Genomic DNA, 70,020 nt, shown 5'->3' with positions numbered 1-70,020 from the left:
CCACCCCAGCTACCACCAGCCATGCAGGCAAAGAGCCAGGGCAGCAGCTCTGCCACACTGTGCTTCACGCCAACTCCCAGTGGGGCTTGTGTGCACAACACCTCTCCTGGCCTTTGTGGGGCACGAGGCCAAAGGCAAAATGATCCCAATAATCTTGGGGACTGACTCTCCACCCAGCTCCTTCCCCTCCTCTGCCCGGATGGATTGGGGGTGGGGGGCACCTTGAAAGACAGAAATACAAGCGGTGGCTGGTGCCCTGCATGCTGTTAAATAACCAGGCCCGCCTGCCTCCCCTAGGATACATGATGGGCAATTGAAGCCAGAGAAGAGCAGGAGGCTTGGACCACCCACCCTGCTGTGAGTCACGGCTGAGGGGTATTGCTGTGCTGGGAGGAGGGGCGGGGGGAAATCGGGGCAGGGTTCTAGGGGCAGGGGGCAGCAGCCACATCGCACGGTGGCTGGGAGCCAGAACCCAGTTGGAGTGACCTGCAGAGCATAGGAGCAGGGAGAAAACCCTCGGGGCTGGTTCTGGGGTATCTTCTCCCCGGCTATAGTTTGAAACTCCCTGCCCTGTGGGGTGTTCCCATCCTGGCCCAGGCAGGAGCCATGGCTGGTCAGCAGGATCTGGGAGTCAGAAGTGAGTCGTTCCTGGCAGGCAGGGGGCAGTGGCAAGCAGAGAGGGGGTGGACTCCATAAGAGGGAGGGAAACCACCTCCTGTGGGAGACCCGGCTGCTGGAGGAGACTTTTCCCCCTAATCCCTCACCAGCTGCGGTGCCGCGGGCAGGGACTCTGAGCAGCCCCAGCCAAGGGCGAGGCCGGGGGTTGCTCCGAGCCTCATTTGGCTAAGTGCTAAGATGGTTTGTGAAGAGCAAATAACTGAAGGGATATATAAAAGCAGCAAAGAGTCCTGTGGCACTTTATAGACTAACAGACATATAGGAGCATGAGCTTTCGTGGGTGAATACCCACTTCTTCAGATGGATGTAGAGGAAATTTCCAGGGGCAGGTATAAATATGCAAGCAAGAGTGAATAAGGCTAGAGATAACGAAGTTAGTTCAATCAGGAAGGATGAGGCCCTCTTCTAGCAGTTGAGGCATAAACACCAAGGGAGGAAACTGCTTTTGTAGTTGGCTAGCCATTCACAGTCTTTGTTTAATCCTGAGCTGATGGTGTCAAATTTGCAGATGAACTCAAGCTCAGCAGTTTCTCTTTGAAGTCTGGTCCTGAAGTTTTTTTGCTGCAGGATGGCTACCTTTCAATCTGCTATTGTGTGTCCAGGGAGGTTGAAGTGTTCTCCTACAGGTTTTTGTATATTGCCATTCCTAATATCTGATTTGTGTCCATTTATCCTTTTACGTAGGGACTGTCCAGTTTGGCCGATGTACATAGCAGAGGGGCATTGCTGGCATATGATGGCGTATATTACATTGGTGGACGTGCAGGTGAATGAACCGGTGATGGTGTGGCTGATCTGGTTAGGTCCTGTGATGGTGTCGCTGGTGTAGATATGTGGGCAGAGTTGGCATCGAGGTTTGTTGCATGGCTTGGTTCCTGAGTTAGAGTTACTGTGGTGCGGTGTGTGGTTACTGGTGAGAACATGCTTCAGGTTGGCAGGTTGTCTGTGGGCGAGGACTGGCCTGCCACCCAAGGCCTGTGAAAGTGAGGGATCGTTGTCCAGGATGGGTTGTAGATCACTGATGATACGTTGGAGGGGTTTTAGCTGGAGACTGTATGTGATGGCCAGTGGAGTTCTATTGGTTTCTTTCTTGGGCTTGTCTTGCAGTAGGAGGCTTCTGGGTACACGTCTGGCTCTGTTGATCTGTTTCCTTATTTCCTCGTGCGGGTATCGTAGTTTTGAGAATGCTTGGTGAAGATTTTGTAGGTGTTGGTCTCTGTCTGAGGGGTTGGAGCAGATATGGTTGTATCTCAGTGCTTGGCTGTAGACAATGGATCGTGTAGTGTGTCCCGGATGGAAGCTGGAGGCATGAAGGTAGGCATAGCGGTCGGTGGGTATTCGGTATAGTGTGGTGTTAACATGACCATCACTTACTTGCACCGTGGTGTCTAGGAAATGGACCTCCCGTGTAGATTGGTCCAGGCTGAGGTTGATGGTGGGGTGGAAGCTGTTGAAATCGTGGTGAAATTTTTCCAGCGTCTCCTTCCCATGGGTCCAGATGATGAAGATGTCATCAATGTAGCGTAGGTAGAGAAGGGGTATGAGTGGACGAGAGCTGAGGAAGCGTTGTTCCAGGTCAGACATAAAAATGTTGGCATATTGTGGGGCCATGCGGGTGCCCATAGCGGTGCCACTGGTCTGGAGGTATATATTGTCATCAAATTTGAAATAGTTGTGTGTGAGGATAAAGTCACAGAGCTCAGCAACCAGTTGCGCTGTGGCATCATCAGGTATAATGTTCCTGACAGCTTGTATTCCATCTGTGTGTGGGATGTTTGTATAGAAAGCCTCTACATCCATGGTGGCTAGGATGGTGTTTTCTGGAAGGTCACCAATGCATTGTAGTTTTCTCAGGAAATCCATAGTGTCACGGAGATAGCTGGGAGTGCTGGTGGCGTAGGGTCTGAGTAGGGAGTCCACATATCCAGACAGTCCTTCAGTGAGGGTGCCAATGCCCGAGATGATGGGGCGTCCAGCATTTCCGGGTTTGTGGATCTTGGGTAGTAGATAGAATAACCCCGGTTGGGGCTCTAAGGGTATGTTGATTTGTTCCTGTGTAGGTGTAGGAAGTGTCCTGAGTAGATGGTGCAGTTTCTTCTTAGTGTATTCCTCAGTGGGATCTGAGGGAAGTGGCCTGTAGAATTTGGTATTGGAGAGTTGTCTGGCAGCCTCCTTTTGGTAGTCAGACCTGTTCATGATGACAACAGCACCTCCTTTATCAGCCTCTTTGATGATGATGTCAGGGTGGTTTCTTAGGCTGTGTATGGCATTGCGTTCTGCACGACTTAGGTTATGAGGCAAGCGATGTTGGTTTTCCACAATTTCTGCCTGTGCACGTCAGCGGAAGCATTCTATGTATAGGTCCAGACTGTCGTTTCGACCCTCAGGAGGAGTCCATGTGGAGTTCTTCTTCTTGTGCTGTTGGTGGGAGGGTATCTGTGTATCAGTGTGCTGTTCAGTGTTATCTTGAAAGTATTCTTTGAGTCGGAGACGGCGAAAGTAGGCTTCCAGATCGCCGCAGAACTGTATCATGTTTGTGGGGGTGGCAGGGCAGAGAGAGAGTCCCCGAGATAGGACAGACTCTTCTGCCGGGCTGAGTGTGTAGTTGGAAGGGATATAGACAAACACTAAAAAACACTTTAAGGAGATCAGAAGCCTGTGAAAGAACGGGTGGCTTCAAGAGAGCAATTAAAGATGACAAGGACATTGCTGAGAAGCTAATATTTGTGTGTGTGTGTCTTCTTCCTTTATCACACAGGTTGTTGGAGAGAGATCTGTCCCAGACCGGTTCTCTTCTAGTAATAGAGGTACCATCGGGGCTTGAGATAGCAGCAGAGGCGGTCCCGGACCAAGCTGATAATTTACAAAGTAACTCCCCCAAACACTTCTTCGAGCTGGACTTCATCCTGCTCTTAGTAGTATAAGGGCCCTACCGTCAAACAAACCCCAACCCCACCCCATGACCCCTTAAACTCCACCCCTTGACCCCTTAAACCCTGCTCACCTGTCACCGGAAGTCCCGCCCCATGGGGGTATTACTTCTGGGGTCAAGGTGGTGGCCACCTTGACTGGAAGCAAGGTGTGTCATGTGACCCCTCTAGGAGCTCCTCCCACTGCCCTCTACCAATCAGGATGAGCTTTGCTCCCATAGGACCGCCCGGAGAGGAGATTTGACCAATCAGGGGGAGTACCAGGGCAGGGTGACCCATCCAGAAGTGGGTCATATGACCCTTCTAACAACTCCTTCCACCTCCCTCTACCAATCAGGATGGGTTTCAGCTGTTGGGGACCACCCCTGAGAGGAGATTTGACCAATGGTGAGGAATTCTGGGGTGGGTGACCCGTCCGGAAGTGTTTCGTGTGACCCCTCTAAGAACTCCTCCCATCACCCTCTATCAGTCGCGACGGGGTTTCGGCTGCATAGGACCGCCCCGAGAGCAGATTTGACCAAAACAGGGCAGGTTCTGGGACGGGGTGAACCGCCCAGAAGAGGGTCGTGTGACCCCTCTAAGAACTCCTCCCAGCGTCCTCTGCCAATCAGAGCGCAGCACCATCACCCCATAAGTCCCAGCGCCGGGCAGAAGAGTCCATCTTTTACCAAGAACGCATGTTTTAGAAATCGTGGAAATATGGACTCCTTCACCACCCCGATGACAACTTTGGACTTTGTTTTAGCCCCAAGGGTCTTCGACCATCCACGGAGAAAGCGCTACATCAGAGACAGTTCCGAGGGGAGCCCTTTGGCCCAGCCATTGATGGACACGCCGGAACCCAAACGCTGATACAAATTGTTGAAGAGGACTCCGAGGATGACGGCTATGAGAAGTTTAGGAGGAGGCTTGGCATGGAACTAACTGAGCCAGTGCCACGTCGTGAGCGTAAAAAAGTCATGCGGACTATTTATGTATAAGGGCCCTACCGTCATGCGTTACTGTTTATGCTGTCCTTAAACACTGCCTTAGGGAAAAGCTTTTAGAAGATTGTGAGGGCTGTGTCATAGATGCACCAGCCCAATGGCACCATGGCTGTGTGACTTGGACTTCAGTGGATATAAAGTGCAAGCTCCGGGGCCTGTGTGCTGAGCTGTGTTTGGAAAGTTTATTAAACATTGTTATTGCCGTAGGTTATGCTATGCAATGTCTGTGCCTGACCCAAGAACATTTAGCGCAAGGGGTGACCTTGTGAAATGCTGTTCAATTCAGTGGAGACCCTGACGGTGTTTTAAAGAAAACGACCGAACTGGAAGATGCCTGCTTACAGCGTTATAGTGACCGTCTAGTCCGCACAAAAAGTTACAGAACCCTGCTTAAGAAAAAGACTATTTGTAAGAAATCTAAAGGGATTAAGTTAGAGAATGGTGAGGGGGCAAACATGCGATATAAAACTTGGTAGCTGTAAATTTAAAAAACAACAACAACATTGAAAAGGGCTTTGTGACTATCTGTGTTTCTGTTAGAAGGTCTCTGGCCCTTAAGTGAGCTAAAAGTTTTAATGAAGCATCTTAGTTTGTTTTCAAGAAGCTGTATGTCTTTTAAATAAAAAATAAATTGTTTGTGAGAACGTAGCTCTTGTGTTTTTGTGTAAAAGAGAACCATTTACTGCAAAAAGCTGAAATGTATGTTGTGGGAGGGAAAAAATCCTAAAAATGTGTTTACAATAAAACAAAAAACAAAACAAACAAACAAACAAAAAAACCACCAGGGATAGTTTAGACATGTGTTTGAGTACAATAGAGCTGACTTATCCTGTTGAACCAAATGGTTTTAACCACACACCCACTGAATAGCCAGGGTGACTGTGATTACTCACCCTTGTTGTCATAGGGTTTACATTTGATGGGTGTGCACCCACAGTAAGGGGGGTGGGTGGGTGAGGATGGTGAGTTCTGATTAATATGAAATGAAATAAAACCTCAGGAATTCGCAGATGCTATTGGACAGTTTAAATAGGACCCCAGGAGTTGGTAGAATGTTATGGGTCATTCGTTCTAGAAAACACCCCCACCCCAAACTTGAAGCATGAAAGAAACATGTTTAAAAAAAAAAAAAACAAGCCCCAAGACGTTCATTGATCTCTGCAAAGGGACCCCACTTGGAAATGTTTAATACTGTAAGAAGGCCCTACAGAAAAATGTATTTTAACTAAAAGGAAAAAAATAAAGCCCAGTTGTGCAGACAACTTGGTTCCCCCACCCCAGATGGCAAAAGGGAATGCTAGGGGAGGGGTGCCTAAAGTCCTTAAGTATCTATTATTTCAGAGCTGTGGTGATTAAATTAACCTGCTAACTACTATTTTGAAGTCTGTTTGAAACAAAGAGTTAGATCAGGGGTCTCAAACTCAAATGACCACGAGGGCCACATGAGGACTAGTACATTGGCCCGAGGGCCGCATTACTGACACCTCCCCCTCACTGCCCTCGGCCCCGCCCCCACTCCACCCCTTCCATGAGGCCCTGCCCCCATTCCAACCCCTTCCCCGAAATCCCCACCCCAACTCTGCCCCCTTCCTGTTCCCAGGGGGTGCAGGAGGGGTGTGGGCTGTGGCGGGGGCTCAGGGCAGGGGGTTCGGCTGCAGGAGAGGTTCGGGGGGGTGGGCTCCAGTCCGACGCGCACCGGGGGCAGGGCAGGCTCCCTGCCTGCCTGTCCCCACGCCGCTCCGGGAAGTGGCCGGAACTTGGGGGAGGAGGGGCACAGGGGTCTGTGTGTTGCTGTTGCTTCAGGCACCACCCCCAGCAGCTCCCATTGGCCGGGAATGGGGAACCGCGGCCAATGGGAGCTGCTGGGGGTGCTGCCTGAAGCAAGAGCAACACACAGACCCCTGTGCCCCCCTTCCCCACGTTCCGGCCGCTTCCCAGAGCGGCGCAGGGGCAGGACAGGCAGGGAGCCTGCCCTGCCCCCGGTACACGTCGGGCTGGAGCCGCTCTAGGTAAATGCTGGAGGGCGCGGGGGGGCCACAAGGAGCTTGCGGGCCACAGAAAACAACCCCGCAGGCCGCATGTGGCCCCCGGGCCGGGTGTTTGAGACCCCCTAAGTTAGATGGTATTAAAACCTCAGGTATCAACAGAAACTCTCTTGAATTGCTGCTGGACTGCAAGAGGAGGAGCTTTGCTCCCTGTTTTTAACTCTGAAAATATATATTTTGTAATGCCACTCTTTGGCCATGCTGTCTTAGTAAATAATGGTGCCTGTCTTTATTGCAGTGTGATCTGTTTAGCATGGAACCAGTAACTTTAAGCAGCATTTCACAACTAGGCCAAGGTAAAAAAAACATTTTTCACTATAGTTGTGCTTAATAATGTTAAATTAAAAAAAACCAAAAAACTTCAGGTATTACACAGGTTGTATAGGGATTAGGGGGTAATACTAACTAACATTTTTGCTTGTTCTTTAACCTGAAGGCCCAAACAAACATGGGGGGGAAACAGAACAACCATGTGCCTTTTAAATGCATGTGGGTTTATTAAAAAGTATTTGGTTGCAAACTTGGTTTGGTGTGTTTATAAAGCTGCTGGGTTTTTGTGTGTGTGTTTGTATGTGTATGTGTGTGAGATAGGGGTCTGTGCAAGACATAGGTGTGACGGGTTGGATCACAGAAACCTCCTGGGAGCTGCCACCTGATGTGCCCAGACTACTTGTAGCCCTGCTTTCCCTGCCAGCTCAGGACTCCAGCACCCTGTCTTGCTGAGCCAGATGCTCCCGTCTGCTCCAACAAAGATCCAGGGTCTGAATTACTTGCCCCAAAGCTGCAGGTTTACCTGAAAGCAGCTAAGAGAAGTGTTCCTGTCTTTAACACTCAGATGCCCAACTCCCAATGGGATCTAAACCCAAATAAATCCGTTTTACCCTGTATAAAGTGTGACAGACCCAGACCAGTGGGGTACAGGAGTCTGGTAGAGGGCAAATATACTGGTCACTGGATGAGTAGTTTTCTGTTCCCTGAGTGACCAGAGCAGGGGCTGCACTAGAGTAATCAGGAACCTGCTAGAACCAGTTAAGGCAGGCAGGCTAATTAGGACACCTGGAGCCAATTAAGAAGAAGCTTCTAGACTCAATTAAGGCAGGCTAATCAGGGCACCTGGGTTTTAAAAAGGAGCTCACTTCAGTTGTGGTGGGAGTGTGAGGAGCTGGGAGCAAGAGGCGCAAGGAGCTGAGAGGGAGAGGGTGTGGGAGTGCTGCTGGAGGACTGAGGAGCACAAGCGTTATCAGACACCAGGAGAAAGGTCCTGTGGTGAGAATAAGGAAGGTGTTTGGAGGAGGCCGTGGGGAAGTAGCCCAGGGAGTTGTAGCTGTCATGCAGCTGTTACAGGAGGCGCTATAGACAGCTGCAGTCCACAGGGCCCTGGGCTGGAACCCAGAGTAGAGGGCGGGCCCGGGTTCCCCCCAAACCTCCCAATTGACCTGGACTGTGGGTTCTCCCAGAGGGGAAAGTCTCTGGGTGTTCCCCAATCCACATGGTGAATCTCTGAGGCAAGAAAATCCGCCAATAAGCGCAGGACCCACCAAGATAGAGGAGGAACTTTGTCACAAAAGCTTATACAGGGTAAACTCATAAATTGTTTGCTCTCTATAACACTGATAGAGAGAGATGCACAGTTGTTTGCTTCCCCAGGTATTAAGATATACTCTGAGTTAATTAATAAGTAAAAAGTGATTTTATTAAATACAGAAAGTAGGATTTAAGTGGTTCCAAGTAGCAACAGACAGAACAAAGTAAGTCCCCAAGCAAAATAAAATAAAATGTGCAAATCTATGTCTAAACGAACTGAATAGAGATAAGATCCTCACCAGGTCCAGAATGCTCCCTTTGACACACTAATCTCCTTTTAGCCTGGGTCCAGCAATCACTCACACCCCTTGCACATTGTCCTTTGTTCCAGTTTCTTTCAAGTATCCTGGGGGGTGGAGAGGCTCTCTCTTTAGCCAGCTGAAGACAAAATGGAGGGGTCTCCCAGGGGTTTAAATAGACTTTCTCTTGTGGGTGGAGACCCCCTCCTCACTCCTATGCAAAGTCCAGCTCCAAGATGGAGTTTTGGAGTCACCTGGGCAAGTCACATGTCCATGCATGACTCAGGTTTTACAGGTAGCATCCATTGTTTACATGCTACCTTGAACGTCCTCAAGTAGACTTCTTATGTGGATTGGAGCATTCCAAGATCCATTGTCCTTTAAGAGTTTCTTGATTAGGTACTTAATTTCAACATTCCTTTCTCCAGGAACTGACCAAATGCTCTACTAAGGTTATTTAGAAATCAAGCCAGTACACAGCCAACATTCATAACATTCATAACTTTGAATACAAAAATGATACATGCATACAAATAGGATTAATACATTCAGTAGATCATAACCTTTACGGAGATATGTTACATGGCATATGTAGCATAAAACACATTCTAGGCATATTTCCATAAAGCCTTATGGGAGGTACCATCACAATAGGTGTGGGTATTTTAAAAGTATTTGGTTGCAAACTGTTTGTTTTAAACTAACAGGACTTTTTTTTACTGTGCAGATGTGCTGTGTTTTTAAAACGGGTTGTTTGTTTATAGGGGTTTGAAGCATTTGGGGATAATACTAACTAACATTTTTGCTTGTTCTTTAACCTGAAGGCCCAAACACACATTTGGGGGGGCGGGGGGACGGGGGACAGAACATCCATGTGCCTTTTAAATGCATGTGCGTTTATTGAAAAGTATTTGGTTGCAAACTGTGGGTGCTTTAAACTGGTGGTATGTGTGTTTCAAACTAACAAGGGTTTCTGTGCAAAATGTGTTTTAAAATGGATTTTAAAAGCAGTTTGGTTTTTATTCTGCAAAATGAGATGTATTTTTAAAAAAATGTTTGTGGGTTGTTGTTTTTTTTAAGTGGTAGAAATAAACTCAAAACCTGCATTTGCTGTACAGCCTGAAATGGATTATTTTGTTTTAAAGCTATGACTTTTTAAATAGAAAAACACCCTAATGAATATTTTATTTTTTTAAGTTTATAAGACGGTTTCATGTGTTTTATAATAATGTTGTTTGCTCCACAGTACGGTCAAAACATGAGAGATGCTTAGACCAGAGGGTAAACAAGCTCAAAAGAAAAAGGAAAGAGACAGCTGAAAAGGAAAATTCACCAGCATCAGTGACGGATGGATGGATGAAGCCCAGTAAAATATATTTTGCTTATTGGTTTGGTTGTTTTATGAGGTTTTGTATTTTAAGTAAATACATAGGTGTGGGTGAGAAAGATGGTAAAGTTCCGTTTTGTAAAATTACCCCTCCCCCCATAGTGATACCAGTCAGTTCTGTGTTCTTAGGGAACCAGGGTGCAGTATCCAGCCTGACTCATGAAAGACACCCCTCCCCCCCACCAACCACCAGCCTTTACTTAAACCAAAACCCATCAGAGGAAAAAACTTGCAGAGAGCAGTGAAGGGCACATAGGAGACACACCTAGACCCCTCCTGACAAGGGTGATGAGATTAAGACATCTCCATTAGCATACAGAATGGAGAACAGAGACAACTCTCCTAGCTTCATCTGCATGAAAGATGGGACAGGGAGACATCTCAATTTGCATACAGAATGGAGAACAGAGAACCGCACTGAACTCTGGGACCAGAAAAAGCAGGGAAGCACTGCATCATGGGAATCTCTGCTCCAGATGTTAAAGAACCTATGCCTGCCCACACCCAGCTCAGCAGTTATCAGACCAATTCTAGGAAGGAATCCTTGATTGATCTCCGAAGTACTGAAGCAGCCTAGTTGCAGTGTGACCTCCTTGAAAGAAAACATCACCCATAGCCAAGAGTGATCAGCTCCTATTGTCTAGCCTAAAGAAAACCCTTGAGTCATCAGTTTACCTAGAAACAAATCTAGTGTTCTCCCTTGAACCATTGTATTTTCGGTGGTAACAAATTGGTGGAGAATGCGAGCAGCACGTGACCCTAATCACATGGTAATTCTTGAGTAGTTGCTGTGGAGCAGAGAAACTGAGGCACAAACTTGAGTAAGCTTTCTTTCTTTTCCTTTTTCAGACCAAGCTCCTTTAGCAAGGTCTCTCTCTCATAGACTATTTGGTGACCTTCTGTTACGAATCGTGCTTAGAATACCTGTAGAACTGTGAAATAAGGAGTTAAGAGTAGTGCCTTAAAAATAAAGGTTTTAGAAAGAGCTGTTGGTGGGGATCATTAAGGAAACAGAGATGGCTGGAAAAAACCAACAGGAGAAAACCAACAGGTTAGAGAGATGGGTAATGAAGAAGGGGAAATGCCCCTGGGAAAGGGGGTGGTTTAAGGGTGAGAATCCCCTGACTGAAGCTAGGCTGAGCTTTGAACAATATTGCACAACATTTAAGCCACATGGTAGTGCAAAGGATGCAGCTGCTGCATGGGCATTAGTTTATGCATGTCTGGACATGGTTGAAATGGTAAAGAGAGGGCAGGAACTAGAGCTTGAGAAAAAGCAGTTACAACAGTGTTTGAATAAATGTGAGACAGACGGGTGTGAATTGATAGCAGAAAAGCTCAGAATGGTGACTGTTCTCAGAGATATACAAGAGGAGAGAGACAAGGCAAGCAGGAATGCAGAACAGCATAGAAAAGAGTTAACACACACAAAAGTTGTGTTAGAAGAAGCAAGAGCTGCAACTCTCTTCTTGGCAGAAGAGAACAGGGCAGCAAAGGCAGCAGCAGACCATCAGGAGCGTGAGGCAAAGATTAGTAAATTGCGTGCCCAACTTAGTGCCCATAAGGGGGTGGTAGCAGCTGTGAGGTTGAGAGAAGATTGTGATTTGGAGCCCCCTGGGAAAATAAAGACCCCCCCCCCCCCCCGATGCTCTCCCAAAAAACCCATTTAACCCCGATTGGCCACACATGCATAATGTTGCCCGTGTCCACAAGGGAGGTTAAACACATAGTTGCGGGAGCCGATCTGCCTACAACAGAGCGGGTCCCGGACATAGTAAGGTGGTCTCCTAGTCAAGCCAAGGCTATTGCTGAGAGACTGGGGCCACTGAACCGTGACACAGCTGTTGCATGGCTGGCCCGTGTTTGGCAAATGTACCCCTCTGCTGATGGCATGGACTTAACCCAATTGGCTCAGTTATGCGCCTTTCCTTGTGATGCAGATGCTCTAGACATAGACATAGGTTCTTGGGAGCGGACTGCCACTGGACCCCAGGAATGGATGATAAGTGCTCTTAAAATATTACTGCCTGCATCTTCCCTTAAGAAACTGTATATAATGGAAGATCAGAAACCAGGAGAGGCCCCAGAAGCTTACCTAACTCGAAAGAAAATGCTGGCAGTTCTCTCTGATTCATTACCCCAGACAGAAGAGAATGGGATTATCACTTTCCAGTATCTGGGACATGAATTAGTACAGAGCATTTATGCAGGACTAAATTCTCAGACAAAATTGACCATGGGGACTGTGGATTTAGAACACCTAACCTGGAGTGAACTAGTGGCAAAAATCAAACAGGCAGGAGATTTGCTGCAAGAAACTGGTGTCTTAAAAAGACAAGTCAGCAAAAAGACTACCTCAGAGCCCGTGCAGGCTATCGCATTTACAAATAATAGTCCCCACTCCGCCAGGCACCCTCCCAATCTTAATTCCCCTATCTCCCACAACCCTGGGCAGCGCCGACCCAAGGAGACCCGTAGGAACATGCTTTGGAAGGAGCTGGTGAATTTAGGGGAGGCTATGGGAAAATATGATCGCCAGCCCCTCAGCATCCTGATTAATGCTTTGTCTCAGGTCATGAGGAAAACAGAGTTAATGCAGGGAGCTCCCCCACAACCCACTGCCCTGGTATGGAGTGCATCCCCCACACCCACTCCCTGTCAAAGCCAGATCCCTGTCCCCTCTTCTGAGTGGAGGCTCTGGGAGACTGACGATCAGTAGAGGTGCCCGGTTCCCCATGGGCCTCCCCAGCTGATCGCAAGACATCAGTGTGACGTATGGAGGAGACCCATTGTGAGGGCTACAGTGGGGACCCCAGGGATGTTAGCCCAATTGCTACTGGATAGGATGTCCGAAGGGAGACCCACCACTAAACAGGTTCAGCTCAACGGGTAGGAGGGAGAAACTGTCTCTAGGGTGACCAGACGTCCCGATTTTGAACTGTTTGTCCCGTGTCCCGACCGATCTCTGGTCAGGACGCAATTGTCCCGATATTTTGCGCCGGCCGGCAGCACTCAGCTTTTTTTTTTTTTTTTTTTGCACACCCCCCCACCCATGTCCTGATATTTTCTTCAGCTCATCTGGTCACCCTAACTGTCTCCCATGGTTTGTCTCTTGGGAGTGGCGATTTGCCTGTTAGAAAAGCCATCCCAATCTCCCAGTGTTTGTCTGTGAACAGTCATGTGGTCTGTGACAAGGGAGAGGGAAGTTCAAACTGTTTATCTAGTCAGAAAAGCAGTTTAACTGCTGGGGGAGAAAATGTCTCCAATCTTCTGTCTGTGGAGCTAGCAGAAAGTACCTCTCAGTTTATGCTGACGGAGGATTTGTCAGTTGTGCCAGATGTGGTTCTGGACTCAGCTAAAACCCAGAAAGATGTTTCTGTAGAGCAACCCCTAACTAAAAAGGGAAAGGACAAAATTTCTGGGGGAAATGAATTGTTGCCTAGAAGTGCTCCTGAAGGAATAAAACCTCATGCTAGCTTTTGCAAGCAGTTTGCTGCAACTGAAGGGTGTGGAAGTGAGTTAATTGAGTTAGCTCAGAATCATTGCCTGTAGCAAGCAACAGTGCAGGTGCTGAGAAATTTGGTTCAGTTTCTAGCTGCCAAAGTTCCTCAACTGTGTATAAATCCACTACTTTGTTTTAGAAAGATCCAGGGTGGAAGCCATCCCTATTAAAACCAACACTGCCTCTGTCACTGCTAAGCAGCTCTTTACACACACCTGGGATGGCCGCTGCTCTATTGTGAATCGGGCCAGCCCCAGTGTTTGTCAGGTAGAAATCCTAAATGGGAAAAATGGAAAACCCTGGCGGAAATGGTTTCATTCTTCAAAGCTCAAAGAATGGAAGGATAAACCACCTGAGCCTCAAGACTGTCTTCTCCATCCTGTCGGCCACCCTTCTTGGCCAGCAAGAAGGAACGGCTTTGAGCCATTGGAAAATATGCATCGAGTGGGCTGGTCAGTGCCTACCCCGATACAGGAAAAGGCCAGAAAAGTCCTTGACTTATTATGGCCACCCTCACATAGGTCACTGCTTCATGTTCACCCTGTAATATTGGTCCCAGATTCTCCCAGTGTGACGAACTGGGACTGTTCTTACTGTGGTCTTTGAATGCTGACAGGGGAGTGTGGCTAGGATGGTCTGCGTTGGGGGATGGGAGACTGACTGAGGGAAAATACCTGAGCATGTAATGTGAGAACCCAGGAAGGGGTTAGAGGCCAGGTGACACCTTTGCCCGGGAAACTGAACAAAGGTGTGGGAGGGGTCGCTGAAGGGAGAGTTTCAGGAGCTGGCTGGTGATATGGCTGGGAGGCAGACGGGGCTCTGACCTCCCAAGGGGGCTGGGGTGCCCTGGGACCCCAAGATGGACCTAACTGGGGGGATCCTGTTGTCTGTGCCTGCAAGACCTGTCTTGGACTGTGTTCCTGTCGTCTAAATAAACCTTCTGCTTTACTGGCTGGCTGAGAGTCATGGTGAATCGCAGGAAGCCGGGGGTGCAGGGCCTTGTGTCCCCCCACACTCCGTGACACCCAGTATATATGGGGGGAGTGTGGGAAGTTTTTCTCTCTTCTCTGCCCCCTCACAGGTCCCATACATGAGCCTTGATATCCCACCGGTGCACCAGCACCCTGCTGTTCATAAGTGTCTGGAGTCTGATGCTGTCCACTACCAGTTCTACGCTGTTGGCACCTCCTCAGGTTGCCCCTGGGACAGCATTGCCAATTGCATGCAGAGTGCCACCGGAGAGTCACTCAAGTTTTGTTATGAGACTAAGACCACCCCAGACTCCGTCCCATTCTTCTGTAAGCCATTGTGGTCTCCAACGGGACGTACACCATCAAACACACCCAGTGACAGCCTCCTGGGTGGTGGAAGGTGCAGGGTAGCCCTGGTTTCCTCCGCTGTTTGGGGAACAACCATGCCCCTACGTGTCATCATTGTCATTGGAACTCAGACACCTCCGTTACCCGGAGATGAACTGCAGCTGTCTCTGATCACGCCAACAGGCAACAGTGTCACACGGTTCCTCATAAACTGGGAACCGCTGAACTGGACTTTAGCTGGACATGACCTGATTCAGCAAGGTCCCCCAGACTGGGTAGTTCCATTAAAGGGCACACATTGTGACAAGCTCATGCCAGCATTTTGGTTTAAATTCTATGGGCATATTGCCGTTTCGGGGGGATTTCATGAGCCCAGTTTGTACAGAGTGGAATTGGACCAACAACAAAAAAACAGTTTTAAATTTTGACCCTCTGATTACAAACCTTGCTCCCCTCCGACGTTTAAGAGCCCCACTTTCAGGACCCCGTGTGTTGAAATTCGATCAACAAGAACATTTGGTTCTTCAACCTCAGACTTCCCAGAAGGAGGTTCAAAGCCACTTAGAGGGCATGAATATCTCTCACATTGCACCTCTAAGCGCTCCCTTGATTGGAACTAGCCATAAGGGTTGGGATGAATGGGTAATCTGGGGATAAGTCTCACTGTTCCTTCGATGTTATCCAGGAAGAGGGGTCTGGTATTGTCTATGTTAGTAAAGCATGTGTGTGTGTAAGGACAAGATGTAATATTGTATTGATTAATGGACATTGGATCCAATCCATGGTGCCTTACGTTAATTGCTGTTTCTGTAATGTAACCACCATTGTTAGTTGTGATATTAAGTTTACTGTGCCTATATGGACTGTACAACATTTAAAAGCCTATCCTGAGCTCTACAAGGAGGTTTCCCCCATTTCACTGGGAATGGGTCTCATTGCCATTAAGGTAAAAACACAGGCCATCACGCCTGGTGGGAGACCTTGCTTGGGTGGAGCCCCAGTGCAACAAGTCTTTTGAATCTCATGCTTCACCCCATTGTGGTGATCATTGGTTTCCAAATTATACTCGCAATTGGTCTGGTTCTGCTGGTTTATTGGATACAACGACTGATGCGGCAGCTGCAATGGATGGAAGATCAGATCCGGTACCACGGTGTAAGGATGTGATGGGGATACTCGCTCAGCGCAAGCACCCCATCAACGGGGGGACTTGATACCAGTCAGCTCTGTGTTCTTGGGGAACCAGGGTGCAGTATCCAGTCTGACTCATGAAAGACACATACACCCCCTCCACCAGCCTCTGCTTAAACCAAAACCCATCAGAGGAAAAAACTTGCAGAGAGCAGTGAAGGGAGGATGGGAGACACACCTAGACCCCTCCTGACAAGGGTGACGAGATTAAGACCTCTCCATTAGCATACAGAATGAAGAACAGAGACAACTCCCCTAGCCTCATCTGCATGAAAGATGGGACAGGGAGACATCTCAATTTGCATACAGAATGGAGAACAGAGAACCGCACTGAACTCTGGGACCAGAAAAAGCAGGAAAGCATTGCATCATGGGAATCTCTGCTCCAGATGTTAAAGAACCTATGCCTGCTCACACCCAGCTCAGCAGTTATCAGACTAATTCTAGTAAGGAATCTTTGATTGATCTCCAAAATACTGAAGCAGCCTAGTTGCATTGTGAGCTCCCTGGAAGAGAACATCACCCATAGCCAAGAGTGATCAGCTCCTATTGTCTAGCCCAGGGGTCGTCAACCTTTCAGAAGTGGTGTGCCGAGTCTTCATTTATTCACTCTAATTTAAGGTTTCGCGTGCCAGTCATACATTTTAATTTTTTTAGAAGGTCTCTTTCTATAAGTCTATAATATAGAACTAAACTATTGTTGTATGTAAAGTAAATAAGGTTTTTAAAATGCTTAAGAAGCTTCATTTAAAATTAAATGAAAATGCAGAGCCCCCCGGACCGGTGGCCAGGACCCGGGCACTGTGAGTGCCACTGAAAATCAGCTCATGTGCCGCCTTTGGCATGCATGCCATAGGTTGCCTACCCCTGGTCTAGCCTAAAAAAACCCCTTGAGTCATCAGTTTACCTAGAAACAAATCTAGTGTTCTTCCTTGAACCATTGTATTTTCTCTACAAAAATCCCTACTCACCCTCCAGTAAGGGTTCTGATGCATAGACCCAAGCTCTGCATCAGTTCCACTGGGACTCCATCTCCTGACTGATCGTGCTGGGGGCTCTGCCTGTCTCCTGCCCTCAGGACCCTGAACTACCACCATCCCCTGGGAACCCTGACCAGTTCAAGCTTCAGGGAGTGGTGAGATCCCCTTCTCTCTCTCTCTCTCTCTGTTTTCCTCTCTACCTTAGGTATTAACCTTTAATTATGTATGTTATGTTGGTTTAGCTCTCCTTGTGTAGTGATCACTATTATTCAATAAATAACTTGTCTTCTTTTACCTCAGCTAAAGATCCCGGCAGCGCCCAAAATACTGTGGGGTTTGCTCATCAAGTAGGTTACTGCCACTACAATTGTGATGTGAGAGTGGGGATAGGGATGTGCTGAATCTGGGACACATAAGGGTAACAGTTTGAAAGTGCTGCTTGACCCAGTCCATGGAGCCCAGGGGCATATAAGGAGAGGCAGCTTGGAAGTGCTGCTTCATCCAGCCCTAGATTCTCTCCATCCAACTCCATTTCTTCGTGTTGTCCGGCTGTGTCTTTGTAAAACAGGTCGGCGGAAAATTGCGTGGCGAGGGTGTAATAAAAGGGTTTCACTTAAAAGAATAATGGAGTATGCAGAAAAAATATACCTGGTGCCCAGCCGCCAATTGGAGCAAATAAGGGCTCCCCCTCCGGCAGAGGAAAATATCAGAATGATCTGTGTAAAAAATATAGTTTTTTTTGTTTTGTTTTTTAAAAGAACAAAAACCCCACCAAATATCAGTTGTCTTTAAACCCCTCACCTGGAGTGCTTTATTGGGTAACATGGCTATGAAAATCATTGCAAGATACACATATCTGGGCTTGTTGAAACATGTTTTGAGCAAGGCTAGGCATGCCCAAGAATTTAAATTTATTTTTTACAAAATTCATCACCGTCGGTCGTTTTGCACTAAGTCGTTAGAATACAATTTTAAAATCCGGTCAAAAGATAAACCCTTGCTACGATGATGTAAGAAAAACACGCAGTGATCGCCGCAGGCGACGGAGTGGGGCCTTGTAATTGTCTATTGTGAAACACAATGTCTGTGGCATTTTTGTTTAAAAATTTCATAATGCTTTTAGGAAACAACACACTGTTCGGGGGATGCCCATATGAGTCAAAAAACGCTCCACGGTTACGCTCCGCCAGATACAAGGCGAGCCAGTGTTGACCCGGTTGGTTGTGTGGATGCGTGTTGACCACCAAACCTAGGGGTCTCTGAGACAGCTTGCCTCCAGGGAGCCAGTCGCAAGGGAACACATCTAAGAAATTCTTTTTCGTGTAAGGGTCCGTTGATAAGACACGTGAGAGCAGCACAGTGTCCATGTTCACATGTAGTCAAACAGAACGTTTCTCCTCTGATTTATCTCTATGACATTGTCAAAAACCCCAAACACGATCATATTGACGGTGACGCTTAAAGCCTTCCCAAAACGTATTTCTGCTCTCAGGTTCTCGGTTTTAATCAGGGAATAGTGATTGGCGCATTCCTGGTTGGGAGACAGGTCAAAGGCAAACAAGGTGTAACCCTGTGCAAACTCCTCACGGTCGATTAACAGAGAACGATCTTTCATGTGACTACCAGCCATGTGTACCAGATTCACGCAGGGCCGGCTCCAGGCACCAGCCCTCCAAGCATGTGCTTGGGGCGGCACCTGGAGGGGCGCGGCGCTCACCTGGGGAGAGCGGGGCCGCGGCGGGCTCGCCGCCCTCCCCTGGCGCTCCGGCCGGCCGCGGAGAGTGGGGCCGCGGCCGGGCTCTCTGCCCTCCTCCCGGCGCTCCGGCCGGCCGGGGAGAGTGGGGCCGCGGCCGGGGTCGCCGCCCTCCCCCCGGAGCTCCGGCCGGCAGGGAAGAGCGGGGCTACCCTCCCCCAGCGCTCCGGCCGGTCGGGGAGAGCGGGGCCCCGGCCGGGCTCTCCGCCCTCCTCCCAGCGCTCCGGAGGGCCGGGGAGAGTGGGGCCGCGGCCGGGCTCGCCGCCCTCCCCCAGCGCTCCGGCCGGCCGCGGAGAGTGGGGCCGCGGCCGGGCTCTCTGCCCTTCTCCCGGCGCTCTGGCCGGCCGGGGAGAGTGGGGCCGCGGCCGAGGTCGCCGCCCTCCCCCCGGAGCTCTGGCCAGCAGGGAAGAGCAGGGCTACCCTCCCCCGGCGCTCCGGCCGGTCGGGGAGAGCGGGGCCCCGGCCAGGCTCTCCGCCCTCCTCCCAGCGCTCCGGAGGGCCGGGGAGAGTGGGGCCGCGGCCGGGCTCACCGCCCTTCCCCCCGGCGCTCCGGCCGGCAGGGAAGAGCGGGGCCTCCCTCCCCCGGCGCTCCGGCCGGTCGGGGAGAGCGGGGCCCCGGCCGGGCTCTCTGCCCTTCTCCCGGCGCTCCGGCCGGTCGGGGAGAGCGGGGCTGCGGCCGGACTTGGTGCCCTCCCCTGCTGCGCTCCCCACAGGGGGGCGGCAAAAAAGCCAGAGCCGGCCCTGGATTCATGTAGTCTCTTACGCAGTGTCCTGCCTTGAAGTCTGGTTCCAGAGGCTTGGTTGGTATCTGTTCACCATCCACATACAAAGCCACAAAATTAATATCATAATGTTTAAAATGAAAGGGATTTTTAGCGTAACTTCCACTAAAGGCATCATTACCCACAAACCCTAGGACAAGCATATTGGGTAACTGTCCCAAGAACAGGTTCTCCTGGTTACTGACCCTGCTGCTCGCGGGGATGCTAAACACTTTCATTCCCACACGGTCCACAGGATATTTAGCATTAGCGGTAAGCAGGGCCTCCGCGTGCCCCAGATGGATACTCGGGGCCACCTGTACTTTCTTCCCAATAAGGGACGCTGATACAATGCGCAGTTTAAAGCATTCAGCCGCACTGCCCATTAAACAGAAAGCGTCTTTACTGCGCGTCAGTTTAATTTTCACCTCTACTCTGTTCAACAAAAGTTTTTCTTGGAAAAACAGGTCGCTGTGTAGATGACCCAGCAGCTCTACCGTTCTGCTCTGGGCCGTCAGCTTTGCACGCCTCACAAACCCTAGATTCCCGCCATCCAACTCCATTTCTTCATGTTGTCCAGCAGCGTCTTTGTAAAACAGGCCACTGGAAAATTGCATGGCGAGGGTGTCGTCGCTGTAATTGAGCACCGATTCTATAAAGGCCCTGTAAGGGTAACAGTTGTTGCTTTGGCTTACGAGGCGGTCTCCCAGCGTGACATCGAACTGACTGAAAATAGAGGCCATGGGGTAATTCACCAGGCCCACCACGGCGTCCTTGGCAAGTTCAGTTCCGTCTCCTTTTATAATCTTGCAACACAGGTACAGCAGCGTGTTGTTTAAATCCATATAATCTATGCCATTCCCTGCTATAAAAAAGTCAATGGGGGCAGACTCCGTAAACAGCCCATAGAGGCAGCACCTCGATGTAGATGCTTTTCTCGATGCTGGTCTGCGCAGGGGCTATTTGGAACAAGTCTAGTTCGGATTTGGTGCACTCTTCAGACCCGCAGTGAACAAAAGCCATGTTGATTAAAATATGTCTCTTTTACCAGGCAGAGAGCGTCTCCTCTTTCACCCAGGCTTCCTCTTGGACCTTCGCTTATGGCCAGCCCTGCATGTCAAAGCCCTTCTTTTAAAGGGTTTCGGGGGACCTGTGCGTTGCGGGTATGACGCATTTCTCTTTCTCTTCCTCCTTTTAATGTACATCAGCCCCGATCCTGCCTGTGAAACTGTATTCCCCACCTTCTCCAGAACAGCACGGGAGACATGACCTACCACGTCTTTAGCTATGTTCTGAGCGGCGGTTTTTACGTGGGGTTTAATAATCTCTAGCCCCCTCCTCAAAAGTGGTAGGGCTTTTCGAAAGAGGCTACGAAATATTCCACCCACACCAGCTCCATACATCACGGGGGCCCCAGGATATCCAGGAAGGGCATATCCAGCCTGGGCTTTGTAATACTTCCTGTAGATGGTGGGGTGGCCATAATTTTTTAGGATCGCCATAATAGTGTTTTGCTTTTTAGAAACCTCGCTCTCTCCGCGGACGCAGATGCAGCTTGCCGATCACCTTGCCGAAGCGAAATGAGACGCGTCTGTTCTGATCTGTCTTTATTTCAATGGTGATGGTGTCGATGTGGTGTTTACTGACAGGGACGTAATGAGGTTTATCGTAGGTGATGGTAACAAACTCGTTGTTCCTTCCTCGGACAGGGACGCAGCGTAACAGGGGAACAGAAAAGTCCCCCACAAACTGGTGTTCTACGATATCCGTGTTCAGATACAAGGAGTTAAAACCCCCTGTGATGTTTGCTGAGAAGGGGAATTTTTGGATGCTGCGCTTGGGGCCCAAACCCAGAATGTTAGCTAGCTCCCCACCGGCAGAAAACATATATGTAAAATCGGCAGATTTAAATCTAACTTTTCTACCCACAGGGTCGTAGTTCATGACCACCTCAGGGGGTCCGGGATGACGAGCCACGGTGATGTGTGTATGATCCAGTAATTTGGGTGTGGTCGAGTAATAACCTCATTGTAGGATGAAATTCCATGTCATATCTCCAAAGGTGATTTAGAAAGGGGTGTCTTTGTTGATAGTATTCCAGCTGTGCGGGTATTGTATTTCCACTAACCCCACCTCCCAGGCACCCGGGGGATCCAAGGGCTTAATTAGCCGTATTGTAAAATTCGAGCTGGTGTTTTGGGGGAAAACTGCAGAGCTGGCATTGCTGGGCAAAGTAATGTAAAACCTGCCATCGCTCATTTCTCTCTCTCTCTCTGTCTTTGCAGGAGGAATCGTTTTTGTTCGTGTCTAAATGTCACAGAGTTGAGAAGCTTCCACCCAGCTGTTAAACTTATCAGGCCACCCCAACCATTTCACCAGTAGCTGCTTTTTTCTCCCTTTTCCTTTCTCCGCTAGAACTTTTTCAATCCTGTAAATCCTGTCTCGTTTGGGTTCACTTTTTGTAATTCTTCAGGGTAAAAAGATCCAGTAACTGTCTCACCCTCATAATCTTTTAATCGGTATACAGGTCTCTGGCCCCTGGTTACAGCTTCATGCATTATGAATATCTCATCGGTAAACGTCTGTTCATAACCTTTTTCAAAAGCTCCTTTGGTTTTAGATAGTCTTACGTGGTCACCTTTTCTAAAAGGGGCAACAACTGGTTTTATTTTAAAACCATCTCCGTAAACCGTTTTCCATACCTTCAGAGAATTTGAAGGATTAACATCAGCGGGTCTGGTATGTATAGTTCTGTGAAAGCTCTGGTTGTAATTCTTTATAAAATCAGGTAACACGTCAATGTAGCGAAAAGTGTAATGGGCTGTAAAATATCTCCACATCCTAATTTTTAAAGTTCTGTTAAATCGCTCCACAACCCGTGCTTTGACTTCATTATTAGTAACAAAATGGTGAACTCCATGCCGCTTTAACAATCTGCTTAAAGGTTTGTTTAAAAATTCTTTCCCCCGATCGCTTTGTAATTTTTGAGGCACGCGACCTGCGCTGAAAATAGCTTTAAAGGCCTTGGATACCTCACCACTCGTCTTGTCTTTTAGGCCTAAGGCCCAGGCATATTTGGATAGAATGTCTATCACTGTTAACATGTACTTAAAACCGCTGTTGTGTTTGGAGAACCGGTGCATATCCACCAAATCTGCCTGCCATTGCGCATCCACATCTGAAACAATGGTCTTGTTTCTTTTAAAACGTATTCGAGCCGGTTTGTGTAAAGTGTAAGCATCCTGGTTTCAAAGCCAAGCACTTACCTGTCTTCTATTTAAAGTTTTACTATGCCTTTTGATCACTTGAAAAAGAGGGTTCACCCCGCCGAAGCTCCCAACTTCCCCGGGGGTGTAATATATTTTCTTTAACAGAGCCGTGTGTGTAGACATGACTGTTACTGGTACCGTCTTTTACTAACACAAGTATGGAGGGGGACACATTCATATTGACACATTTAAATAAGTTTTATTAATGGCCTGGTTTAACACAACCTTTTACAGCCGCCTGTAAAAATGGACGCCATAACCCCTACCATAAGGGAGTCTGAGCTGGTTCATTCTTCCAATGTGTAAGTTCTCAAAGGCCTCTAGAAAGGCATCGTCGAGCTGTTGAGAGATTTTTCAGAAAAGAAACAGTGTAAGCACCCCCACTGCTTGTTTTTAGATTTACGTAATCCTGGGTCGGTTCCTAACCCCATTACACCCCATCCTCAACCATCACTTCTTAATCATTCCTTTACCTGAGCGAAGTCTTTTCCGTTCACCTGTTCCGCCGGTGACTCCTCCAAGCCATGATCACCTTCCACCTCTAGGGGGGTGGACAATGAGAGGCCATCACACTCATCATGGTGCCTCACGAAGGTTTGGGTTTCGGGTCGGGTTCCTGCGTATCCATCAACGGTTGAGTCAAAGGGCCCCCGTCGGAACTGTTGCTGATGTAGCGTTTTCTCCACACAAGTCCAAAGGTGCTCGGGGGTAAAACTAAGTCTGAAGTTCTCACGGGGGTGGTGGAGGAGTCCATGTTTCCACGATTTCTAAAACACGCGTTCTTGGTAAAAGATGGCCTCTTCTGCCTGGCGCTGGGAGTTATGGGGTGATGGTGCTGTGCTCTGATTGGCAGAGGGCACTGGGAGGAGTTCTTAGAGGGGTCACACGACCCTCTTCTGGGCAGTTCACCCTGTCCCAGAACCTGCCCTATTTTGGTCACATATGCTCTCGGGGCGGTCCTATGCAGCCGAAACCCATCGCGATTGGTAGAGGGCGATGGGAGGAGTTCTTAGAGGGGTCACACAAACCACTCCTGGACGGGCCACCCTGCCCCCAAATTCCTCCCCGTTGGTCAAATCTCCTCTCGGGGTGGGCCACAACGGCTGAAACCCCTCCTGATTGGTAGACGGAGGTGGGAGGAGTTGTTAGAGGGATCACATGACCCACTTCTGGACAGGTCACCCCGCCCCGGAACTCTCCCTGATTGGTCAAATCTCCTCTCGGGGCAGAGCTATGGGGGAGAAACCCATCCTGATTGGTAGAGGGCAGCTGGAGGAGCTCTTAGAGGGGTCACATGACACACCTTGCATCCAGTCATGTGGCCGCCTTGACCGTGGAAGTACTACCCACATGGGGCAGGACTTCTGTGACAGATGGGCAGGTTTTAAGGAGTCAAGGGGTGGGGTTAGGGTTTGACTGACGATAGGGCCCTTCCTCCTGATTGGTAGAGGGAGGTGGAAGGAGTTGTTAGAGGGGTTACATGACCCACTTCTGGACAGGTCAACCCGCCGCGGAACGCCCCCTGATTGGTTAAATCTCCTCTCGGGGCAGTCCTACGAAACCCATCCAGCTTGAAGAAGTGTGTGTGTGGGGGTTACTTTGTAAATTATCAGCTTGGTCCAGGCCCGCCTCTGCTGCTATCTCAAGCCCTGATGGTACCTCTAGTACTAGAAGAGAACCGGTCTGGGACAGATCTCTCTCCAACAACCTGTGTGATAAAGGCAGAAGATGCACACACAAAAATATTAGCTTCTCAGCAATGTCCTTGTCGTCTTTAATTGCTCTCTTGAATCCACCCCTTCTTTCACAGGCTTCTGATCTCCTTAAAGTGTTTTTTTAGGGTTTGTCTATAGCCCTTCAGTTATTTGCTCTTCACAAGCCATCTTAGCACTTCTACTTTCCCGCTTACATGCTACCTGCTGTAATTTAGGCTTCTGTTTACTCCCCATCCTGCATCTTTTAAAGAACTTGTTCAGCTCAAATAAACTCTTGGCTCTTGCTATTATTAGTGGCCTTGCTGGTTAGGAGCTCGCTTCACTACAAAGCCAATGTAAAGAGCTCAAACTCCCTCTCCCTAAGCAAGAGCTGGCCCCCCGCAGTTTGTCCTCCGAGGGGGAGGGGCAGGAGAGTCGCTTTTTAAAGGGAGTTTTCTGACAGCCAGGGTCACATGTTGGGCGAGCCCAGGCCCTGCAGCCGGAGTGAAGGAAATTCTGGCTGCAGCAGCCTTATTCCACTCTTGCTCTGTGGATTGGGGCTGTGAGAAGTGACGCTGGGTCTGCTTGAGGCCTGCAGTTCAGCCTGCGACTCTACGCCACCCCCTGCCCACCCTTCTTGGGCTGACTGCAGCCTCTCCAGGTATTTAAGCACCAGGCCTAGGATAGCCTGCTCAGCACCTGGCTGGGTTCTGCCTAGTGAGCAGCTGGCAGGGTCAGCCTCTGACAGAACTAATGCCCGTGATGCGGGGGAGGGGTTGGACTGCACACTCCAGCCCTGGGATGTGTTTCCTCAGCACCTGGCTCTGTTTCCTCAGCTCTGGGGCAGCCCTTTGGGGCATGATCAGCTGTTGAAGACAGGGAGGCTCAGAGCTAGAATTTCGTATCCCCATAAGCATAGCTGGGGCGGGGTGGGGGGTTGGGGTGGTGTCAGCTGCTCCGTGCGTGCAGGGGCTCTTGGAGCTGCCACTTGCAGGGGGCAGGCAGCAATCCAGGCTGGGTTCTGCAGAGTTAGCACCAAATGAGGCTCAGAGCAACCCCCGGCCTCGCCCTTGGCTGGGGCTGCTCAGAGTCCCTGCCCGCGGCACCGCAGCTGGTGAGGGATTAGGGGGAAAAGTCTCCTCCAGCAGCCGGGTCTCCCACAGGAGCTGGTTTCCCTCCCTCTTGTGGAGTCCACCCCCTCTCTGCTTGCCACTGCCCCCTGCCTGCCAGGAACGACTCACTTCTGACTCCCAGATCCTGCTGACCAGCCATGGCTCCTGCCTGGGCCAGGATGGGAACACCCCACAGGGCAGGGAGTTTCAAACTATAGCCGGGGAGAAGATACCCCAGAACCAGCCCCGAGGGTTTTCTCCCTGCTCCTACGCTCTGCAGGTCACTCCAACTGGGTTCTGGCTCCCAGCCACCGTGCGATGTGGCTGCTGCCCCCTGCCCCTAGAACCCTGCCCCGATTTCCCCCCGCCCCTCCTCCCAGCACAGCAATACCCCTCAGCCGTGATGACGTCATTAGGCCTATATATGAACCAGAGTTCTTCCATGTTTAAACTCTGTTCTTCCATGTTTAACTCTAAGCGGCCTTAAAAGCCAAGGACAGGAATTGGAATGTGTAAATAGTCAGTTACCTATTACGACCTTGCTTGTAACCAGGTCCTAAGCAATAATGATGAGGTTTGCATGTTTCTAGCTGGAGGAGGGGTGGTAAACTAGAGTAAATAGGACCCAATGATTGTTTAGAGGAATGTTACTAACAAGCTAGATTTATAGCCCTAGAATGACTTAACGGCTTAAATGTATGAACATGTCTTCGGTAGAGCGCGGAGGGGGAGTAGGGGGGGCGTGCAGGGGGAGAGAGGGGGGGCTTAATTGTAAAGTATAAGAAGAGAGAAGCTGCTTTGTTCTGTGTGCTCAATTTGAGATTTGCCTGTCTCCTTGCACCACTTTGAGATCTCAAATAAACCTTTGATTGTTTCTCCACCCCGGTGTGTTTATTGGCGCGAAGCACGCCGGGCAACGAACCCCTGTTGCTTTGCCTCGGGCACCTCTGTGCCAGCAACAGTCTTGGCGTCCCTGGGTGGGCTCGAGGCTGAAATTTAGCCTTGCCCGGACCCCTCTTGGAGGCCGACGGACTACGGCGACGACCGACGCCCAGCGCACACCGGTGACTTCATCGGGGGCCTCGGCGGAGACGTGGTTTGCTCGACCCCGGAGGGTACAACGGTGCAACGCGCTTGAGTAGTGGAGAAGCAGCTGCGGGCGACGGTGGGGAACCGGTCCTGTGGATAAGGTAGGAACAGTCCAGTGGGGACTTTATCTGTCTTGACCTGGGGACGCCCAGTGTCTACCTGTTTTGACTTGGGGACGCCCAGAGTCTCCCTAATATGGGGCAGGGGCAGAGTACTGCAGGCAGGGCAAGGTGTACGCCCTTAGAATGCATTCTGGTGAATTGGAAAGTGTTTGGATTAGATCCGTTGATTAAAAGTAAACTGAAAAGATTCTGTACAGTAGACTGGCCTCAATATCAGCTAGAGGACCAGGAAAGGTGGCCACCGGAGGGATCACTTAATTATAATACGATCCTTCAATTGCTTTTGTTTTGTCAGCGAACGGGTAAATGGAATGAACATATGTATGTACAGTTGTTTATGTTGTTAAGAAATAGGTCAGATCTTTTGCAAAGGTGTAATTTGACTCCGACAGGTTCGGTAGTAACTACTGTTAGTCCCCAGAACCCTCCCCCGGTTGTAATGGCAGAGTCGGTGTCCCCTTCGGCTCCAACACCCCCACCATATAAAGACAGGGTGCCTCAGGTCCCAGAGATTGCCCCCTCGGTGGGATTCTATCCATTGATTACTGCGACTCAGATAGCCCGTCATGGAGCAGATAATCGCCAAGCCACTACAATGCAGGTTTACACCCATGTGCCTTTTAATCTGGTGGATCTGGCAGCTTTTAAGACACAGGCAGGAGAATTCTCTACGAATCCAAGCAAGTTTATCTCGGTTTTTGAAGGGTGTCTGGCTAGTCATAAGCCTGACTGGGATGACTGTAATGTCCTTATGCGGACCCTGCTGTCTGAGGTGGAGCGAAATCAGGTTGTGTCTAAGGCACGGGAGGAGGCACAGCGTAGACATGAGGCAGATGCAGCAAACGTCCCTGTTGCTGCAGCTCAGGTCCCTACAGCAGACCCCCAATGGAATCCCAATGTGCCGGCGGATTTTACCCTTCTCACTGTATACAAGGAGCTCCTATTACATGGTCTCCGACACTCAGCTGTCCGACATAACAATTGGGCTAAGCCATATGAGCTAGTACAGGAGCCAAAAGAGAGTCCGGTTGCTTTTCTGCAGCGTATTCGGGATACCATCAGGCAAACTACTAATGCAAACCCCGATGATCAGGCTACTGAGGCAATTATAAAGGGTATCTTTACCAGCCGTGCTGACCCTGATATTAAAAGGAAACTGCAGAAAAAGGAGGATTTGATGGGCATGACAATGGCACAAATTCTGGAAACTGCAAACAGGGCTTACAGCCTTAGGGAAGGAGAAAAGGAAAAGAGGCAAGTGAAAATGATGGTTGCAGCAGTACAGGCTGGTGGCAGGGGAAGATTTCAGGAAGGTGGAAGAGGCCGGGGAATGAGAGGACATGGGCGTGGGCGCCCTGGCTTACAGGAAAGGCGTCTGGGTCGCAATCAGTGTGCCATATGCCGAAAGGAGGGACATTGGAAAAATGAGTGCCCTGAAAGGGAAGGTACCCCTATGATGGCAGCAGAGGATCAAGAATAGGGGTGTCAGGGGAGACGGACTATCCTGCCCCCGGAACCCCGAGTAAAAATGCGGGTGGGAGATTCAGACATAGACTTTTTAATAGACTCTGGAGCTGCACGAACTGCTGTAAACCAACCCCTTCAGCTGCCTGTGGCAGATTCCCTCACTGTGGTGGGAGCCACAGGGAAAGGAACTAAGTGCCCAGTATATGCCCCAGTGGAATGTGCTTTGGGGAACACAACTCTATCTCACAGACTGGTTTACCTCCCCGATTGTCCAACGCCACTATTAGGACGGGACCTGCTTTGTCGCTTAGGTGCCACCCTGCATTTCACTCAAGATGAAATAAGCCTCACCTTACCCCCAGAGAATGCCTGGATAATGACACTTGCAATTGAGCCCTCAGCTATGCAAGCCCCAGAGTGGAGTCAGTGGGAGAAGCGGGTTTTTCCTCTGGTATGGGCATCAGGGATCCCAGGAAAGGCAGCCCATCATACTCCTATTACTGTTCAGCTTTTGCCAGGAAAAGGTCCAGTGCGAATCAAGCAGTATCCGATCAAAAAGGAGGCCAGAGAGGGACTGCAGGAAACTATAGACCAGTTCCTAAAGTGCGGGGTACTTCGAGAATGCCAGTCAGCTTGGAACACTCCTATCTTGCCTGTACAAAAGCCCAATGGCACATATCGGCTGGTCCAGGACCTGAGGGCAGTTAATGAGCGGGTTAAGACTCTACACCCCCTTGTTCCCAATCCGTATACATTGTTGGCCTCTATAGGGGGGCAGTACACCCATTTTTCAGTCCTGGATTTAAAGGATGCTTTCTTCACGATTCCGGTTGACCCCCAGTCACAGGAGATTTTCTCCTTTGAGTGGGAGGACAGAAGGAGGGTTAGAAAGCAGTTTTGCTGGACAGTGCTGGCCCAGGGATTTAAAAATTCCCCCACCCTTTTCAGCCAGGCCCTGGCTAGAGACTTGGAGGAGTGGGACAACGAGGACAAAGTCCTCCTCCTGCAATATGTGGATGACTTGTTAATTGCTGCTGTGAGTCTAACCTCTTGCCTTAAAGCCACTGTGAGTCTCCTGAACTTTGTTGGACTTCGAGGATATCGAGTAGCACAGAGTAAGGCTCAAATTGCCCTTCCAGAAGTACTCTACTTAGGATTTTACATAAGGCAGGGGGAACGTCAGCTTTCAAATGAAAGAAAGGAAGCTATCTGCCAAATTCCTATCCCAAGCAATCGTAAACGGCTCAGGGCATTTCTGGGTATGGCAGGCTTCTGTAGGATTTGGATCCCATAGTTTGGACTGTGGGCTAAACCCTTGTATGAATGTGTTAAGGGAGCGGATCATGACCCCTTTTACTGGTCCTCAGAAGCCGACAAAGCATTTAAGGTTTTAAAAAGGAAACTGATGGAAGCCCCAGCCCTTGGTTTGCCCGACCTCACTAAGCCATTCCAATTGTATGTGCATGAAAGAAAAGGTGTGGCCCTGGGAGTGCTTACTCAGTTATTAGGCACCTGGAAACGTCCTGTGGCATATTTCTCTAAACAGCTGGATCAAGTTGCTAAGGGATGGCCAGCATGTTTGCGAGCGGTCGCAGCAACTGCCTTAGTGCTTGGGGAAGCTGAGAAACTGACACTGGGGGGAACTGTGCAAGTGTATACTCCCCATATGGTTCAAGCCCTGCTGGATACTAAGGGTGGTCTCTGGCTTACCCAGGCTCGGGTAGCTCGGTATCAGGCAAAGCTTGTAGAAAATCCTGAAGTTACCTTACAGACCTGTCCCTCCCTTAACCCAGCTACCTTGTTACCGGAGACAGAGGAGCAGGAACACGACTGTTTGGAGGTCATAGATGCTCAATACTCCAGCCGCCCAGACTTAAAAGATCAACCCCTCCTGAATGCTGATTATGAGTGGTATACGGACGGCAGTAGTACAGTTGTAAATGGGCAAAGGGGGGCTGGCTATGCCGTTGTATCTGTCCACGAAACTGTGGAAGCAGAGGGTTTACCTGCTGGGACATCAGCCCAGCTGGCTGAATTGGTAGCCTTAACCCGTGCACTTGAACTGTCAAAAGGGAAAAGAGTTAACATTTTTACTGATTCCAGATATGCCTTTGGAGTACTACACGCCCATGCTGGTTTATGGAAGCAACGAGGAATGTTGACATCTCAAAGCTCTCCTGTCAAACATGGATCCCAGATTCTCCGGCTGTTAGAAGCGGTGCAGCTCCCCTCAGCAGTAGCAGTGGTACACTGCAAGGCTCATCAGAAGGAAGAGCAGGATGTGGCCAGAGGTAATGCTAGAGCGGATAGGGAGGCCAAGCGAGCTGCTACCCTGGAACCACTGGAAGCTGAAGATGCCCATATGCATGCCCTCATCCCATCAGTGGGGGAGCTCCCGACCCCTCAGTACTCTGGCGAAGAAAGGAACCTGGCAGGCAGGCTCGGTCTCCAGGAAAAAGAGGGGTGGTTCCACTCTCTGGAAGGAAAGATCCTATTACCAAAGGGCCTAATTCGGCCGGTGTTGCAGCGGCTACATCAAACCACTCACGCAGGAAGAGAGGCTCTCTCTCAGCTAATGGGTAAATATTTTTTAACCTCTGGACTTAGGCCTCTGGCCTCCCAGGTGCAGGCTGAATGTTTAGTCTGCCAGAAGAACAACCCTCGACCTGGAGTGTCAGTGTTGCCAGCCACTCTGGAGCCTACCCCAGGCCCGGGACTGGTTTGGCAAATAGATTTTACTGAGTTCCCCCGGACCCAAGGATTCAGATACCTCCTTGTCTTGGTGGATCGATTCAGCGGATGGCCTGAGGCCTTTCCATGTCGTAACAACACTGCCAAGACAGTGGCTCTCAAATTTGTCAAGGAGATCATTCCTCGCTTCGGGCTCCCCCAGTGGATGGAATCTGATAATGGAACACACTTCACATCCCAAGTCGTTCAGAAGATATCAGATGCCCTACAGATCCCCTGGAAGCTTCACACGCCATGGCGACCGCAGGCCAGTGGGGTAGTGGAGCGTACAAATCAGACTCTTAAGCGGCACCTCTCAAAGGTTTGCCAAGAGGCTTCCCTTAAGTGGCCTGATGCTTTGCCCCTTGTTTTGCTCCGCATTCGCGCTCTCCCTAAGGGCAGGTTAGGGCTCAGTCCCTTCGAGATTATGTTTGGAAGGGCATGGCCTATGAATGGTACACCGGTTCTGGCAGGGGAGTGGGAAATGGGGTGTGGTTTCTTATCTCAGTACATGTGCTCTCTGTCTGCTGTTCTTTGTTCTCTCCACAGGTATACCAAAGATTTGCAGCCTCTCCCGCTGGATGCCCCGATCCACTCCTTGCAGCCAGGTGACTCCGTACTCGTTCGGACCTGGAAGGACGAGCCTCTCCAAGAGAAGTGGAAGGGACCTCACACCGTCCTGCTGGTCTCCCATACAGCAGCAAAGGTTGAGGGACACAAGAACTGGATTCATCACTCTCGCCTGAAAGCGGTGCCTGCTCCTGAACGGTGGACCGTCCAGCCTGCAGAGAAGACTGCCAGCGACGATCTGGGACTTAAGCTGTTATTCAGGCGACAATAGTGTCTGCTGGGAATGCCCTGTGCTCTCTTTGGACAGTCACAGCGCACTCCCCACGAGACCTCTGAGCGTTGGTTGTGTTTATTTTCACAGGGCCGGCCTAATCTGGTGGCCTGGTCCCTGTTGTTTTTAATCTGCTTGCTATTGGTAATTGTTATTTTGTGGGTATTTGGGGAATTGTGATTATTAGGCCCTAGGGTCACCTGCCCAATATGGGTTCAGGTCTAGGGTCTGCCACAGTGGTGCTCTTTGCCATAGAGACACTCCTCTTGTTAACTCCCGTTTCCCCCCAGGCACATGCGGGATGGAAAGGAATCCCTACTAACTTAGAGACAAATACATATGAGTCCCTGAAGGTTTGCTTTGCCCAAGAGTTTAACCTCTCCAACTGCTGGGTATGCTCCCAAATCCCGCACCACGCTGCAGGGTTACCCTGGAGGGTAGTTCCCCAGAATTGGTCAGATATCTGTTGGGGATGGTTCAGTAGGGGGAAAAATGTCTCAGGTACCCCCTTGTCACAGAACTGTACCATTGAGTCCCAGTATGCGTTAAGGGACGACCCCTGGAAGCCGCAGGCCAACTCAACGTATATCCCTTCCCCTATTAGGTTGCGGCCAGTGGCCCCTGGTTTGGTGTGCTATCGACAGTTTAAGTCCAGCAATCACACCTGGTTTGCTGGGAATAGCACCTGTCAGTATTATTTATCCCCTGACAGTGACACTTCCATCCCTGTCTATGTTAAAGGCAAATCCAACTCTACCGCCTGGCTCGGATCGTTGAATGCCAGACAAGCAAATAAGTGGAGTAGCGGTTATAATGGCTTGGTAGGGAATGGCCACTCCTTTTATATTTGCGGTACCTCTGCCTATAAGTGGCTGCCGCATCGGTGGTATGGAAGCTGCTACCTAGGATATCTTGCCCCTCCCCTTCGTGTTTTCCCTAAACTGCCCCCTGGCCGCCCTAGGCAGCATAGATCTTTGTATGCCACCCCAGAGCCCATTTCAGAAGGAGACAGATTGGGTATGATCTTTCTCCCATCCTATGGGGTGGGACGACTGGCTCAATTTTATCGTAGGCTCTCTGTGTTTCTCACCAAGTATGCCAATGAGACCTTGGCCATAGAGAAAAGCCTTAATTCAGAGCTTTACCAGCTCCGGTTGCTGTCCCTGCAAAACAGACAGGCCTTAGATTATGTTTTAGCCTCCCAGGGCGGAGTGTGTGCCCTTATTGGGAGTGAATGTTGTACTTATGTCCCAGAAAACTCACAGGACATTAACAAGCACGTCCTGTCAGCCGAACAGGCTTTTGAGCAGTGGAAGGCTCAGGAAAGGGAACCCACAGGTTTCGATTCCCTTTGGAGTTGGTTGCCCAACCTAGGAGGACTGGGAAATAGCCTTGTGCGTCTCCTCCTCACAGGTGTGGTACTGTGCCTAGTCACCCTCCTCCTGATTGCTTGTTTTAAATTGCTCCTCCGTAAGCTTTGTGCCCCCCGTTCCCCAGAAATCCCAGCATACCCTCTCATTGAGAACCCCAGCTCCATGGCACTCAATCATATCTTGTCTACAGAATATGAGAAAACTCAGCCAAAAGTTTGTTGAGTATTCTCAAAGGAGGGAACTGATGACGTCATTAGGCCTATATATGAACCAGAGTTCTTCCATGTTTAAACTCTGTTCTTCCATGTTTAACTCTAAGCGGCCTTAAAAGCCAAGGACAGGAATTGGAATGTGTAAATAGTCAGTTACCTATTACGACCTTGCTTATAACCAGGTCCTAAGCAATAATGATGAGGTTTGCATGTTTCTAGCTGGAGGAGGGGTGGTAAACTAGAGTAAATAGGACCCAATGATTGTTTAGAGGAATGTTACTAACAAGCTAGATTTATAGCCCTAGAATGACTTAACGGCTTAAATGTATGAACATGTCTTCGGTAGAGCGGGGAGGGGGAGTGGGGGGGGTGCAGGGGGAGAGAGGGGGGGCTTAATTGTAAAGTATAAGAAGAGAGAAGCTGCTTTGTTCTGTGTGCTCGATTTGAGATTTGCCTGTCTCCTTGCACCACTTTGAGATCTCAAATAAACCTTTGATTGTTTCTCCACCCCGGTGTGTTTATTGGCGCGAAGCACGCCGGGCAACGAACCCCTGTTGCTTTGCCTCGGGCACCTCTGTGCCAGCAACAGCCGTGACTCACAGCAGGGTGGGTGGTCCAAGCCTCCTGCTCTTCTCTGGCTTCAATTGCCCATCATGTATCCTAGGGGAGGCAGGCGGGCCTGGTTATTTAACAGCATGCAGGGCACCAGCCACCGCTTATATTTCTGTCTTTCAAGGTGCCCCCCACCCCCAATCCATCCGGGCAGAGGAGGGGAAGGAGCTGGGTGGAGAGTCAGTCCCCAAGATTATTGGGATCATTTTGCCTTTGGCCTCGTGCCCCACAAAGGCCAGGAGAGGTGTTGTGCACACAAGCCCCACTGGGAGTTGGCGTGAAGCACAGTGTGGCAGAGCTGCTGCCCTGGCTCTTTGCCTGCATGGCTGGTGGTAGCTGGGGTGGGCAGGGCTGGGGCTTCCTGTCAATCTCTGCCCTCCCTGTACAGGCTGCAGGGGGACCTGGCTGGGGCCAGTGCCTTGTGCGGGGTGGGGTGGGGGGGAACCAGGGTGAGACCTTTGGGAGGCAGGATCTCTCCCTCGGGCCTGCACCTGCTGCAGGTGCCGGGCTTGCCCAGGGCCAGGACAGAGGAGACCCTCTGGCTGCAGAGCCCTCCCGCATCTGGCTGAAAGGAGTCTTGGTTCCCCCTTTGTCCCAGGGAGATGGGAAGAAGCGGGTGGGGGGGGGGGGAGTTGGGTGTGTTTGTGTGTGGGCAGAGGAGGCCAGCCCCTCCCCCGTGTTGGCAGTGTGCATGTGGCACTGGGCCCCGGACTCATGGGGCAGGGGGGGATAATAGGAAGTAGAGCTCCAGCTCTTTTCTTACCTATCAGCTGCTGGGCAGCTGCTGCTCTCAGGGCAGCCTTCTTGCTCAGCCTCCCTGGGCAGTCCTGGAGCTGGGAAGCCAAGAACCCAGTTAGTCCCAAGCCACACACCCTCCCCAGGCTGAGGGGAGCTGCCTGCTAGGGAGGTGAGGAACCCCTGGCTGTCAGAGCCCTCTCCCCCTTGACTCCTCCCATGGGACAGAGATGACTTGTAGGGGAGCCACCCTCAAGGGCAGGCGATGGGGCTGAGTCAGTGAGGGGGCTCCCTGGAGCAGGGAAGCTCCCTGTGTGCTTAGGTCCTCCCACCCCCTAGTCCTGCAGGGCCCACACCCCAGAGCTCACTCACCAGGGTCCTGCAGGCTTCGCTCAGGAAGGCGGGGATGGCGGGGGCCGCCCCCTCGGCTAGCTGGCTCTGCACGAGCGTGCGCAGGGGCTGGTAACTGAGGAAGGGTGCGCAGTGCAGCAATGCCACCCTGCACGCCTGCCGGAGAGGGCGAGAAGGGACCTGGGTGAGTCCCTGAGCGCAACGGGCTGCCAACTCGCAGGCTCTGCGTGGCTTGGAGAGACTCCGCTGTGCCGGAGCAGCAAGGAGCCACCTCTTTGCAGAACCTCCTCTGGCCTGACGGTTGTTCCCCAGGCCCCCACAGCCCCCATCTCCAGCTTGGCTGGGTTGAGGGGTTGAGGGGAGCCAGGCCCGAGTGCTGGGGCCGGGGAGGGACACTCCTGGAACAGGGAAGGGGCCATTCCCTGTGGGTCCCCGGTGGGCGGTTAACAGCACTGCCCGGTGACCAACGTACTTGGCCTCCCCTCAATCCCAGGCACTATTGGGGGCTGCTACTCGGCTGGGGCGCGGGTGGTGGTGGGATTTCTGCAGGAGGCTGGTCATTCCCAGACAGGAGCTAGCACACAAGTGAGGGCAGGGCAGCAGCAATGGAGACCCAATCGGCCTCAGCGACCTGCCCTTCCCTGTGGCCCTGCTTGGGTTAGGTCACTTGCTAGGGGCCAGAGATAGACCTGGACCTGGCCACTAAACAGGGCAGGCTGTAAAATGGAGCCACAGCCGCGGAGAGGCTGGCTGGGCAGGGAGGCTGGAGGTGCCTGTGGGGAATGGAGGAGGAGAAGGAAACCCCACAGATCTACCCCACAGCTACACTCTGAGGGCTGGCAGAGCTCTGTGTGGGGTGGGGGAGGGCTGGATTAGTGGGGGGTCCTGGGTGCCACAGGGCAGCACTGAGGAGATCTGGGGCTTGGAGGGGGGAGTTTGCACCACCCTTGCCATGCTGTTAGAATGCCCCCAGCCACCCCTGCCCCTATGAGCCCTCAGCTGCACTCACCTGGGCCACCTGGGGGTCCCCGTCCTGTAGGTGGATGAGCAGCGTCCCCATGCTCTTCTCCACCTCAGCCCCAAAGAGGGATGACTTCTTGGAAACAAATTTGCTGAGGTGGCCAAAGAGCTCCATGGAGGCCCGCCTCAGGTCGCTGTTCTCCTGCAGACAGGGGGCGCAGGGTGGTTAGAGGGGACAGGTTCAGGCCCTCACATGCTTTGGGAATCAGCCTGGCAGCTGCGGAGCCCGGAGAGGTTTCAGCTAGTTCAAATGACAGGACAATTCTCTGCAAACTCCCCTCCTTCCTGCTGGGCCCCAGGGCTGCTGAACAATTGTGGGCCCAGGGCCCAAGAATGATTGTATCCCTGCCTTCCCTAGCAGAGGAGCTGAGCTGCCCCACAAATCCAGGAATGTGCCTGCATCGGACACTGAGCCCCCTCCACGTGAGGGCAGGTCCTGAGCATCTCCCCCTGTGGGGTGCCCTATAGTGCCATGGGGCCTGCCCTGCTTGGTACTTACATCCTCAAAGAACGTTCTCGCCTGCAGGGCCAGCGGGACGGCGACATGAGCCTTCAGAGGCGCCTTGGGGTCCCGCAGCATCCAGCAGAGCCCTTCCATGGCTTCCAGAATGGTGCGGGGGTCGCAGCATTCGCACACGGCGCAGACAAAGCTCTCCAGGATCTGGTCTCGCTTTTTCCTGACCTGCAGAGAAGGGGTTGGACGCCGCTCGGTGAGCAATGCTCTGTCAGCCTGAGTGTAACCAGAGTCCGGGCAAGTCAGCCTACAGCCTAGTCTGCTCCATAGGAGCTACAGGCTGGGGAGAAGGGGAACCAGGCGCTTCCTACCCAGCCCTCTCTGCCTAGTCTCCTGCCATTCCAGACCCACCTTGTCCGGGAACTCGGTCACTGCGTTCCTGAGGCCGTGCAGCGCTCTGCCTCGAACGTGGATGTTGCTGTCCTCTGTCCGCTGCAGCATGGCCTTCACAACCTGCTTCCGCATCGCCTTGGGCTCATTCTCCATCAGCAGGGGGCTGCCGAGGAACTAAAGGGACCGAAAGGAGCTGTCAGAGAGGGCTGGGCGAGGCCAGTGGGTCCTAGCCCGGCAGGAGCAAGGGGAAGGGAGTAGGATCAGGGGCCAGGAGGTGACATAGATCCGTACCGACTACTGTTCACGAGGGGCTGGCTTCAGCTGAGCTTAACAGAAGTGACATGTGCAGGGCAGAGCGCTCCCTCTGCTTCCAGTGGGGTGCTCCCAAATCCCACCACAGAGCCCCCAGCAGAGGGATTAATTTACAAGCAATACACCACCAGGACCATCTCTCATTGGCTGACCAGCTATTGGCCCCCTGTTCCATCAGCTTCTGGGCCTGGCTAACCCTCCCCCCGGTCTTCCAGGCTCACCTCTGCGAACAGGGCGGTGCAGGCCATGCGTTCGCCCTCCTGGCTGGCTTGGAGGCTGGGAAGGAGAAGCTTTGGGATGCTCTTCAGGGCCAGGTTTGGGTGGGTCACTATGGCCCTGGGAGAGAACAAGAGTTTGTGTTGACGTGTGCATGACAACCCTGCACATGCCGGAATCCGGCCCGGTCCCGGCCACCCCCTGCCATCTCTGCCCCACTGGGCTCCAGAGTGAGAACATGACTCCTCCAGCCTCTGTCCTCACCTGCTAAGGAGAGTGAACCCCTCGGGCTGGGCCTCCTCCAGCAGCTGCCAGCCTCGCTCCTGGTCCATTAGTTCCACAGCTGGCTGACTGCCCCTGAGGCGCAGCACCCGCGCCAGGGCCTGCACGGCCATGCTGGGAAGAGAAGGAGGCAGGAGATGGTGATGCGGGGATTCCTGCTCTCTGGACGGGGTGGGGGGGGCAGGACTCCCTTGCTGCAGTACTGAAGGGATCAGGGTGAGCCTAGAAGCTGCCCCACTTCTGCCTTTGGTTCTCCCCCCGCAACTGTGGGGGTAGGGGGGAGTGTCTGCAGATGTGACCTTCGCTCTCCTCCAAAGATGTGAAAATTGCTCCCCTCACCCCGCCCAGGAAACTGACCCTGGGGAGAAAAGTACATGCACTGCCACCCTGAATGCCCTGCTGCCCTGAGCCCTGCCCCCCAGGGCCCACTGCAGAAAAGGGGTGAAGTGGCTCAGTGACAGGCCGGGCCTGTCCCAAAGCCTTCAAAGTAGACAGTAAATAGAGACAGCAGCCAGCTCTGCCCTGCTCCCCAGCTCTGCTCCCCCTCCCCCCGCCCCCGGCTCAGCTCCCTCATCACCCTGCTGAGCTGCCCACTCTGAGGAGCTCTCCGGCTCCCTGAGTATCCGGGGGCAGTTCTGCCCGCTCCTAAGCACGAGAAGCCTGGCTGATCTGAACCCTCGGTCCCCCGAAGGTGTCGGGGGTCCCTGGACAACGAAGGTCCAAGCAGGAAGCTTCCCCCTCCTAGGGGCTAGCCCAGACACTGCGTGGGTGCTGGGATCCATCGGCCCCACACATTACCTGCGCGGACTGGTGTCACTGGGCAAGTCCTGCTGGGCTCCCGAGAGGTGCCGTGCCGGGGGGCAGGCGATGGCGAGGAAGCAAGAGGCGAACAGGTCGTCCTCGCGTCCCTCCAGCGTGTCCGCTTGCCCCAAGGCCCCGATCAGCTCCCACAGGCCGCATGTGGTCTGGAAGGGAAAAGATACAGTCAGAAGACCGTGGCCGGGCGCAGAATGCAGCCGAGAAAGAGGGCTGAATGCCAGCGATGGGAACTTACCGCCGGGGGCAGCCGGGCTGGCTGGGGGCAGCTCCTGTCCTGGGTCTGTCCAGGGTTAGCCCGGCCCTTCTCCGGGCTGTCGTAAAGCAGGATGTGCAGTACCTCCCTGGTCAGCATGGGGTCTGCACCTAGGAATCTCCAGATGGCCTTGATGTGGCTGTGACGGACAGAGGGACGGCAGGTAAGGAATTCACACAGAGGACGGGCCCAGTTGGTACACACCGGGGATGATGCCCTCCGAGTGGTGACGGGCCAGAAGCTGCAGGTTGAGCCTGCTGGTGGCTGACCTCAAGGCCCTTCAGGCACTGTCCAGTCCTAAGGGGTTCATACCCTCCTGCCTGGGCACTGCCAGGGGGCGCTGTGTCACAGAAAGGGATGGGTGGACGTGGCCAGACTCACTTCTCCCAGCTCGGGGGCCCCCTCCCTCCCTTGCTGCCTTCTCCTGATGGGAACCAGAGGGGCTGGGGTTAGAGCCCCCATGGGGGAAAGCAGTGACTCTGGGCTCAGGGGTGGGGGCTGGTGTGAGGAGGTGCCCACCCTTGGGAGGGGCTAGGGCTAGGTGCTGGGCTGGATCTCCTGAACTGGGGGCGGGGGGGGGGGGGCACAGAGTGGGAGCTGCGGCCAAGGAGAGCAGGAGCTCCTTCCCCATGGGGCAGAGAGTGGGGGGTTCAGGAGGAACAAGGCTCCAGTTCTGGCCACGCCATGGCTCTGGGGTGGGGGGTTTGGAGAAGGCTGTAAAATGGGCTCTGTGCTTGTCGGCTCTGGGCAGGATGCAGGGAAGGCGCTGCTGGTCCAGGGGAACCTGGCAGGCTGGTGAATCGGAGAAGACCAGCCTCTAGGGGTGGGATGAGACGTCTAAAAGCGTGCGGTGATGGGGAAGATACCAGGCTGGGATTCCAGGGGGGAGAGGGCATTTCCCAGCTGGGGGGAGGGGGTGCCCCTGCGGGGACATGCTCAGTGTAGGGGCATCTGTGGGGGCAATGCAGTTAGGTTGGCCCCTCTCCTGCCTCAGCCTGGAGGGATGCCCTGCCGGGAGCGGGGGGCCATGCTGACAGAGGGGGTGACCCTGCTCACATGGGGTCTCTCCTGGTCTGTGTAGTGATGGGGGGGGGCTGGAAGACTGTTCTGGCCTCCAGCCAGCCAAGCCATTGCACAGCCGAACCGGGATGGGGTGGACTGGTTAGCAGTGCACAGAACGAAGTGGGGGAGGGTGACAGCTGTGTTAGGAATAGCTCAGCTGGGGGAGCCCTGAGCCGGGGGTCCCAGAGCACACGGAGCCCTCCAAGGGACAGGGAGGCTAATGGTGACAGCATGCCGGGGCAGGGCTGTTCCCTGGGGGCCTGTGTGCAAGGGGAGGGGCTGTGCTGCATGTAACCGTGGTGCTGTGGAGTGACCCCATTAAGGGGGGGCTCGGAGGCCGGAGGGGGGTGTTCTATCCTTTCCCTGGGGCCGGCGCTCACCGTTTGTAAGGCCAGGGCATCTTCAGGAGGATGCTGACCGCGGTCTTGGTGTGTTGTCTGGCCAGTAGGTGGAGAATGTCTCTCGCCCCATCACTCAGCCGCCCCCCCCAGGGTGGGCTCAGTGTGTAGGAAAGAGCCGCCTGGAGATCCTGCACCTGCGGAGGCAAAGCAGGGGCTGAGACCCTACCCCCGCTGTGGGTGGGTGGCAGGCAAGGGCCAGGAGCAACTGGGCAGGCTCAGAAACAAGGCAGCGGTCACATGGCCCGGCGGAGGCCATGGATAAACTCTCCTAGCGAGTGACTGAGCCGAGGGGGGTTCTGGGTTCGGTACCTTGAATCCCCCACCCGTGATCCAGCACCGTAGAACTAAGGGTCCCAATCCCGCTGCCCAGTGACACCCCACCCCCCGGATATCCCGGCTGTACCTCCCCTTCAGCACCAGAGTGGGATCTAAGCGTCTGGGATGCATTTCCATCCTGTACGTCAATCCATGCCCACTGGGCAAAGAGTCAGTGGACATGGGGGACCCCACCGCAGGCTCTGTTCCTCCAGCTGGGGGATGGGTCTGGAGATAGGGCACATTTCCCAGGGAGTGAGCTGGGCAAGCCAGACTCCTGGGATCAAAGCCTGAAAACCATTACAGGGCCGTGCCCAGCGGCCCCCTTGCAGACAGGGCAAGGATGGGTCCCATTGATCAATGATGGTGAGAAGGGATGTCTCCCCTCCACATCCTCCCTTGTGCCCCAGGAATTCTAGGCACGGGGCAAGATGGAGCTGCTCGAGATGTCAGCATGGTGCCTCCAATGCCCAGCCATTACTTGGCTCTGCAGCTCTGATTCTTGCTCTCCAAGCACCGCCTCCATGACGCCCGCCAGCTGGTCTGCACACTCCTCCTTCTCCAGCAGGCCCACCAGCAGGGTGAAGCTGAAGGGCATGAGGTCACTCGACTGCAGGTGCTTCGCGATGAGCTGCAGGGAAAGGCACAGGCCGAGTGTGAGCAGCGAGCCCCGGCCTGGGGAGGTGGGTTTGCTCTTCAGGGAACGGGGACAGAGGCACTGGCAGCCTGTGCCCAGGGCTATGTGAGTGGGCACTGGAGCCCATACCCAGGAATTTCCATCTGCCGGCTCCTCATCGAGGGAAGGAGACAATAACCCCCCTTTCCCATGTGTGTGTCTGTCTCTCCAGCCACAGTCTTTTACTCACCATAGCAACATGGACAGGGTTCTCTCTGCAGCTGGCATCCTTCTGCGTCTTGCTCAGCACGCTCACCACCGCCCCTGTCTTGGTGTACACGACAGCTGCACAAGAAACCAGCAGTGCTCAGGCAGAGCTCTCGGGGCCGGATTCTTCCCCCTCCCCTTCGAGCCAGATCAGAGGTGCCAAAGAGCCAGACTCCGGCCGCAGCTGGGAACGACCAGCTAGGGTGAGCTCTCAGCTGGCTTCTGGGCCAACTGCCCACCCTTCACCCTGATGTAGAAGGTGTGTTGGGGCTGGGGTGGGATCAGGGGAGGTCCCAGATGGTCCCAGGCACCTGGTGAAGGGCAGATGCCAGGTCAGCCCGGTAGGTACCAACCCACTTCTGCTCTGTGTCCCTCTGGTCAGGGCTGCGATGAAGGCGCCATGTTCTCTCTGCAGCCCTGCTCGCTAGGTAACGGCCGGGGCTGTGAAGGCTGAGAAGTGGCGACTGCTTCCGCTCTATCTTACCTTTGCAAGGCGTGAAGAGCCAGTAGAGAGCCTGAGATGCCCAGTATCTGGTGGCCTCCTGAGCATCGAAGGCCTGGCTTGTCAGCAGCCCAGCCATGTAGCCCTGCTCTGCCATGGGTTTCAGGTCCTAATGGGCCACCAAACAGAAATTGAGGACATAGGTCGGGATGAGCCCAGCTCTGTCTGTATTCCCCCCCCCCCCCCGCTTCCCGTGAGTGCTGGGCGGGAGGGGGGGGGCGGGGGGCAGCAGGGTCTGTGCTGCTCACCTCGGTGATGGCTTTGAAGCGGTAGAACATGAAGAGCCGGGCGCTGGCTCTCACAGCTCGGCTCCTCTCCTGGGCCCGGGGAGAGCAGATCCACGGCTGCAAGTGCTGGGGAGCAGGGAGAAAGTCGTGTGAGCGGCAGCAATGCCGGGGCGACCTCCAGAACCTGCTTCCCGCCCCAGCAGAGAGAGGACATGGAGCATTTAACCTCTTCTCCACTTCCGGACACTGGAACTCAGCGCTCCTCTCCTGTCTGGGAGGCGTTGGCACAGGTCTGAGGGTCTTGGGCTCAGCGCTTTGAGGATTCTCCCCATTGATCCTGTAGGGTCTCAGGGCTGTTTCCTTCAGGGGAACAGGGGCTCCAGGCCAAATGTAGGAGGCCAAAGTGACACCCCTGGAGCAGGACTAGGATTGTCTTGCTGGATCCCAGGGTTGGGTGTATGCCCCATGGGGACTGGCTAGTTCACAGCAGCTGGGAGGCCTGCTCAGCCCCCTCGGGATCAACTGGAGCCTTCCCTCTTGTGGTTCGGGTAGAACCTGACCAGCCGGCCCATCCCCAGATGGCCAGTGCGAATGGGCCCCTCCCCCCTCCCTATCATACCAGAAAGAGATGCAGTAGCGTGGTGGGGGTCAGGTGCTGCTCCAGGAATGTCTGCAGCACAAGATCCAGGCCCTCCCAGGGCAGTTCTTGGAGAGACTGGAGCAGAGAGAAGCAGGGAAGTAAATCGCAAGGGAGGTGGGGTGCACGAGGCAGGGGGACGAGTGGATCCCCCGGTCTGGAGCCAGGTGCTGTTGGTATTCGGGGTCCCTTTACCCAGGTGATATTGATCCCCCTGCACATAGACATGGGTCTCACCTGGACCACGGGCTGCCCTACCCCAAAGAATCCTTCCTCCCACCTGGGCTCCCCAACACATGTACTGAGCTGGGCTCTGGAGGGAAGGCCTCCTTCCTCCTGCTCTGGAGGGGCCCCAGCTGCCCCCCAACACCCCGCTGGCTCCCCAAGGGCTGAGCTGTTCATCCCGCTCCAGCCAATCTCTGTTTCTGTGGCAGGGAGAGTCATGGCCTGGCCGTGTGGCTGTCCCGAATCCATGCTTTGCTCCCTCTGCACCAAATGCTATTTAACACTCTGGGCCAGAGCCTCAGCTGGTGTAAATGGGGGGTAGCTTCTAGCTCTCTGTGCCAAGAATCCAGGGTAATTCTGTACAGTCTCACAGACACTCACCTCTACAGCTGTTCTCCCTGCCAACCCCACTGCAGAGTTAACTGCGTAGCCACTTGTCACCAGCCCTTTGGAAAATAAACCGAGGGGCTGGATTCGGCTGGACACGCAGCTCTCTGCATCGGGCCAGGGTCCAGCTACTCAGCCAGGGGGGTGGCTGAGTTTCCCAGCCAAGGAGGCAGGTGGAAGCTGCAGCTTTGTCCATGCCTCACTAACCTCTGCCTGGATAGCGGAGCTTTTTGCCACCTCAGTCCCTCTCAGCTTCGCCAGGGCTGGGCGCTGAATCATGGCACTGGTGATACAAGTGCTGATGGTCTCAGCCTCCTGTTCCTTAGACAGGCGAGGCTCAAATTTCCTGATTGGAAGGAACGGAGCAGACGGGGCCATTAGAACGGAGACAGGTCCTGGCATGAGTCAGGTTGAGTTTGATGGCTCGAGGGACAGCTCCCTCCCTTAGCAGCAGAGCTCCAGGGGGCATCTCCAGCAGAGCCACCGCCTAGGGAATGGTCCTGTCTGGAGATGCCTATGCCCCCTGGGCCCAGCAGGGGCTCTGCTGGGGAAGCTGCTCTCCGGGGCTGATCCTGGGCCCTGCTCTGCGCCTGCACCCTGCGCCGTCACAGCACTTCATGCTGACGGGAGGGGCTCCCTCTTACCAGGCAATACGCAGAGATGGGGGCTGGATAAAGTGACCCGGAGGCCGAGGAGGGTATGGCCCGTTAGTGAGCCACCAGGGAGAAACATCCTCCGGTTCTTATTGCAGCTCGTCCCTCCCCCACTTCCTCTCCCTCCATCTGCCCCTCCCCGGCTGCTGGGCTCCGCAGCTGAGTCAGGCCCCATGGACGTACCCTATGTATGAGATGGCCAGCAGGGCATGCTGGTGATCGGGGCTCTGCAGCCGGGCCCGGTCCTTGACTCTGAGCATCTCCTGCAGCACAAAGCAGAGAGTCAAAGGCAAAAGAATTTGGGGGAGCCCGGTTCCTCAGCAAGACGTGGAATCTCCAAACGCTGTTTGACGCCCCCACCGACCCTCAGCCCCAGCGTGCAGTGCACTGGGGCACGGAGCTGGGAAGATGGCCTGGGAGCGGCCATGTGGCCAGAATGGAGGAGACATTCACCAGAGCCCCTATTTCGCCATTCCTGACGGCACATCTGGAAACTTCAGCATCTGCCACGGAGCAGGGAAGGGGGATCTGGGCAGAGGCGATTTTGTGACGGGGAGCATTAGAGTCCTGAACAGCTGAGGTCAAATATTTTCCTGCAAACCAAGGGAGGGCTGCGCCTGTTAACGCCTCAGGATCATGTCCCGGAGTGAAAACCCTTGGAGTTAATCCCCAGGGCGCTTGCTGGGTGCCGGGCAGATCCCTCAGAAGTGGGATGGGGAATGGTCCCAGGTGTAAGCAGCATGAATCCGCTAATGGGAAATAGTGTCATTTCATTCCTTGGGCTGCAATCGCACCAGAAGAATCCGGCATCAGCACTGGGTTTGCAGTGCACAATGTAGAGCCCTGGGCACCGGGTCGCAAACGCAGCACATGGCCTTTAAACGCCAGAGACTGTGGCATGTGCATCTGCCCTCGGGACCCCCCCAGGACCCCAGCGTGCTCACTCACCAGCAGGGGGGACAGCACGGTGTATGTGTCCTGGCTCACCAAGGGAATCCTGCTCACTTGTGTGACAGCTTCACCCACCCGCGCGAGGCTTCTCAGAAAAGCAGATCTCACCAGTGGGTCCTGGGCTCACAGGCAGGAGGGGGAGAGAACAATGAGGAAACAGCCACAGGCAATAGAGAGCTGAGACACAAGGCTACAGGGCGAGTCTCTACAAGGGAGCTGCTGTCCTAGGCGGGATTGCCCTCACGCCCTAAGGGAAAGGACCTGGTTTGCCGAGTGGAACATCTTTGCATTCCCTAGGGCTGTGGGTCTCCAACTATTTTTACTGATGACCCCTTTCACACAGCAAGCCTCTGGGTGTGACCCCCCTAATAAATTAAACACCCTCTCTAATATATTTAACACCATTATAAGTGCTGGAGGCAAGCGGGGTTTGGGGTGGAGGTTGACAACTCGCGACACCCCATGTAATGACCTCGTGACCCCCGGAGGGGTCCCGACCCCCAGTTTGAGAACCCCTGGCCTAGGGGAATATCTCTGGAGATGAATGCAAGGAACGGGCTGATTCCCAGAGGTGCTGAGCACTTGCAGTTCCCAGAGCTGTCAGTGGGCCCTGGGGCTGCTCAGCTCCCCTGACAATCAGGTCGTAATTGTCTGATCTGGGACAGGAATCTGCTGCTCTCTGCAGTTGGCTGGGCTCTCCCTACCAAGGCATCCGTTCTCCAAGGAGAACATTCAGCTAAACCAAAGTAGCATCCCCTCTCCTTTTCGCTGGGACGCGCATATGGGCATCGTAACCAGGGTAGGACTGAACGTCGGCCTCAAACCTCCGATGGCAAGAAAACAACCTAGAGTTATCTCAAAAATCCCCCTTCAGCACCAGAGCCTGTCAACGGGGCTAGGGGCCTGAATCCCTCCGTGCGCCTTTTGTGCCCAGCTACACCATCGACTGCAGTGTGTGGGGAAACAGGCCCTAAATCTTTATCTTCTGATCCCTGAGTGCAGCACAAGCCTAGAGGTACCAAACAGGGTACAGTCGTCTCTGGGACAATAGCACCAAGTGATGCTCAGTTACACTCTAACAAGGCCCAGATGGGAGTCCTTCCATTAGCTTCCATGGGCCTGGAATCAGAGAAGCTAATTGAGATGGGGCAGTCACAGAGAGTGGTGCTGTTCCCATGTCTCCTGTCCCTCCTGGGGCAAAGGGCCAGCCCTCTGAGCTGAGTTTATGCAAAGACATAGCTCTGTGCTGCTGTGCATAGTCCGGGTAGGTGCTGTGTGGGTGGTCAGGGGAGGGCTCTGACTTACGTGTGGGCTCAGAAAATAGTGGTGTCGCATGGGAGCCAGGATATTGAAGCCTATGGTCTCTAGGATGAGATCCGTGGGGTGTGAGTGGACCACGTGCCCATAGGTGAGGAGCAAGAGGCTTCTCAGCTGCTCGATGGAAGCTGGCTCCTGAGAATTGCAAAGGAAAGAGTGAGGAGAAGGGATGGCCTCCAGCTGCTCCTAACTTACAAATGGGGCCAGGGGAGGATTTTTCATCCAGCCGGCTTAGCCACCAAAGGCTACTCTGCTGAGCTGAATTGCCTGGACTCCGAGGCCCTTCCCAGCTCCCCAGGATTGGGTGGTTGAGGTGACCCGGCAGCCGAAGGGGACGCACTAGCAGCTGCTTTAATTCAGCCTAGCTCCAGAGATGTCACTGGGACTACAGTGGATTGCACTGGCCCAGAGCGTTACTGGGAAGGTGGTGGTGGTGGTGCGGGGAGAGGGGGGACGCAGGTTAATGTCAGACATGCCAGCCCTGGTGAGTCTGCCAGGAAGGTCTGTGAAATAGCCCAGTTCAGGGGAAGACCAAGGGTCTGTTCTGCTGAGAAATGTCAGCTGGAGCTGATGGCATGGCAGTGTCTTTTGGGCCCTCTCTGAGCCTTGTTTATGGGGCTGCGTGGAGCATGTCTGAGCTCCCCAGGAGATACCCTGGAGAGCTTAGACAACAGGACCCACCTTCCCCCCTGGATCCACCCCATTGTGCTGAGATTGCAACTCCACAGAGGAGTAAGGAAAGGGCTCCCTCCATGGAGGCTGAGCCACTGCTTGGAAATTCAGCTCTTCACTGAACAGGCTTCTGGGAAGCAGGGTCCTCCCTGGCAGGTCCCTTTACCTGCAAAGGCTGGTGAAGGGATGGATGAAAGAGCAGAGATGCTAGGTGGGACCGTACCTCCAGAGAGCCACCGGCAGAAGGCTGGAGCTGCACCCTGCTGACAAACTCTTCCCAGTGCTCCAGGATGGCGAAAACCTCGTATAGCTGTTGCCTGGCACACAGCCCAAGCGCTTGGGCGAATCCCTGAGAGACAGAAAGATGGAGGTTGGGAATGCTGAGCAACAAGCCAAGGGGCCAGGATGGGCTCTCCAAGTCATTGCCATGGGCATGGGTATAAGGAAGATCTTTTCAATCCACTGGACCTTGTCCAAGGCAGAACATACACATGTAGCATCAGGGGATTGACAAAGAATGAGGGATCACTTGACAGTGGAGGAGCAAAGACCTCACCTCTCTTTCCTCTTCTTCTCGGAAATCGACCATCTCCACCAGAAGCCATAGCTGGGGCTTGATGCTCTCTGCTGGAAAAAACATCAGCACGGTGCCCCAGCACTTGTAGAGAAAGCTCTGCGAAAGAGACACCATCATGCTGGATGCATTGGGCACAGCCTGGCATGCACAGAGCCCACTGGGTATAGTTGTCTGCTTCACTGACCCCAAGCTGCCCCTGGTTAGCGACTGCTGTTCTGAACTAGGCACTGAACCCCAATTCCTTCCAGGACACTGACCTTGTCACCGGGCCGCTTATCACCGTGGGCCAGCTGGCGCCTGATACTAGTGATGAAACAGCCCAGCCAGGTGTGGTCCGAGATGAAGAAGAGAAGGTCTTCCAGGAACTGCCAGGGAAAGAAGAGCCAGTTAGAACCGAGAGGGGCCAAGAAACTGGTCCTCTCAATAGCTCCAGCCAGGAACCCACCACAGCTGGGAGGGGAGGGGAAGAGGGAGCGTGCACTGTCACCCCCCAAGTCTCTCCTAATGCTTCTGAATCCTTGTGAGCTGCCCCTGGTGCTTCTCCAATTGCATCTGCTGGACCCAGCCGCTTCCTCTGTCCCACAATGTAGTGCTGCTGAGGGGCCTCTTAATCCTGCCTCAGCGTGGAGGGGGCTGGACTAGATGACCTCTTGAGTTCCTTTCCAGCCCTCCATTTCTCTGACCCTTACCTGCAGCAGCTGCTGCTCCCACTCCCTCTGGCAGAAGCAGGTCTTGTGATCTGGAAGAGATGGGCAGGTCAGTTTCCTTTGTGTTTAGACCCTTCTACTGAGGAGCATCCTTCAACTTGGCTCTTGTTTGGCAGGGGGTGGAGAGGAGCTGCCGACTCACGGGCCCCAAGGGGACCCAGGGCTCTTTGAAAATTGCTGATGGACAACAATGCTCCTCAGACCCAAACCCCTTGATGTGAAATACCCAGGAGTTCTGCTTGCCAAGATCCTTCCCCAGGGTGTGAGATGTCGAATGAAGGTTAGATACGGTCCTGGAAAGGATCCTTCCTGTCTAGGCATGGGGGACTGGGCTAGATGAACCAAGGGATATGATCCTGACGTGATCCTCTCTGATTCCAAGGTCACAGCATCATATTATACTGGATTCAGAGGGAGGCCCTGGCCTCTCCCTCTCTGAGCCCAGCATCACGGTGTCCCCTCCCTTTGCTCCTGCAAGGGGAGACACTCCCTCCTCACCTTCCACATAGAGGAGCATTTCCGTCTTGTAGCTATTCCAGAACCAGCCCGACCCGGCCTGGAACATGCTCATGAGCTGGAAGAGGAGGAACATGGCTGCCCTTCTGACCTGCACCGTCATAAACGAAGACGCACCGAGCACCTGGCGGACAAAGAGGCAGAGGTGGCTGTACCCCTCCCTTGCGAGGCAGTGTGAGAAGGGAGCTCCCTACAGGTGCAGGGGGAGAGCTCAGTGATGGAGGGAAGGAGACAGCAGGGAGGTGGAGCTGACAACCAGGACAGGATTGAGATGGATATTTCAGTTGATCAGGGACACTCCATGGACCAGCTATTGGCTCCTTCCATCCTCTCACTCCTGGGCTGGCTCTAGCTCAGATGAAGGGAGACAGGATTATCCAGAGGCCGTCAGGCAGCTGCTGGGTCAGATCCTTGGCCTAGGCTAGAGCAGCACAAGGGGAGCTTGAAGCAGCTCGAAAGAGGCAGCTGGGCCATAAAGGGAATCCCCAGCTGCCCCTTGGTAAGGGAGGATGCTGGAGGCCAGGGGGCAGAAGGGGGCCTGCACAACAGTCCCTAAGGGCTCATTCCAGCTGCCTTCTATTGGAGCCGTCCGAGGGCTGCACTAACTGGTGCTGGGGGACCTGGTCCAGCCCCAGGATCGGGGAGCCAGGAAGGTGGCTGGCTCAGAGAGCTCGCTGGTTCTGTTAAATGCCGAGAGGCGCTGGGTCGATGTGCAATGAACGCGAGGAATGTGACGAGCCAGCTCCTCTGGGGGCTGCGGGGAGAAGAGCCACCACACACTGCATGCCAGCTCCAGGAGTGGCCCCTTCCCACTGAGCATAAGGAACCTCCTGGCTGCGGGTTACTCACCAGCAGCCGAGCCAGCAGCTCCTGGGGTAGAGTGGACTTGGGGCTTGACCGACACCCTGTGAACAGAAAGGGGGGGCATCCCATCAGGCTCTGGAGGGATCTTTTGCATTCATCTCTGAGCTCTACCTGTGCCCTTGACGGCTGGCTGTGTCCTTGCAGTGAGCCGGAACCAGAGCCAAGAGCTGATCCCCACCCTCACCTGGGGGCAGACGCCTCTCGCTACAGAAGGACTAAGAGCGGGTGGATAAAATACTGGGACTCACCTCTGTTCGCCTTGCCACACCTCCTGGCCAAGGGCAGCCTGCCTTCCTCCTGCATCCTCTTTACCACCTCGACCGAGGTCTGCAGGAGGAGAGGCAGGGCTGGCCCATGGGCTGCTGGGCTCAGTTGAAGGAGCAGCCCAGGCCATAAAACCTGCAGAGCAGAGAAAAGCCATCTCAGTACGGAAATAGCCTCTTCCTGCACCAGCTCTCTCTTTCCTACACTAGACAGGACCCCTGGCCTCGCCACCGCCAGCCAGACCTCTCTACCCAGCCTGAACCATGCAGCGATCCCCACCCCCTCCCCCTTCACACCTATCAGTGTCTGCCTCCAGCACCAAATCAAGTGACACATGACTGACCCCCCGCCTTTTGTTGAGTGTAGCATCATCATTGACAGCACAGTATTTCCTAACTCCAGTCCCACTGGGAAAGGCTGTGTTCTCACGGCAGGAACGCAATACACCAGCTTGATAAATAAAGAGGAGACTAGGAAACCCAATACTATCAAGTGAAACCATGACAGGCGCTCAGGGAGGTTTGAGCTCTGACCTTCACATCCCCACACAGACCTGCGCCACTTGAAGCACAGACGCAATTGCTGTCTGCTGTGTGGACAAGAGGGGGACTTAACACACACTGTGCCAGAGGGTTACACAACTCTTTGCTAGACAGTATAGAACAGTGGAGATCAGGAATCCCCGGGGGTCTATCCCCACCTGTAGTAACTAAAGCACGTATATTGGGCATGCTCAATCTGAAAGACAGTGTAGCTGAGTGCACAATACTTGGGTCTGCCTTATTAGAAATGTGGCTTCTAGTCTCAGCTCTGCCTGAAGTTACCGTGCGCAACCCCGCTGTTAATTTGTTCAGTGTGGGAAGGGGGCTGGCTAATACTTGACTGCTTAGGCTTGTGTTCTGACGCCTGGGTCAGTAATCAGGTCTGTGCAGTGTGTGGAAACCTAAGCAATAGTCAGCAGAGATGAGATTTGGATGTAGTGTCTCCCAGCTCAGTGGACTCTCCCGTAGGCACCAGGGTAGTGTGGGTGAGAGGCAGGAACTCCTGGGCTAGGGTTGGCTTTTGCAAAACAAGAATGTGATGGGCTGTATAGACCCCACCCTGTAACAGCCAGGGAAAAGTTAACAGAAGGACCAATGAAGAGGGACTGAGCTATGGAAGCTGCAGAACCAGCATGACTGACCACAGGGGATACTCGAGCAGAAGAGCCCCTATGACACCAAACGCTGGCGTGCAGGGGCACTCAGCCGGTGAGTGTTCCCTGTTCCAAAGACCCAGGTCCGGCTCGGATCCGGGGTCCATTTTACCCAACCCCATGATGTTCTGGAGCGGGGAGGCTCAGATAAATAAGTCTGGTTGGGGCCTGTCTCATCGAAAAGCTCAGACCCAGAGAGGCCTGTGTCCAATGGAGAGGAGCAGGGTCACTTACATTGGCCATTCTGGGGGAGTCAGCCAGGGACTGCAGGGTGCTGGAGCAGAGCTGGCGGACCTCGAGCTCCATGGTGCGCCTCCCGTCTGCTTCCTCCTGAGGGTGAGAAGTAAGGGAGACACCAGGGAGATTTAGATTCGGTGGAGACCTCCGTGGCACGGTAACTCTAGTGGGCATGGCAGGGGGTGAAAATGGGGCTTGAAGAGAAAAGGCGCAACCCTGGCTGTGACTGTGCCATAAGCAGCCCAGGGTCTGTGTGGAGCCAGTTCTAGGCTCCACCCCTCTGCCTGGTGAAAACCAGATCCATCATGGCTTAGTCTCCTAAGGTGGATGATCACAGTGAGGCGAGAGAAGGAGGAAGCCAGGGGTCCTGCCCTCCCTGCGCGAGGGACAGAGCCCGGATGGCAGCTGGGAGAGGGATCAGAGAGAATGGGCTGGGAGGAAAAAACACTGTCTTCTATTTGTCAGCATCTTCCATCAGTAGACGGAGGGTGCCGTCCCCAGTTCCATCTGCTTCCCAAGTCCTATTTGCTGCCCATCGCCTGCCCCTCCCCATCTGCAGCTGCCCCCCTTCCCTATCCCTTGACCCCATGTTCTGCCCTGTTCACGGACTCCCGTCACTAAGGTCTCTGCGGATTCTTACCGTGCTGTTGAGGGTCAGGGTGCACTGACGCACCAAGAAGTCAATTAAGGGTCTTGAGGCAGATTTCTCCAAGAGCCCATGCGCCCCCATTGTCCTTATAAAATAAGCAAGGGCTTCTCTGACCTGCCAGACCCAGACAGAAACAGAAATGATTTGCACACAGTGTGGAGGGACCTTGTCCCCTCCCAGTCCAGGCTGGGATCCTTTCTCAGCGGGGGGTTTGGTGAAATACTGCTAGGCAGCCCAGAGATGACAATGCAGCCGGAGCCCTGCAGGGATTCTCTCCCCCACCTTCTGCCCTACACTATGGAGCACTGATGGGTCATGTGTTTCGATGCACAGGGTCCCGGCAGGCTCTGCACTGGCAGGCAGACATTCACTAGCTTTGGCCGCGTTGGCCATGGTTCCAGACTCACCCGTATGCTTGTGCTCTGCAGGATTGGCCCCAGGGCTATGAACAGCTTCTCGGTATTGTGCGTCATTTCGGAAACTGTAAGAGACACAGACACACGGCTCGGCAGGGCTGATGTTAAACCAGGGTGTGCAGGGACCTGAGATCTCAGGAACCTTAGAGCAACCTCAATGTCCCTACATGACCCTCCAGGCAGGTTACCCCCATGGGTAACCAGCTGCATCTGCCCACGCTTGCAGTTCCAGCAGTGACTGTCCTCTCTCATTGCCGCAGCATCGGCTGAGGGGCTGCAGGACTTGGATTATCTACTGCAGACAGGTATAAATGACCCCAATGAGGCCCAGTGCTAAGCGCTGCTAATTGCACAAGAGGCCATAAGACATCAAAAGACGAGGCCTCGCTGTGGGGTCACTTACTGTTGGATCGGACTATCCGGTCCAGAATGAAGAGACTGGCACAGGTCTCCTCTTCCTCGTCCTTGTTCAGCCTCCTGAACAGGAACACAAGCAGCTCCACCAGGAACAAGCGAGCTGCAGGAAGAGGAGTGAATCAGAATGGGGTGGGTGAATCATAAAGGGGAAGGGAATATAGTTCTATGCCTGGGCTCTGAAATTCTGCAGGCTCTGGGAAATCTCCTTCTCTGGGAAAGGTGAATGGGTTTCTTACCCAGATGGACCAGAGAGTCCAGGGCCTCTCTCCGCTCCTCCAGGTGCTCTCTGGGGAGATGACACACCTAAGGGAAGAAAGCAACACCAGCAAAGGCAAACTAGATCAAGTGTCTCTCAGGCCAAGCCCTCGGATGGCAGAGTGAAGGGGTGAGGGTGGAGAGGCAGATTCTAATTCCCATCTAAAGAACAGGCCAGCAAGCTGGATCAGTCTATGAGTGATGCCGAGGCTTCGGGGGCCATGGCTCATGTAGAAGCAGAGTTTGACGGGTCAGGAACTGAAGATGTGGAGCGCTGGAACAAGGTGCGGGATGCTGATGTTCCCGGTCAAAGGGGGTGGGGTGAGTGGGAGGAAAAGAAACCAAAGGAGAGTTCTCCAGGATCCATCCCCCAATGGGAACAGGATGAGGCAGGGACAGCTCTTCCCACAGCCTGCCCAGTTTAAGCCAACAGGCCCCGGGATTTTGCCTGAGTGATCCCAGCATCTCTTACCATGGAGTGGAGTGCTGGGAAGAGGGTGCCAATGTCCTTCCTCAGGGCAGCCTCATCCATGTCCCTCACGCAAGCAAGGCCCTGTGCAAGAGAAGAGACGCAGGACATGGTGATGACGTGTCAGGCAGACAAGCCCCAATGTGTAGAGTCTCCATCAGCAGCTGGGTTACCACAACCCAGACTTGGAAGGAATAAAGTTATGGCCCTGGTGGAGAGCAGCTTCCAGCTGGTGCCGGACTCTCCCTTCTCTGGGAGGGGCATTTGACCCCTTGGTTTGCACTAGCCTAGTATCACTTATGGTTGGTTCAACAGGATAGTTGTACCTGGCGCCAGCTGGGGTGGTGTGTGCTGAGAGGATGGCAGGGATGGCGGGGCCCGGTTTGGAAGAGCGGGGCCTGCCCTGATTACTTATCACTACTGATGTTATGGCAGCGCCCAGAGGCTCCAGTCAGGATCAGACCCTGTTGCACTGGGTGCAGCACAACGCAGCCAGAGACAATGTCTGTCCTGAAGGGCTGACAGTCTAGAGACCCACGCAGACAGGTCAGGGATGGGGAGACAGCATCCAAGGGCTCCTCCCTGCCCCCGTGCTGGGCTGAGGAAACCACGCGGGAGCTTGGAAGGGAGAGCTTAATGTCCCTTCATGCGGCCTTACCAGGGGCCAAGGATCTGGCCCATTGTCTCTGCCTGCTCACCTCCTACAATGGTCACTTCCAGAGTGTACCAGGGATGTATACTCCTGCTTTCTGGCCTTGGGCCAGCCACTTCCCCTCCCGGAGCCTTGCTCTCCGCAGGTATAGGCTGGGCTAACAGCTAACCCTGCCCCGGGCCCAGGGAGAGCTGAGTGCGCGGGACACTCTGGGGAGAGGTGAAGCTTAGGATTATTTCTCTCCCTGGTTCCCTAATGCAGCCCATTGCTGACCAGCCAGCAAAGAAGAAAGAAAGCAGAGCCAGGTGCCGGGAATGGAGTCGCCTCTCTCCTCCTGTCTGCAACACCTGCCCTGGCAAGGGGGGGGTCAGAGCATGTTCTCTAGGGCCAGAGAATGTCAGTGAATCTGGGAGCAAGAGATGAGGAAAGGGGGTCAGAGCCTTAGAGGGTCAGTGTGTCGTGGGAAAGGCAGTAGGGGGCGGGAGTCCAGGCTGAGTTGGTGATGGAGGGAACCTTGTACCATCTGTGCCATGGGCACTTCCCCAGTGTGCTGTGGATTTCCCGCTCTCTCCTCACTCACTGTGGTCTTCCTTGGCATTTCCTCCTCCTTGCTGATTGGGGCGAGCTGTCCCCTGGGTGACGAATAGGCCTTTCGCTTGGTGCCTAAAATGAACAGAAGGAAACTAAGGTTGCTCTTAAGCAAAGTAAGCAGTCATGGGATTAGAGGGAAGGTCCTCTCATGGACTGTAGCTGGTTAAAAGACAGGGTAAGAATATATTTTCAGTTTTCACAATGAGGTAAATAGTGGGGTCCCCAAAGATCTGTACTGGGGCCTTTGCTGTTCAGGGGTAAAATGGTGAGGTGGCAAAATCTGTGGATGATACAAAATTACTCACCATAGTTAAGTCCCAGGTAGACTGCAAAGAGTTACAAAGAGATCTCACTAAACTGGGTGACTGGGCAACAAAATGGCGGATGAAATTCAGTGTCGATGAGTGCAAAGTAATGCACATTGGAAAACATAATCCCACATACAAAATGACTGGGTCTAAATTAGCTGTTACCACTCAAGAACGAGATCTTGGAGTCATTGTGGATAGCTCTCCGTAAACGTCCACTCAATGTGCAGCGGCAGTCAAAAGAGCTAACAGAATGTTGGGAATCATTAGGAAAGGGATAGATAATAAGACCGATAATATCATAAAATGACTAGGGAAGTGTTATTTACCCCTTGACAGAACACATGAACCAGGGGTCAGCCAATGAAATTAATAGGCAGTGGATTTAAAACAAACAAAGGGAAGTATTTCTTCACACAATGCACAATCAACCTGTGAAACTCATTGCCAGGGGATGTTGTGAAGGCCAAAAGTATAATTGGATTTAAAAAGAACTAGATAAATTCAAGGAGGATAGGTCCATTAATGGCTATTAGCCAAGATGGTCAGGGATGCAATCCCATGCTCTGGGTGTCCCTAAACCTCTGATGGCCAGAAGTTGGAACTGGATGACAGGGGATGATGGATCCCTTGATAATTGCTCTGTTCTGTTCATTCCTCTGAAGCACCTGGCATTGGCCACTGTCAGAAGACAGGGTACCGGGCTAGATGGACCATTGGTCTGACCCAGCATGGCCATTCTTATATTCTTATGAAGAGCCACTGGGGAGCTGAGCTGGTAGAGGGAGCTGCCTGGTGGGTCAGTTCCCCCTTTACTGGCACCCAGGCTGCCCGGTGATGATTCCAGTGCTGCCCTGTGGCAGCAGGGCTTTAGCCCAGCGTGGGATGGCACGGAGGCTGGCGTGTAAGGTGGAGCAGAGGGCAGTGGCTTATGTGCATGTGCAGAGCAGGGCACAGAGCCTGGGTGGAGTCTCTTCTTGCCCTCCCAGCACTGGGGTTTGGCTGTCACTGTGGCTGCTTTCCCCCCCTTTATTCCTGGCACTCAATACTGGGCATGGGCCTACCTGGATCAGGAGGCTCAGCACAGAAAGTGCTGCAGTGGCTGCCCGTTCCTGCAGCCAGGGTTTGTGGCGCCGGGTCTTGTTTTTGGGCCGCCTTCTGCTCCTCTGTGTCTGTGGATACAGGCAGACGGTGGGTTAATTTCCCGCAATCATGGTCACTAATAGAATGCCCTGGGGGCGACAGGGACATACAACTGTGTGGGAACTGTCTGCACCTTATGGAACCCCTGGCGAGGGATTTCCACCAATCACTGCCCAGACAGTGTCATGTTACTTAACACTGAGATCGGGCATTTCCTCTTCCAGTCCCTTTACAAACATTACCCACACCTTCCAGACCCCAGTGAAGATTGTCAGTCTTGTTAGCCCCATTATGAAGCTAGGAAAACTGAGGCACTGAATGATCCCGTGTGCACTGGGATGGAACTTCCTGATGGGACAGAAATAGACATGTGGTGATTTGTCACAGCGAAAGGCTGTTGACTCCTACCTGGGACAGAAGAGTCAGTGGGGCCTGGCTGGCTGGAGTCCAGATTTGTCCTGTCCGTTCGGAAAGGTGTCCATCCTGTAATTCAGAAGGGCAGTGGTGGGGTGAGGTGTCATGTGACTGATTCTATGTAAGGGCAATAGGAATCAGAGAGGAACTGGGGTAAATCTGTATCGTGGGGGACGCTTCTGGGCAGAATTCCTACTCACCAATAGTCTGAGTCAGTCTTTGGCAGAGACGGTCCAAAAACCCCATATTGACTCCTAAGACAAGAACCAATGTAAACAGATCACAGGAGTTTCTCTTCTACTGCACAGACCTCAGAACATTCACACTTCACTCTTGGGAGGCCAAGCTAGTGCTCTGGTGCCCGGTGCTCTGCATTGCCATGTGGAATGAGACCCAGGCTCAATTCTCTGTGCTGGTCTGTGGCTCCCAAGATGGCTGGAATTGCTCCAGGTCGGGGGGGAACCTCCATTTACATGGGGAGGCTCTCTGCTTGACTAGGGGCTTTGAAGGGGATTCCATTGGGTCCCCCTCAGCCAGAAGGACGTAACTCATGAGATGGAGAACCCCAAGGAGACAGAGACATTGCAAGGCTCGGATGGAGGTAGATGTACAGAGCTGCAGCACTGAAATGTGGGATCCCCCTTCCTTGGGGATAAAATCTTTGTGGTACCTCTCCTCTTCCTTGGGATTCAGCAAGGCGGCTCTATCACCTAGAGCATTTGGTTCCATGAGGTATTTGAGTTTATGAGGTATGTTCTGACCAAGAAGTTACCTATTCTGGCCCACCTCACTGCACAGCCACCAAAGCAGCAGTGCTTGAGACAGAATCTGATCATGACTCACAAAGCCATTTGTAATATACATATGAAAAACGTGGGCATCTCAGTCATGAAAAATGCATTGGTGTCTGTTTCCAGGAATGGAATGTGTGTGCTCAGTAGCACCCACAGTTCCAACCACAGCCATGGTTGCTTGACACACAGTCAGCCAGTTACAGATCACAATGATCGTTTGCACAAGCAGTCACTGCAACTGCTTAGCTAATTGCTGCAACCGTGCACACGAGTTAATAAGCAGTTTTTCATAGATTCATAGACTCTAGGACTGGAAGGGACCTCGAGAGGTCATCGAGTCCAGTCCCCTGCCCTCATGGCAGGACCAAATACTGTCTAGACCATCCCTGATAGACATTTATCTAACCTACTTTTAAATATCTCCAGAGCTGGAGATTCCACAACCTCCCTAGGCAATTATTCCAGTGTTTAACCACCCTGACAGTTAGGAACTTTTTCCTAATGTCCAACCTAAACCTCCCTTGCTGCAGTTTAAGCCCATTACTTCTTGTTCTATCCTTAGAGGCTAAGATGAACAAGTTTTCTCCCACCTCCTTATGACACCCTTTTAGATACCTGAAGACTGCTATCATGTCCCCTCTCAGTCTTCTCTTTTCCAAACTAAACAAACCCAATTCTTTCAGCCTTCCTTCATAGGTCATGTTCTCTAGGCCTTTAATCATTCTTGTTGCTCTTCTCTGGACCCTCTCCAATTTCTCCACATCTTTCTTGAAATGCGGTGCCCAGAACTGGACACAATACTCCAATTGAGGCCTAACCAGCGCAGAGTAGAGCGGAAGAATGACTTCTCGTGTCTTGCTCACAACACACCTATTAATGCATCCCAGAATCATGTTTGCTTTTTTTGCAACAGCATCACATTGTTGACTCATATTTAGCTTGTGGTCCACTATAACCCCTAGATCCCTCCGCTGTTAGCTCCTTGAGTGTTCTAGGATGCATTTCATCAGGCCCTGGTGACTTGCAGGCATCTAACTTTTCTAAGAGATTTTTAACTTGTTCTTTTTTTATTTTATCTTCTAAATCTACCCCCTTCCCATTAGCATTCACTATGTTAGGCATTCCTTCAGACTTCTCGGTGAAGACCGAAACAAAGAAGTCATTAAGCATCTCTGCCATTTCCAAGTTTCCTGTTACTGTTTCTCCCTCCTCACTGAGCAGTGGGCCTCCCCTGTCTTTGGTCTTCCTCTTGCTTCTAATATATTGATAAAAAGGCTTCTTGTTTCCCTTTATTCCCGTAGCTAGTTTGAGCTCATTTTGTGCCTTTGCCTTTCTAATCTTGCCCCTACATTCCTGTGTTGTTTGCCTATATTCATCCTTTGTACTTTGTCCTAGCTTCCATTTTTGATATGACTCCTTTTTATTTTTTAGATCATGCAAGATCTCGTGGTTAAGCCAAGGTGGTCTTTTGCCACATTTTCTATCTTTCCTACCCAGCGGAATAGCTTGCTTTTGGACCCCTAATAGTGTCCCTTTGAAAAACTGCCAACTCTCCTCGGTCATTTTTCCCCTCAGTCTTGATTCCCATGGGACCTTACCTATCAGCTCTCTGAGCTTACCAAAATCCGACTTCCTGAAATCCATTGTCTCTATTTTGCTGTAGTCCCTTCTACCCTTCCTTTGAATTGTGAACTCTATGATTTCATGATCACTTTCACCCAAGCTACCTTCCACTTTCAAATTCTCAACGAGTTCCTCCCTATTTGTTAAAATCAAATCTAGAACAGCTTCCCCCCTGGTAGCTTTTTCAACCTTCCAAAATAAAAAGTTGACTGCAATGCAGTCCAAGAACTTATTAGATAGTCTGTGCCCCGCTGTGTTAATTTCCCAGCATATATCTGGATAGTTGAAGTCCCCCATCACCACCAGATCTTGGGCTTTGGATGATTTTGTTAGTTGTTTAAAAAAAGCCACATCCACCTCTTCCACCTGGTTAGGTGGCCGGTAGTAGACCCCTAGGATGACATCACCCTTGTTTTTTACCCCTTTTAGCCTAACCCAGAGACTCTCAACACTTCCGTCTCCTATGTCCGTCTCCACCTCAGTCCAAGTGTGTACATTTTTAATATACAAGGCAACACCTCCTCCCTTTTCCCCCATCTATCCTTCCTGAGCTAGCTGTACCCATCCATACCAACATTCCAATCATGTGTATTATCCCACCAAGTTTCGGTGATGCCAACAATGTCATAGTTGTATTTCTTTATTAGCACTTCCAGTTCTTCCTGCTTGTTAGCCATACTTCTCGCATTTGTATATAGGCATCTAAGATACTGATTTGATCTTGCCTCCCAGTTTTGCCCTGACCCTCCTTTCTCTCTGCCATTATAGCCCACGCTCCCTCCTATTTCCGACCCATCTCCCAGGTCTCCATGTTCTCCACTTACCTGTGGGCTTTGCTCACCTGTCCCCGTCAAAGCTAGTTTAAAGTTGTGGACATCCTTCTGAATTTTGAGGCTAATGAGACGTTTATTCTCATAATAACTGTTGTGATTCTCTAATATAGCACCCTGCGTTAATATACCACTGTTCACCCTGAAGGATCCCACGGGAATTATACTGTTTGCACAAGCTAGAACTAAACATTATGTTAGTTTATGTGTCATTATATAATGCCTGCATCTGTAATTTTCACTCTGTGCATCTGAAGAAGTGTTTTTTACCCACGAAAGCTTATGCCTAAATAAATCTGTTAGTCTTTACGGTGTCACTGGACTCCTTGTTGTTTTTGTGGATACAGACTAACATGGCTGCCCCTGATACTAAACATTATGTTGATTCTGTAAAAGACAGTGCAGATGAACAGCAACTTTGGCCTTGGAAAGGAATTCTGGCTGTGTATCATGCCGCTTTCTGCCTACCTGGACCAGGAGACTCTGTGACAGGTGGGTTGCCATCTCTGGCTGACACTGCAGTCTCTTGCACTGCTGTGTCTGTCAATAGAAGAGAAGGGTTAAATTTCTCCATTAAAGGTCTCTGGTTGAACCGCCAGGGGAATGATGTGAATGATAGTGCTGAGGGGAAGGGAGTTTTCTGTACCCAAAGCAGCAGGTTCCAGTCCTCTTGTGACACTTCAATGAACCTGATTTCACTGAGTAACAAATACAGTCACACCTGGGTCACCAAAGAACTTTCTCAGTTACAGAGAACACCTGTGTGACCCAGAAAGGAGCGATTCTCTAAACAGAGGCAAAGCCACCCCAGCTCTCCTTCTCACTGTCACAGGTTGGGGCCAACAATCACAGCCCCCGACTCTCACACAGTGCGCAATGGGGTCTCAGCAGTGCAGGGGGTGGGGACTAGTTTGCAGCAAACACAGCTTGGAGGATTTAGAAATCTAGCGCGTGCAGTGCCTGGGGAGGGAGAACCGCAGGGAGATGGAGACTCCAAGAGCCCTCCTCATTCAGGCAGTGCAGACCACAAGGCCTCTGGAAAAGTCGAATGCCAGGCACAAGCAGAACCTCAGTAATGGGAAGGAGGGGGCCGACTCACTGGAGGGAGTTGGCAAAGGGCAGGTATAGCCTATAGGTAGCGGCCTACCAAATTTACGGTCCATTCTGATCAATTTCATGGCCATAGGATTTGAAACTCAATTTCAGGTTTTCAGATGTTCACATCTGAAATGTCACAATGTTGTAGTGGGGGTTCTGCCCCAAAAGGGAGTTGCGGAGGAGTCGCAAAACTGTTGTAGCGGGCTTGTGGGATTGCCACCCTCACTTCTGCGCTGCCTTCCGAGCAACCGGGGTATGTACCCGGAGGGGGGTCTGATCTCCCCCGCGAGGGCGGCTGTGCAGGGGAAGTGCCAGTTCCGTCCCTCCCCAGCCCAGAGGGGACTAGCAGCTGGAGCCAGGGGCATGGTAGTAGCCTGCCCTTCCCCAACCCTCCAATAGCTAGATTTCATGGGGGAGGTCTGATTTCATGGTCCATGACTTTTTCATGGCTGTGAATTTGGCCTACCTATGGGATGGTTTAGGTTAAGAAATAAGTAGAAAATAGGTCTGGGGCCTAAGTTAGCTTAAGTGTAGAAGAGTTTAGAAAACTGAAGTTGTTAGTGTGAGGAAAGTTAGCCATAAGTTGGAGATCCTGTTATGGGAAAGTAAGAGTTAGCAAGGACATGGCCTGGGGTTATGCTACTGTTAGGTTTTGGTTATAACTGGCTTAAGCAGGGCTTTTAATGAGTGTTTTTGAGAATTGTGACTGTTTTATTAAAATGTTATCTATACTAATAGCATGGGAAGGATATTGGTGCAGATGTTAATGTAAACCACGTGTAATATAAAGAGTCAATAAGGAGGCGATGGAAATATAATTAGTGTAAGGGGCAGTTGCACGTTCAATAGTATGAGAATGGCTTCTACTGGGAGTTGTTTTGTTAATTCGGTGAGCGCTCCAATTAACGCCCCAAGGGTACCGTTATGTCCCAGGGTTCTAAGGCTGTACTTCACGCTGTTGTCAGTGGACTGATCCCGCATTGATCCACAATACAACAGTTAGTGTTGACAGTGTAGGTGGTAATTGCGCACCTGTTTGCTTAACTAATCGTTTTATTTTTGAATGAAGTTTGGTTTTATCATTCATAGTGTCGCCTAAATACATTTTCTGTAACTGACCTAGTGGCTTGAACCTGGGTTTTGTTGCAGCCTTATCTGTAACAACTTACTATGAATTGGAAACATTTCAACATGAAGGTTCCAGAAGGTTACGCAGGAAAAGGGGTGAATCTGAGGAGTCGGTACCCCTGTTTCCTACTTACCTGAAGCAGGCCCAGACAGGGAAGGGCTGCAACACTCAGTTGCTGCTGTATCCTCCTTCCCCTGGTCTGTGGCTGTGGATAAGTGCAAAGGGGTGGGGGTCATTTCCTCCTTTCCTGGTCACTGATAGAAATCCCAGGGGGGTGAGGTAGACAATACATATGTGTGGGGAACTAATCACACTGCAGGGCACCTCTGGAGAGGGACTTCCACCAATCACAGCCAAGAGCATTTATATTGCACACCCATTGCCAAGGCATTTGACAAACACCTCACCCCACAGGTAGGGAGCTGAGATAACATGGGCAGGGGCAATAGGGGCCAGGGGGAAATTTGGGGAGAATCTGCCCCAAATTCTTCCCTAACCAGCAGGATTCCATTAGAGATTTTAGCCCAAGAGGCCAGGACTTCCCCAGCTCTGCTTGTCCCCGCTTCTCTAGTTAATAACAGATCTCCCTCAGGAGACAAGGAGAGTGCAGACAAGGCCGGGATGGCAGTGCTGCATTGGGGTCCCACCAGAGAATTCCCTGCCAGTCCAGAAGGGCTAGAAATGTCTAGGGGTTTAAATAAAACTAAAATGCTGCAAGGAACCTTGGAGAAAACAAACCTCCTCCATCAGGAGACCCTGACTCCCCAAGCACATGGAGCTTCCATGCAGATTCCCAGTGGTCCCCTGCAGGTAGCTCTGGACAGGACAGCAATGGGGGGAGAGGAGGGTCCATTTCTGGGGAGAATTCCTACTCACCTCCAGACCGGCGCAGCAGTCGGCGGAGGTGCCCGTAAAGATCCATATCGGCTCCTAAGACAAGAACCAACATGAATGAGTCCCTGGGGCTTCCTTCCCATGACACAGACCCCACCATACTCACACATGGTTCTAGGTGGGCCAAGGGGACCCAGGCGTAGTTCTTTTGCTGCCTGCCTGGCTGGAGACAAGACTGCTATGAGGTGGTGAGACCTCAATATTGATGTAAAATTTTATTAATATCATTATTATCACTTCTTTTTATAATGTTAGGTCATTACAAACATGTTTGTGCCTTTACTGAACATTCAAACATAGCTATAAGTATATTGTCACCAGGAGGCTTGAAAATAGAACAGAAGCCCAGTTTTAGTTAGCTAGGTTATAAAATGTTCACGCTAATCAAAGAAATTGCAGAAGTCTTCAACTTTCTGTCATCCAGAAACATGCAAATGTCCGGAAAATAACATCTCCTTGACCACAAAACTGTTTATGTCCCCCAAGAGTGTCTGTACAAACTTTAAAAGGCAGCTGTGCTCATTTTAATCTGCTTTAACTTTTATACTAGTTTCTTTCTGTGCTATGTTTAAAATATGTGTTGATTATTGGCATTTCTGCTTTGCACAAAATATTTAAGAGAAGTTTAATTGCTATAACAAACCGCTTGTAACTCTAAGGAACTTGGGTCAAGAGTCAAACCAACCAAAAGAGTGTTTTATCTACACCAGAACACTTCTGTCTTCTATAAGCTGCCAGTTTATTATACATCTAATCCTTTATCTCAATAAAACAAATGTTATAAAGAGAAATGTTTTAGGAAAGATCTGGCCCTGTAGGAGAAGGTGAGGATGTTATTTATGTTGGATATTCCAAAATGAATGTAGGGATGTGTTAGAACAATAAATCTAGGCTGTAAAGTGGGCTCTACCAGCCCCTCTTTGCAAGAAAACCCTCTGCTTGTGTCCTTAAAACTTTAGAGAAGAATGCGTGTAGTTGAGAAAAAGTTTTGTAGAAAACCTTAGTTGATTTTTAAAATATTGAAATGGCAAACTGTTTTGGAGGGCATATTTGCATATTTGCAAAGCATTTTAACTGAATGCAAAGTATCTAATGTGGTTTTCTAATATCATTACTACGTGTGGTAAAATGCATTATGTACTAACATGAAATCTAATGACCTTGCTCAGCTGATTACCAATATAAGAAGACATTTAAGTCTAGACTATTTATTATATTAATGGGGAAGTAATTAGTTACTGGCAGAGCTCTAGCCACTCCTTCCCCCAACTCAGAAAGATAAGAAGAATCATCATCAACAATTGTTCTAGAGAATCAACAACTTCTTCAATCGTATTTAAGCTAAAGACTCGTTAAGAATGATTTAATTTTAAAAGACTGCTTCGAGAACTAAAAACCTGTACATAAACCACAGGTTTGGACTTTTTAAAAACAGAATTTCATTTCCTGTTGAACCCTAATGAAACTGAAGAAATATCTCAGAAAATGAACTGAATAAGTTAAGAGTTAAAAGACTAAATTTGAAGATGTTCTGAGAATCTCTCCAACAAAAACAAAGGAAATATAACTGTCAAGAAAGACGTACAACCCTAACACATATACACATTAACAAACTACCTGTCCATAAGATGAAGAGGCTCCATGAATGTAGGGAGCCAATGAAAGGGTGAGAGAGGTGTGTTTTTCTAAAATTGCACGGAAATAGGGAAGAGACGAGTATAAAAACTCTAAGTGAGCACCCTGCACACGCTCTGCTACCCTGCTCAAACTCAACTCATCCTCTCCCTCTCTACAAGCAAGCTGACACAGACAGAAGAGAGAAGACTCGGGAAGAAACCAGCCCAAGGAAACCTCCCCAAAACTTCAGCATGTTGGTAAGAGAAGTTAACTAAAACCCTGCCAAGGGATTAGAGTTATAAACTCTTGCAACAGTTTTGTTGTGATATGGAAATGCTGTTGTAATTTAAGATGTTAACAGTTTCTCCTGTTAACCACTAAATGCTTAGACCATGCATTTGGGAAAGAGACAAGGGCTAATCATTGGGAAACGGAGAAATAGTGGGATTTAACTGAATTTAAGATTCTAAATATTTTGTTAATTGGCCAGTCTCAAGACAGCTCCTTAAATGGTTTCTTCTAACTAAGTAATTTTACTACTTTCTTCTATTTCAGAGGATTGAGTTAAAATTGCTTACTTTGCCCATCTATATAAACAGTCTAGTTATTAATAGGATCCGCCTGCTCTTAAAATTATGTTGCCCATCCATAAACAGTCTTAGTATCTATGACTCACAATAATTTTGGGAAAGAAGACCTTGGTTTCAATTTACCAAAAGAAAAGTGCCCCATCAAAGGCAAGCCTGCTCACAAAGGTGTAATCTGTTAAAAGCTCTCCAGAGAGAAGCATACAGATGAGACTAGACAGAAATCAGCCTTTTATCATTTGTGTTCTGTCTTTTGTTGTTTTGTTTAGTGTTTTCTTTTCTTTAAATAGCCATGATTAATAACAGTGATTATTTTGCTTGGCTTTAATCACGGTGTCCCCTAAGGTATGTAAAAGAGCCCCTGTGACTAAACTAGTGGAGTCACACCCTGAATTGTCAGAAAAAGAGAGAGTAAGAACTAGCCTAGCATTTCTTGTTTCTCTAAACTAAATATTTGTACTAAGTTTTGGGATAAAATTACTTGACATCCAACACAATTTAAAATGACCCCTTTCTACCCCACACCGAGTTCACGGCAGTATGGACTGGTTTAAATCAGAGCAAGTCAAATCAATGATTTTCATTGTGATTTAAATCAGCAAGCACAGGAAATCTTGATTTAAATCAGTGATTTTAAACTTGTTTTCCATTTTTGCTTTTTAGATATTTACCTAAAGAAAGGCTGATTCTCAGAGCTTGGTATAATTTCGTACTTCTTTTTCCTAACCCTGAGGGTACACTAGGAAAGGTCCCTCACCCCTGTGCTGGGATGGTCGAGCCACAGAAGAATTTTGATGTCTCACATATAATCGCAGATGACAGTGAGGATGTGGATTCCTCCACGAGTTCTGTGTAAACAGATGCTATGCGCTCCAAAAAACACTCCCAACTGTCTGAAAAGCAGAGCCCAGACAGCCGTGTGCTCCCTCCTCCAGCTCCCAGAGCACACTGAGCCACAGGCTGCCTGCCCCCTTTGTGACACAGGGCCACTGCTGACATCACAGAGGCAAGGTGGGCTGGGGCTGTCTGGCTAGGGCCCTTGGGGTTTGCATCCCCCAGATTGGATTAAGGGAGGATTGCTCTTGGCTTTTGTTGGGAATTTTAATCCAAGGGAGCCCCGGGGCCTCCCCACAAACCCTGTCTGTATAATGTGTCATGAGAAAAGGAGATTCGACCACAAGGTGCAAAATCATTCTGTGTCAGTCCACTCCAGTATCTTGCCTCTTGCAGCAGCAAAGGGGAAGGTGAAATGCCCACAATGCACCTGGCCAGCTTTGCTATTCTCTGACATATGGGTAAAAAATTCCTTCCTCACCCCTCAGTGACCATGGAATCCCTGAAGCATGAGATTGGACTGGCCGTCTGTCTCAGCGTGAGGCGCTCCAATTGTTAGTCCAGCCACAGCTGCATCGGTGCCCTGGGCCGAGAGAATAAAAGGGCTGAGAAGATTCTTTCCTAAGGATACACACAGACACTAAATCCCATTCCTAAAGTCTGCAATAAAAGGCAGTCAGAGCGCAGGACCCGTGGGTATTTATTGAGTCCCAACAGCATGCTGGGGGCTGTACAACACAGGGGAGGGCACAGGCCTGACCCCAAAGAGCAGCGAATCTCTTGCTTGGTTTATTTGATTTCCCATTCTCCTGAGCAGGATCTTGTTTACGCAGGAACTTGAAGGAAGAGAGGGAAGTTTGGGGCAGGAGAAAGGGAGAATAATGTTAGCCTGAGGAGCAGCATGGCAGGGGGTTGGCAAGGGAGAGCCAGGGAAGGACACAAAGGGAATGGCTGGGAGAGTGGCGGGGGAATGAGCCCGGAGAGCTAGGTGGGGAAGAAGTTTGCAAAGACTCAACAAGGAGCTGCACTCGGGTGCTGAATGGAGCTGAGCGAATCAGTGACTTTTCAGTTAGGGGGCCAGTTGGAGAAATACAAAAAAAATAAATGTTGGTTCGGTTTGGCCTGAAACAAAATTGTTTTGGTTTTTCGTTTCAGGTTGTTTGTGGGTGTTTTTCAACCCTCCCCCCACTTTTTTTAAAGTTGCCTCAATTTCAAAATGAAAAGTGACAACATTTTGCTGTGGAATGGTCCAAACAGACTGGTTTGACTTTTAAAACAAAACAATCCCTTTTTGTGTGTGGCTGAAAGGATTTGCTGAATTCGCACCCGGTTTGGGTGGCCCTGAGAGATGCATTTTTGGGGAATTTGCTAGCTCTAGCGTAGGACCTGCGAGGGAGCCAGGGGAGGGATCAGAATGGGCTGGTCTGACGGGTGAGATGATTTTACAGCGGGCTCTGAAGGGGAATGAGAGGAGATGTGGGGGGAGGGCAGAATTAATGGGATGGGTGATCAAGGCCTGGAGCAGGTGGGCTGGAGAGGATGAGGGGGATTGTAGAGACATGGTAAAGGAAGGTAGGGTTACCATATTTCAGCAAGCAAAAAAGAGGACGTGAGGAGCCCCACCCTAGCCCCGCCCCTGTCCTGCCCTAGCCCCGCCCCATCCTGCCCTAGCCCCGCCCCTGCCCTTCCCACTTCCCCACCTCAGAACCCCCAACCCTCCCCCCGCTCCTTGTCCCCTGACTGCCCCCTCCTGGGACCCCTGCCCCTAACTGCTCCCAGAACTCTACCCCCTACCTAAGCCTCCCTGCCTCTTGTCCCCTGACTGCCCCAACCCTTATCCACACCCCAACCCCCAGACAGACCCCTGGGACTCCCACGTCCCATCCAACCACTCCCCACTCCCTGACAGCCCCCCCAGAACTCCCGACCCATCTAAACCCCTCTGCTCCCTGTCCCCTGACTGCTCCGATCCCTCTCCCCACCCCTGCCACCTGACAGCCCCCCCCCCAGAACTCCCAAACACCCCCCTCCCCGCTCCTTGTCCCCTGACTGCCCCCTCCTGGGACCCCAGCTCCTAACTGCCCTCCAGAACCCCACCCCCTACCTAAGCCTCTCTGTTCCTTGTCCCCTAACTGCCCCCTCCTAAGACCCCCCCCAAATGCCCCCCAGCACCCTACCCCCTACCTGTACCCTGACTGCCCAAAACCTTATCCACACCCCCACCCCCAGAAAGCCCCCCCCCGTCTCTTGACTGCCCCCTCCAGAACCTCCCTGCCCCTTCTCCGACCCCTTGGCCCCCTTGTTGTTGGCCTTCGCCTAAAGTCTCTGTGAGCTTGCTCAGGAACGGCCTTTGCCGTTCGTCCCGGCACTCTGGGGAGCAGGGGAGGAGGAGCGGGGTAGGAGCTCCAGACAAGGCCGGCTTTAGCAAGAGCGGGGCCCGATTCCTGGGGGCGTGGCTTGCCGCAAGCCCCGCCCCCAGGAATCGGGCTGCGCTCCGGCCGGAGCTCCAGCCGGGGTCGTGGGGCTTGGGTCTGGCCCGGAGCCGCTCAGCCGGGGCCGGGCTGGAGCTGAGCCGGGGGGCCGGGCCTGAGCCGAACCGGACCCGAGCCGAGCCGGGGGGCCGGACACGGGCCGGGGGGCCGGGCCTGAGCCGAGGGGCCGGGCCTGAGCCGAACCAGAGCTGAGCTGAGCCTTGGGGGCCGGGCCCGGCCCGAGCTGTGGGGCCTGGGCCGGACCCAAGCCGAGCCGCGGGGGCCGGGACGGGCCCGAACCAAGCCGCGGGGGCCGGGACGGGCCCGAGCCGCGCCAAGCCTTGGGGGCCGGGCCCGAGCTGAGCCTTGGGGGCCGGGCCCGGCCCGAGCCGAGGGAGCCGGGCCGGAGCCGAGCCGAGCTGCGGGGCCTGGGCCGGACCCGAGCCGAGCCGCGGGGGCCGGAGTCGAGCCGAGCGGGCCGGGCCGGCGCACTCGGCCAGAACCGGGGCCGGCACCCCGGGGCCGGAGCTGCTGGAGCCGGAGGTGCTCGGCTAGGGCCGGACTGGGCCGCGCCGCGCCTCCCCGGAGCGCTTCTCACGTCCCCCTCCCACACCCCTGACTCAGCTTACCAGGTGCTGCCTGCCCGCCCCTGCTTCTTTTCAGACTTCCCGCGAACCTCTGATTCGCGGGAAGCAGGGGTGGGGGAGGAGCAGGGGGCGGAGCGTTCAGTGGAGGGGAGGAGGGGGAAGTGAGCTGGGGGCGGGGTGGAGAGCTGTGGCGCGGGGCCCTCTTGGCGCGGGGCCCAATTCAGCCGAATCGGCTGAATCGGCCTAAAGCCGGCCCTGGCTCCAGACTGCCGGAGGCGATCTGCGAATGCAGGGAGGGAGGGAGTGATCTCAGCTGCAGGGGGAGGAGGGGCTCTCTCTGGCTGTCGGAGCCCCATGTAAGTGGCACCATCCGGCCGGCTGCCCTGTTAGCCGCGCGCGCTCTGCATGGGGGCGGGGGAAGTCCGGACATTTACAAATTCCCCCCGGACGCTATTTTTAGCTCAAAAAGCCGGACATGTCCGGGGGAATCCGGACGAATGGTACCCTATTCCAGGAAGGACTGTTCAGGAAGGACAGGCAGGGCAGAAAAGGTGGGGGAGTTGCATTGTAAGTAAGAGAGCAGTATGACTGCTCAGAATTCCGGTATGAAACTGCAGAAAAACCTGAGAGTCTCTGGATTAAGTTTAGAAGTGTGCGCAACAAGGGTGATGTCGTGGTGGGAGTCTGCTATAGACCACCAGACCAGGGGGATGAGGTGGACGAGGCTTTCTTCCGGCAACTAACAGAAGTTACTGGATCGCAGGCCCTGGTTCTCATGGGAGACTTCAATCACCCTGATATCTGCTGGGAGAGCAATACAGCGGTGCACAGACAATCCAGGACGTTTTTGGAAAATGTAGGGGAGAATTTTCTGGTGCAAGTGCTGGAGGGACCAACTAGGGGCAGAGCTCTTCTTGACCTGCTGTTCACAAACCGGGA

The 70,020-nt window shown here is 52.3% G+C and overlaps 1 protein-coding gene across 1 annotated transcript; it reads right to left on the bottom strand.

Moving 5' to 3' along the window:
* Positions 1–14,810: 14,810 nt before the first annotated feature.
* LOC135885067 (maestro heat-like repeat-containing protein family member 1) lies at positions 14,811–63,013 on the bottom strand. Its single transcript, XM_065412699.1, has 37 exons — positions 62,968–63,013; positions 56,125–56,232; positions 54,742–54,824; positions 53,513–53,593; positions 53,022–53,088; positions 52,772–52,885; positions 52,360–52,433; positions 51,944–52,066; positions 51,301–51,396; positions 49,856–50,006; positions 49,593–49,648; positions 48,726–48,867; positions 48,210–48,259; positions 47,778–47,885; positions 47,500–47,616; positions 47,167–47,292; positions 46,260–46,406; positions 44,187–44,266; positions 43,558–43,696; positions 42,721–42,816; positions 42,123–42,227; positions 41,857–41,983; positions 41,356–41,450; positions 40,971–41,120; positions 40,154–40,308; positions 38,694–38,850; positions 38,438–38,604; positions 37,622–37,753; positions 37,363–37,477; positions 36,848–37,003; positions 36,482–36,664; positions 35,972–36,124; positions 34,984–35,118; positions 34,640–34,709; positions 23,098–23,165; positions 19,889–20,161; positions 14,811–14,837 (listed from the first exon to the last, which is right to left on the bottom strand). Exons 1-37 carry the CDS (start codon positions 63,011–63,013, stop codon positions 14,811–14,813), a joined length of 4,272 nt encoding a protein of 1,423 aa, XP_065268771.1.
* Positions 63,014–70,020: the final 7,007 nt, after the last annotated feature.

The sequence above is a fragment of the Emys orbicularis genome, chromosome 10, assembly GCF_028017835.1.
Source record: "Emys orbicularis isolate rEmyOrb1 chromosome 10, rEmyOrb1.hap1, whole genome shotgun sequence".
Lineage (NCBI taxonomy): Eukaryota > Metazoa > Chordata > Testudines > Emydidae > Emys > Emys orbicularis.
Note: the sequence above shows the minus strand (reverse complement) of the source record. Positions and strands in the feature narration are given on the sequence as shown.

Bases quoted from the DNA above. Each gene is read 5' to 3' on its own strand.
- LOC135885067 (XM_065412699.1), bottom strand. From the start codon at position 63,013: ATGGATCTTTACGGGCACCTCCGCCGACTGCTGCGCCGGTCTGGAG. The intron at 46,407-47,166 runs GTACGGTCCCAC...TGCAATTCTCAG, and splicing joins CTGCCGGTGGCTCTCTGGAG to GAGCCAGCTTCCATCGAGCA. The intron at 36,665-36,847 runs GTGGGTCTGGAA...CCTTCTCTGCAG, and splicing joins TGACCGAGTTCCCGGACAAG to GTCAGGAAAAAGCGAGACCA.